Here is a 72089-nt window from a genome sequence, read left to right on the forward strand (position 1 = left end):
TCCATCTATTTCCTCCTTTTCTTTGGGTGCTAGAGCCCAGAGTAACTCCTTGAACTGTTGTAGTTTCTCAACTTCCAGGTCTTCAGCCTGGTCTCTGTTGACCTTAAAACCTTCTCTGACCACTGCTTGCATCTAATTGTGGCAATTAGGGGTTTATGCTGTGGGCCGACTGTTTCACTTGGGATGACTTTGCAGTCGTTTATTCTAGGCCAGTGTCCTTTCCTTACTAGGAAGAAGTCCATGTGAGTTGCATGTTGGGCACTCTTGCATGTGATCTTGTGTTGGTCTCTCTGTCTAAACCATGTGTTGGCTACTATCAAGCCAATTGCCAGACAGAAGTCTAGAATGGCTTCTCCTTCTTTATTTCTGTAGCACCACCCATGTGGACCCAAGCAGTCTTCATATCTTGTTCTGTCTGGTCCAATATGTACATTCAATTCATCCATTATCAACACCAATTCCTGTTGTCCTGCTTTATCTAGTAGGTCCTGCAACTGCTGTACAAATGCACTCTTTTCCTCACTATCACAACCCTGCTTTGGGGTATTGGCTGAGATTATGAATACTGCCTTATCATTACACTGGAGTCTGACTGCCGCGAGTCTGTCACAAATTCTGATGATATCCCTCACTGCCTCCTAAAGCATCTCTCTCACCACAATTCCCACACCATTTCTAGCCTGTCTTCCTCCTGAGTAGTAGACTCTGGATTGTAGGCCAAGCTGCATTGCCCTTCCATCTTGTCTCTTGAATACATAGGATGTCCAGTCTCCTCTGTATCATCATGTCAACCACTTACAAGCTCCATGCTGTCAGTGAACCTAGTTCATGTTTGGCAGGTTGTTTGGTTTTACATCCAGCTTTTGCTTAACAAAGCTATCCCAGGTAACCAAAGATGGGCAATTGGACACCGACCGACCAGTAGCTCATTGACCCAGGACTGCTAGGCTTTATAGTGGGCACACACTGGAGCTACATACACCCCATCCACCATTAGGATAGGTCCCTGGTATAGGTCAGAGTAAGCTGGGTCTTCAACCCACTTATCAGCAAATACCCTTGCCCAATTGGTGACATTAGTCAACATAACCGAATCACCTAGAGCCATATTTTACACTATGAAGTGGCTGTGGCATGCAGTCTGTGATCCACGGTAGACGCCAAGCAGTTGGTCTATACAACTCTTCCACCTAAAGGGCACTATGTAGAGTAGAGTCTGTGCTGCTGCCTACAGCTCCATTAATTCGTGAGTTTGAAATGGAAACACTTGTCATGCTTTTCAGAGGTGGTCATCTTTACTTCCTAGGAGTTTCTGCCCTGAAGCTGGACCCAGTGGTCCCTTGAGCATCACCTAGCATTCCACCAATACTGCTCTGCCATGTCATCTCAGACTTCTCATGCTGTGCATCATCTGACCTAACATGAGTTCTTAAATGCTATGTCCACAGAAATTTACCATCATATCTTCCCACAATCATGCATTGATGATCCTTCCCAGTTATCATCTCCTTCAACATTTCACCTATTCCCAACCAACAACAGATCATATACTCTCCTCGAAGTATCTTAAAAGAACCACCTTGTTCCCCTTCAGCAGGGAGTGCAGTGACCACTTCATCACCTTCTGCATTAAATATAATCTACAGACCACCTGAGAAATTCATACCCTAAATATTAGTACCAGCCTATAGTCTTTGACTTTTCACCATACTGTGCAGCTTAACTTTGTGTATCTACTTTCCTACAAATGTCAAAACTGTTACTACTAACAGTATTTTGATCCACCCCCTTTGTCAACTCCCACTGCTACCATCCCTCTCTAATGTAATTCACCAGCATCACAACCTACCCAGCTTTTGAGAGAAAATAACAACATGAAATTATCTTTTATGAGGGTACTCACAGTCATGGAACTTATCTTGCTTTTCTTACTTGCCAGCACATAGGATTTCTTTCTTCAAACTCCAGATATATATTAAGAGGTAATGTCTACCTCAATTAAGCTAGCTCTGTGGTGGAAAAGGATAACGTTTTAACTGTGAGCTGGGCAACCAAGGATAGGCTAGTAACCCAAGCTCTAAATGGGATGATGGGTGGGTAACAGTGAATGACTAATGCACTAATTCATCCATGCTAGATAGGCAGGCATGTTCTGGCCAACTGCAATGCTGGCACCTACTGGAGATGGTTGTATGGTATGCAAGTATGGGCTGGGGAACTCTGCTTCATTTCCTAAGCTGTGACTGCATAGTGCCCTTCATGGATATGTGTGAAATGTGCACATTAACCAGCGAAGGCATATCAAATCCTCATATCTTCCAGCACACATGTAAGTTACAGGGGAGGGGTTAGGATCAGAAAAAAAAATGTATGCTTGGATGAAGACTGCCCTATGATAGCTTTCACTGAAAAGATGAAAAACAAACTAGGAAGATCGCTATAGTGATTAGAGGGTAGCAATCATAAGGGAACAGAAAAAGGATAAAAAAAAAAAAACAAAACAAAAAAAACAAACAGTCATACACTGATAAACAGTCTCCTTATAGGATCCTCACAGCCTACTACTTACACAACTCTTGATGAGTTCTGATGGCTCACAGTTCTGAAAATATGGCACAGGATGGTAATCAGACTAATGAGACTACCAGTTTCCAGTCTGTGTATAAAACCAAAGATAATAAGAGAAAATGATGAACCAGTACAGACATTCAAACCATACCTTGGCTAACTATACAGAATACCAGCATCTAATATAACTATGTAAATGACAACACATAAAGTAGTAAAGTAACTTTCCCCACTGTCTAAAAACATAAAGTGTATATAGACAACTGCCATTTTTATCTAAATAATCATTACGTTCTGTCCATATCCCAATGCAGGCAGGATGTGCCTTTTGCGGGAAGGGTATGGGCAAGTTGACAATGGTCCATAGACTGACTGTGTCTTGTGACGTGTATGAATATATATATATATAAATATATATATATATATATATATATATATATATATATATATATATATATATATATATATATATATATATATATATATGGGTTCCATTCAGAATTTCAAAGCTCAAAACTTTGAATTTCATATGATCAAAGATCATATCTTCGAAGTTTCAAAACTTTGAAATCCTGAACGGAGATTGGCATACAGCGTGGACCAGGAGATTTCATTTGTCCTCACTGTAGTGCAATCTCGGAGTTGGTATATTTAAGTTGCAGGGGGTGTGGGGCAGAGGGGTTTGCCCCCCTGCATACACATGTTTTAGTGTGTTGGGTGGTGTTTTTTTTTTGGGGGGGGTTACAATTTTGAGATTCCAAGATCTCGAGATTCTGAATTCGATATTTTGAAACTCGAGATTTTGGGATTTCAAAATTATATATATATATATATATATATATATATATATTTTTTTTGAGCATTGGAAAACAGAAAAAAATAATGCCAGAAGCACAGAAGGGTGAAAAAGTTAAGTTTAAATGGTGCTAAATCTCCCAAAAGAATGGAATCATTGCCTGGGCTCACTTATGAATCACATCGGCAATGATTTCCTGTAGAAAACAGCAATCAACTTAATGTTCTTGTGCTTTTTGTTTTTTTGTCTGTGGACAACTGCCACTCGAGGAATTTGACCTTGACCATCTGTAGAAGAGCCCAGTGAACATATTTTACAATTTTATAGTGTTATTCTTTTAACATCAAATGTTTTGTGTTATGACTACAATGCGTAGCATTACTTTTATGTGATTTCTGATTTTGTATTTATGCTGGAGTTTTCTTCCTCAAGCTTCTATCCAAAAATTGGTTATGCACAAAGTATCCTAGTTAAAAAAAAAAGAAAATAAGTAAGTATTAGGCCCCCCCATGTTGACTTACTAAATCCACTAAAGGGCAGTATCATAATATGCAATAGTTAAATAACTGTAACAGTAGAATTAAGAAAACTATGAAAACAATTACAGGACAGCTTCCAAACAAAGTAGTAGGCAAAACATTTTTCTTATCTCCCCAGGCTACAGAACAGCTAAATTGCACCACTATAAACATAATCATCACTTACATCCCATAGAATGAAATCCCAAATAACAATTAGTTTACATAGCATATAAAGCTGCATGTAAATAAAAAGAAAAAACACTGGACCAGATTAATGAATGCCTGCATTTAGTGCTACTATTGTGTGCATGTTGTACACATGATAGTGCTTTACCTGGTATTCTTAAAGCAGCTCTGCACTTCATGCCCACAATCAAAACAAGGGTAAGTCGCATGATATGCAAATGAAGGTATTATTAGCTGAATTACAGGCTAAATAAGCAATCCAACATGGCAGAGCTATTTAGGAACATGTAAAGTGATCGTGTACAGTCACTGCTCCCTTTCGCCCTGAAATCCAAAACTCTTAAGAGTACAGCCATGAAGACACATAGAAAAAAGTTAGGGGTTGCTGCTGCCTTCAATAACCTGTATGTGCAACAGGCTTTAATTCAAGGTGCTGCTACTACTGCTCCGGCGTTAGACCTTGGCCAAAAAGGTGAAGGGTGTTCAGACACTGTTTGACTTATCATGGACTGCATGACACAGAAATTGTAGAGTGATACTGGGTGGACAGTGACACACTAGAGGAAATATGCAACCTCCACCACCCTCACCTGAGGCCCCAGGGAAATCTTGGAGAACCTATCCTAATGGAAACAAAGGTAGGTGTAACATTACATATACTGCCTACAGATACTTTCCAGAGACCCATAGGGGATGTGTTAGGGATGTCACAGGCCTCAACGTCTACAGTCTTATATCATTTTCTAAATGCAATACTACAACATGCAAGGAATCATATCTGTTTCACGTGTACCCCAGGGGAGAGAGCAACAACTATGCAACAATTCTATACCATAGCATACTTGCCTGAGTTTCTAGGAACCATAGACTGCACATGCATAGAAATAAAAGCTCCACCCAGTTAACAGGGAAGGAGGTACATCAACAGAAAACGATACCACTCTATAAACTGTCGGGTTGTCTGCAATGCCCAAGGGATCATCTACGGTGCATTTGGAGGAAACTCTGGCAGTTTCCATGACTCATACATATGGCACACTTGTGGCCTGTACATGAGATTTGTCAGGGGTGACTTTCCACAACAGCACCTAGTAGGGGATGCAGGTTATACACTGGAACCTTAGCTCAAAATATCTACAAGAAACCCACACAGCCCCACTGACCAAGGATACAATGATGCCCATGCTCAAATTAGGAATATAATAGAATGTGTATTTAGCTTCCTTAAATCAAGGTTACAATGTCTAGATACATCAGGAGGTGCCCTGCAGTATGACCCAGCCACCTCTGCCAAAATGCTCACAGTATGTGCCATGTTGCACAATATAATTCTTAGGAAACAGCTTCAACAAGGATAACAAACTTCAGGATCACAGATAGGGCCAGCAGCTCTAGCAGATACAGATGATGAGCCTGCAGAAGAACAACTATCTGAAGATGATGTTGACAGACCTAGGTGTGCACAATATGCTATGACTCTGGCTAAAAGGCAAAAGATTGCACACACAATTATTACCTAAATAAAAAAACTAAGATCCTAAACACACATCTGAAGATGATGTTGACAGACCTAGGTGTGCACAATATGCTATGACTCTGGCTAAAAGGCAAAAGATTGCACACACAATTATTACCTAAATAAAAAAACTAAGATCCTAAACACACAGAAATATTAAAACTGATGCCTGCCAAAGTCCTCAATATTTACATACATTGAGTAGCAGCACTTTCTCTCAGCTCTGCCTTATCATATCTTTTATGACAGGAAATTTTGAAAATAGCTATCTAAATTGCAACTATTTTGCTTATTTGGACTCTCCTTATAGTCTATTTAGATAGTATTTTAATAATTTTTAAGTTTTATTATTTTTTCCTGTCAAAATTCATAAGACAAATTTCTGGCACCAGACTTTAGTATGAGCTTCACAAACTCTTCTCACCAGGACACATCATTAAAGAAGGAACAACAATCTCTACTATCCACCATCCAAGAGTTATCCACAAAAATAGACAAAATGGGCCTGAAACTTGATAATTTTAAAGAAAAATGTTCCCAACAAATGGAGACTAAATCAAATTTTAAAACAACAGAAAGAACAAATTACTGGCATAGAAACTTCACTAAATGATATGGACAGTAGAATTCAAGAAAATGAGCACAGCTTCGAATTCCTTTAAAAAAAACTCTCTACTACAAACAAAGGTTGATGATCTAGAAAACAGGTCCCGAAGAAGCAACATCAGGATTTTTGGGCTGCCGGAAAATATTGAAGAAAATATGGAGAAATTCCTAACTTCATGGATACCTGAGATTCTACAACTTCCCGAAGCCCTGTCATTTGGTATCGAAAGGGCTCACAGATTCCTGGTCCAGTCTAAAAACAATAAAAGTAATTCTACAAGATCTATGATAGTGAAATTTCTATCTTCACACAATAAGGAAATTGTATTAAAGACAGCATGGTCCAACTCACCTATAAAATTTCAAGATAATATCATACACTTTGATAATGATTATTCTTCCTCAGTGATTGCCAAAAGAAAACTATTTTGCCATTACTCAAAGAACTAAAAAAAGCTCAAATAAAAACACACCTGCTTTTTCCAGCAAAGCTAAAACTCTTTCTTCAGGATGGTCCTAAAATATTTGAAGAACTAGAACCAGCTATCACATTCATCAAAACAAAGAAAATATTGGAAAAGATAGATGAGATGGATTGGGCTACCTCCAGCATTAAAAGATTAGCAAAAAATGGATCCTGGAAAACAATTGACCATAAAAAGAAACTAAAAAAAGTGACTTGAGTCTGATCATATTACCCTTGCTGTTTTTGTTCTATTTTTATATATAAAATAATTTCCTTTTATGACTCAGAAGTCTAGAGAGATGAAAATGGTTCAACAGGTGAGTGTTGAAATGTTCCTGGTCTCTGTTTGTTACTAATGAATTTATACTTTTTATTCTTTTCTCATTAATGTTTTTTCTCTATTTAGCATATATATTGATAATAACTAGCTTATTATTTTCTCATTAATATTTGAATGTACAGTATAAATAACCACTTACTTGAATAAGTCTTGCAAATATCTAGTTCAGTTATTAATAGTTTAATATGATTTTTTCATTTTATCTGGCTCTAAGAATTGGCATTAACTTTTAAAACTAACAAGCTTATAGCTCACATAAGCATATCTATTATAGTAGTTGAATATTATGTTCGTTTGTTGCAACCATTGGGATAGATAGAATAATTAGTGAATTAAAACTTGGTGTTGCACTGGTCATCCTGTTCTCTCTTTTTGGGCTGGTTGTGTAGTTATTCTGTCTCGAAGTACTTGTATAATAGTAGGAAAATAATGGTGGTTTGGCAATTGGTATAGGGTTCTGGTGGTTAGAGGATGTATTTTGTTGCTAATGCTTGTTGCGGTCTTTGTATTTTGGAGTTGTGTTTTGTTTCTGCCACTGCGTGTGTGGTTCTGAAGGTTGCGCTTCATTGGAGCTGTTTTGTTTGCTGCTGTGGTAATATAGTAGGCCTGGGAAGTTCTAAGTTTTCACAATGCACTTCTAGCTTCACATATTATAAAGTTGTCTCAAGCAGCTCGCGGGGTAATTAAAATTGCATTTGTTGTCAAACCTTAGTGTTTCCCGCTGGAACATCTAGCAACTTATTTCAAATCATAGACTCGGCGAACTGCTTCCAGCATTACATGAGCATTTCCTGTTGCTGTGCTGTTGCTATCTGACGTCATTGGTGACTTGACAAAGCTACGGAAGGTCTTACCTCTCAAAAATCACCCTAAACAGTTGGAAGAAGAATGAAAGGGTCTAGTCACTTCACCTATAGCATCACAGAAATGTCACCTTGAACAACAGAAACCTTTTTGAACTCTTCCCCATTGTAAAGGTACTATCTTGTATGCACAGATGGGCATTTAGTATAAAACTATTTGATTTCTTTATAAATTGGAAACAGCAATATAATACAGATAATCTTTTCTAATGAGTGTTTTTTTAACTTTTAGCTTGTTGGCATTGAGGGGGGAAGGGAGAGTAAGAAAGGGAAAAAAAGGTAATATAATTAAAAAAAATGGTACAATATGTTCACCACTAACTCCCTTTTTTCATCAGAAATATTTTCAGTTTGACTTGTTGAATATATTTGTAGTGTATGAATAGCATTAGTTTTGCAATGAGGTAATTGCCATTTAAATGGTGTGTTTTACAAGTACTTTCAGAAAACATAAAGCAGTAGCTTGTTAAGTAAATCTAAATTCCATGGAATGTTTCAAAGGCATCAGCACTCGATGGTTTCTACCCTGTACTCATCTTTCCTGCAGCCTAATGATAAACCAAGCTTTGCTGATTGGGTGCTTCAGCAATATTTTGGTGTTCTGAGAAAATAACTTGAGAATAAAACTTTAATATACTGTATACCTTGAAATAGTTTGGACCATATAGTTTAAAAATCACAAATGTACTATTATGTCGCCTCACAGTAAGACGCTGTCTGGTTTGATTCTCACCTAGAGCGTCTTCTGCATGGAGACATGCGTGAATGGGCGCACCTTCGTTGAAGGTTGTGCGTCAGGCCTGGCAAGCCGGTACATAAAAATCAACTGCCAATCATTAGCGGACCGGAGTTCCACTGTGGCGACCCCTAACCAGGAAAAGCCGAAAGACACAAACAAACTATTATGATTTTAAGTGATCAGTGAACTACTTATTACACGTGTATCCCTTCCAATTTAATCTAAAAGTTTTAGCAAACATTCTACCACAACAGAGTTATAGAGAAAACTATTAGTATAATCACTCATGGATTCATTACTATTTCATTGCATTACAATACTGTTGAACTTAGTTATGGCATTACTTCTGACTTGTGTCTACTTGATTTTGAAAGTATTATTATAAGCTCATATTTACTGCATGTTTGTTCTTATTGACAGCATATAAACATAATTAATAGTCATTAGTACACTTCTGTTGACTTTATCCATCCTGGTTATGCAAAATAGTCTTATTTTAATATATGTTTAAAAATCAGCTCAGTGATCTATTGTAATATACATAGCAATATGTCATGTGATTATTCATACTTACTTAATACTACTTAATATTTTAATGATTTTATCATTATTCCTTTTCAGATGTGTTTATTTCTGTATATAAGAAAGATAAGATTACTTAAAACCATACTTTTAAGTATATACAGTTTGCAAACAGGCAATTCCTGATTGAAATTTGCTTCTAGTTAGATAATTTTAGTGATTGATTAGGAGTTTATAACTCCAGAAGGGTTTTGAGTGTTTTTTTTTTGTTAAAAATGTTTGTTACAATTTTTTGACAACATTGTTTATCATGTTCACTACAACTTGCATAGATGAAAGTTATTTGAATATACCTTTGATTTTACCTCTTTTTCATATTGTAAGTTTAACAAACAGTTGTATTCCTTACATTTATCTTTTATACATTAACAGACAAAACAATAATAAAAAGTATAGACACCATGCATTATTAGACATCGTAACTACCTTATGACTTCTTTACATTGCCTTTCACGTAACGTCAATGGTCTAAATAATCCTAATAATAGAAAATCTTTAAATAAATACCTCAAATTACAAAACTCCCAAATAATAATTTTATAAGAAACCCATTTGATATCAGAAGATATCTCTAAATTAGACTCCAAATCCTTTTTCTATTCTAGTTAGCTCAGAACACTCTCAAAAAAAGGGGGAGTTGCAATATCATGGAACAATAAACTACCTAGACCAAAAATATTAGATATATACCAAGATAATAAAGGTATGATAGCTTCAGTTATTATAGAATTTAATAATAAAATATTCACCTTATTTAATATTTACTGGATTCCTGGCTTTGGATTCAAATCAGCACAGCAACACACAGATTACATTTTACACTTTTCTAAGGGTAATATCATATTAGCTTGTGATTTTAATTGTATTTTTGATAGCAAAGACTCTACATTTATGGTAAAAGAAAAAATTTGTCAACGGCTAGACTATTGAAAGAATTTTCTGATTTTCTTCTGCTGAAAGATGTAAATAATTATGCAAACCCCAAATCACTTTTCTATACATTCTATTCACATACAAATAATTCATATTCAAGGATAGACAGAGTTTTTATTTCCAATAATTTAGTTGACTGTTTAACTAGTGCAAAGGTGATTACATGTCCCCTATCCGACCATAACTCCATAACCTTTGATATACATATTTACACAACCTCTAATGTACAGATGAAAAGAATCCCAGCATATATTACTAAACTGAATGATTTTAAAGCCTTCATTTCCAAAGAAGTACAGAACTTAACACAACTAATGATACATCCGAAGTTTTCATCTGGGATGCAATGAAGTCCTACTTATATGGTAGGATAACTGATTGGTATAAAAAGAAAAGATTTATGTGGGATAGAGAATTAAAAAAATCTAATCTTGACAAACTGAATCCTGACCTTTTAAAAAACAAAGACAAAGATAAAAAAGAAATAGATTCTTTAAACAAAAAGTATCTTGAAATATTAAATCAAAACTATGATTAGCTTAGAAAAATTCAGACTTATTACTTTTTCATCTAATCTTAGATCCATGAATATTCTAGCCAAAAAAACTAAAAGATTAAATAAATGTAACCATATTAGTGAACTTTTCTCACCACAGAAGAAGAAAATGGTCTCAGGTTTACATAACATATTAAACGAATTTAAAGAATTTTTTTCTTAATCTAAACAAGTCTACTAAACTAACAAATCCTAAAAAGGACATACAGACATTCATTAATAAAAATTCAAAGAAAAAATTAACAGAAGAGCAAGCTAAATTACTCGCTAGGCAAATTACTCTAAAAGACATTCAACTGCAAATTAACCAACTTAAACAAAACAAGGCTCCGGGCAATGATGGTATTATCCCAGAAATTTATAAAATGTTACCTAATAAAGCCCCCACAATTTTACATGCCATCTTCAACATAGTGCAAACTAAAAACTTCATCCCACCATCATGGAACTATACTTTTATATCCCCTATCCTAAAACAGGATAAAGACCCCACTAAATGTAGTTCATATAGACCTATTTCCCTATTAAATACAGAGTATAAAATGTTTATGTCTATATATGCTAATAGACTCAAAAAGTTTCTACATAATCTAGTAGAGGCAGATCAAACAGGCTTCATAATAAATAGAACTTCTTATGACAACATTAAGAGAATATTAACCTTAATTGAATCAGTAAAGATCTTTAAAAAACAATTTAACTATAATTAGCCTAGACATAAATTGTGCCTTTGATATAATTAATTGGGACTATTTATTCATCCTTTTGGGGGAACTTAATTTTTTAAAACATTTTATAAACCTTACCACTCAATTATATAATGGTTGTCAAGCATACATCAAAATAGGTCCTAACATCTCTTAATTTATACCAATAGTAAAAGGCACTAAACAAGGTTGCCTATTGTCTATCCTTTTATTCACCTTAATCACAGAACCTTGGGCAAACATGATAAGTGATAACACTAATATTATAGGATATGAATTGGGTTTTAAGTAAAAAACCAAAACCACACGTAGCCACAAATAAAACAACTGGCAGAGAAACCAAAAGATGAAATGAGCTAGGCTTCAAAAAATAGCGTAACCAGTAGATTTTAATATCCGCTTTCGTCCTGAGACTTCATCAGAATAATAAAAAACTTAAAAACTCACATTTAAATACAAGTTAGCATATTGATCACAGTAACTGATTGGTCAAACAATTAAACAATTAAAAACCTTGTTAATAGAAAACTGTTAAAGAACTAGTATAAGAATTGAGAACATTAGTAAATATTTTATATAAAAAAACTAGAAATAGATATTTTATCCTTGTCAATATTATACAAGTCATTTTTTAAAAAACATTTGATGTTAACTACATCATTCAACCCCGGATTTTTATCAGCATGAAGTTTAATCTGCCAACTGGCTTCTCTCTGTTCAACTAACTTTTTAAAATCACCCCCTCTCAAATCAGAATGAACTACCTCTAACACTGTGAACAAGAATTTTTTGAAATTCGAACATTGAATAGAATGTCTGAAGAGAGCACTATTATCATTTTTAGTTTTAATGTTGTATACATGTTCCACAATACGTGTGTGTAGGCTCCTTGTAGTCATCCCTACATAAAATGCAGGGCATGAACTACAGAGACTTAAATAAACTACCCCTTGGGTCTTACATGTTACGTATTCAGGAACAGAAAAAGAAAGGTCTATACTTTCTAACATAATCATAGGTCCTTTGGCTATAAATCTACATGTGCTACAATTATTGCAGGGAAACATACCCTTAACCATAGAACATTGGGGTCCTACTCTGGAGGAATGTTGTTCTAATGCTTTTTTGATGTTAAAGGAATTTCTATACACAAAAAAAGGTTTGTTACCTACCACCTCATGTAAATCATGATTGCCATGAATAATCCTCCAATTTCTATTTAAAATATCACAAATCTGTTTGTTATTAATACTCATATCTAAGGAACACACCAAGTTGTGATTATTTTTAGTCCTTGAGTGCACAATGTTTGGAATCACATTGTTCTCTTCTACTAAAATAGCTTTGTAGTGTGATTGTCTTTTCTCCATAACTTCACTTATAATGGAATTTAATAAGTCAGGATCATAGCCCCTAGAAAGAAACAAACCTTTTATAAATTCAAATTCTGTAACTAGATCTTGGGCCCCTGTGGTCATCCTACAAGCCCGAATGAACTGCCCTTTCGGAATGTTATGTTTAACATGTGTAGGATGAGCACTGGAAAAATGAACATAGCTGTTAGTAAAGGTTTCCTTTCTATGTATCTTGCTCTGAAACCTCCTCATATGAACATCCCACCATAAGTGGACATCTAAGAAGTTAATAGATGTACCAAAACTGTTGAGGGTAAATTGTAAAAACCCTCCAGTGTTGTTTAGCTTCTGTAAAAATTGATGTACTGTGTTAACATCTCCTTTAATGATGAATAGGAGATCATCTACAAAGCGACAGTAAAACAAAACACCAAAATCCTTTGTAACTGTGCTTAAAATACTGTCCTCCCACCATGACATCACCAGATTTAAGTAGGGGCGCAGATGACCCCATAGCCACGCCCTTTTCTGTCTGTAGAACTTGTTTCCAAATAGAAAAAATTGTTCTCTAATAATATTTCAATAAATCTACAAACAGTAGAAATCTGTCCGATCTTTATATACTCATTTTTTCCAAGAATGTAGCGAATAGCTTCTACTCCTTCGTCGTGGGGAATACACGTGAAAAGTGAAATTACATCAAGTGTAAAAATAATATGTTGATTTGAATCAAAATTCTCATAAATTGAACTCCCCTTAATTTTCCTTAGAAAATGCCAGGAGTCTTTTAGAAATGAGTCAGTAACAACTACTAAGGGACTTAAAATGGCATCAATAACCTTCGCTATCCCTTCAGTCACTGAGTGGGGGGCAGAAACAATAGGTCGAAAAGGTGGGTCTACTTGATTCTTATGAGTTTTAGGAATTCCAAATAGAACACCTATTCTAGGTTTGTCAATCAAACAGAAATCATAAACCTCTAAAGAAATTTCACCTGACATTAATGCATCATATAGAAAGGAATGAATAAGTCTTTCCCTTTTCTTGATGTCAAATAATTTAATGATTTCATACTCATCTTCATTTTCTAAAAGTTTCAACATCTTAACATTGTATACCTCCTGAGACATAATCACAATGTTCCCACCTTTGTCACTCCGCATAAAGCGGGTGTCATGACTCATTTGTTTTAAATTGTTAAAAGCCCTTCTTTCTTCTTTAGTTAAATTGTGTTTTTGTCTCATGTTATTACCAAGGAGAGAATGTATTTCTTGTAAACAAATATCTTGAAAATTTTTAGAGTGTGTACTAATGGGGGGTTAAAGTTAGAAGATTTGGTTAACTTTTTTTCTTTACATGGGACACCCTGTAAAATATAAGCTAAATTTAATCTTCGTGTGTACTTTTTAATATCAATTGTAGTTTTACAAAAATCAGCTTTCTTGGTAGGTATAAAATTAAGCCCTAATTTGAGGATTTTTAACTCATTAGGTTCCAGCACACAGTCGGTCAAATTAATGATGTCAAAATTACTTGATTCAACACTGTCATGATTCATATCTCCTCTCCCGAGGAGTTTGAATTCATAAATGTCCTGCTTCTTGTAAACACAGTTTTCTTGATGGCTGCTGGTTTTTTGGCTAAAAAAACTTTGTTACCTAAATTAGTTGCATTTACATCATTTAATACATTATCAGCAATAGCATCGTTATCAGTCTCAGAGTCCAAGTCCACATTATCAATTAAAACACATGGAACTTTTTCCAGTAGTTGCTTGTTGCCACCAAAAGAAGTCACATCTTCAGACGGAATAAGGGCCCTTGGTTTGTTAACTGTAGCCTCATTTGTCAAAAGGACAGTATTAGTCCGTTTACCTACTGGAGCCTGTTTAGAGAAAACGGGTCTTCCAGCCACATAAAAGGAGCCAACATTTTTTCCTTTGTTATTATTGGTATTAGTACCAGTTGGTTCTTTACTGTTAGGCATAAAAAAAGAATAAGCTGAGTTATTCATATATGCTAAAATGTCCCGCTCGAGTTTAACAATTTTCCTGTTGGTAACTTCACTTGAATGCCTCTCAACCACATCAAAGAGAGGCATGAGAAAGTCTACATTCTCAACAGCCGATAACTCATTTTCTAAGCGTGCTATTTCAGTTTTTAATTCAGTTATTTTTGAAATGTTATTGTTTACCAACAACTTTAAGAAGGACATACCACATTCATTAAAAAAGGAAACCAGAGTGTCGAAAAAAGCATCTCCGACAAACACCCCATTTGGGCATTTAAAAAACCGGAGACCTTTCGGCATTATTTTTAATTCAAGACATCTCTCAAAATACTGGTTTTCAATGATCAATGAACGATATCGTTTAACCAACCTGGTCAAGCTGTCCCGTTTTTTCAAAGTATCCCCTTCACAATTAAAGTCATGATATACAAACTTCGCGAATGGGTTACTGGATATATCCAAAAGCTTCTTCACGTCTCGACGGCTTTGTTTGGAACCATGTTGATGCTTGAAACAAAAGTCAGGCTGCACATTGCCGTCACCGGCTGGATTCCGTCTTGCTGCTTCCTTTGAAGGCTCCACCTCCACGACTGTATCTAGTTCCTTAAAGGAACCTAACGGGCTAGAGGTTGCATTAACCTCCCCTTTCGAATCTTCAGCTTTCGACATCAAAAACTTAAGCGATTTTTGAATATCCACTAAAGTGGAAAGAAACAATGAATTAATGTCCTTTTTGGTGTCCCCTTCAGGAAAAGAATAGGTGCTGAGGTTTAACAAGGCCTCATCGGTTTCAGCCGCCATGGTTAACACAAGGTCACTAAGTAAAAAACCAAAACCACACGTAGCCACAAATAAAACAACTGGCAGAGAAACCAAAAGATGAAATGAGCAAGGCTTCAAAAAATAGCGTAACCAGTAGATTTTAATATCCGCTTTCGTCCTGAGACTTCATCAGAATAATAAAAAACTTAAAAACTCACATTTAAATACAAGTTAGCATATTGATCACAGTAACTGATTGGTCAAACAATTAAACAATTAAAAACCTTGTTAATAGAAAACTGTTAAAGAACTAGTATAAGAATTGAGAACATTAGTAAATATTTTATATAAAAAAACTAGAAATAGATATTTTATCCTTGTCAATATTATACAAGTCATTTTTTAAAAAACATTTGATGTTAACTACATCATTCAACCCAGGATATATATCAGCATGAAGTTTAATCTGCCAACTGGCTTCCTCTGTTCAACTAACTTTTAAAATCACCCCTCTCAAATCAGAATGAACTACCTCTAACACTGTGAACAAGAATTTTTGAAATTGAACATTGAATAGAATGTCTGAAGAGAGCACTATTATCATTTTAGTTTTAATGTTGTATACATGTTCCACAATACGTGTGTGTAGGCTCCTTGTAGTCATCCCTACATAAAATGCAGGGCATGAACTACAGAGACTTAAATAAACTACCCTTGGGTCTTACATGTTACGTATTCAGGAACAGAAAAGAAAGGTCTATACTTTCTAACATAATCATAGGTCCTTTGGCTATAAATCTACATGTGCTACAATTATTGCAGGAAACATACCCTTAACCATAGAACATTGGGGTCCTACTCTGGAGGAATGTTGTTCTAATGCTTTTTTGATGTTAAAGGAATTTCTATACACAAAAAAAGGTTTGTTACCTACCACCTCATGTAAATCATGATTGCCATGAATAATCCTCCAATTTCTATTTAAAATATCACAAATCTGTTTGTTATTAATACTCATATCTAAGGAACACACCAAGTTGTGATTATTTTTAGTCCTTGAGTGCACAATGTTTGGAATCACATTGTTCTCTTCTACTAAAATAGCTTTGTAGTGTGATTGTCTTTTCTCCATAACTTCACTTATAATGGAATTTAATAAGTCAGGATCATAGCCCCTAGAAAGAAACAAACCTTTTATAAATTCAAATTCTGTAACTAGATCTTGGGCCCCTGTGGTCATCCTACAAGCCCGAATGAACTGCCCTTCGGAATGTTACGTTTAACATGTGTAGGATGAGCACTGGAAAAATGAACATAGCTGTTAGTAAAGGTTTCCTTTCTATGTATCTTGCTCTGAAACCTCCTCATATGAACATCCCACCATAAGTGGACATCTAAGAAGTTAATAGATGTACCAAAACTGTTGAGGGTAAATTGTAAAAACCCTCCAGTGTTGTTTAGCTTCTGTAAAAATTGATGTACTGTGTTAACATCTCCTTTAATGATGAATAGGAGATCATCTACAAAGCGACAGTAAAACAAAACACCAAAATCCTTTGTAACTGTGCTTAAAATACTGTCCTCCCACCATGACATCACCAGATTTATGTAAGTAGGGAGATGACCCCATAGCCACGCCCTTTTCTGTCTGTAGAACTTGTTTCCAAATAGAAAAATTGTTCTCTAATAATATTTCAATAAATCTACAAACAGTAGAAATCTGTCCGATCTTTATATACTCATTTTTTCCAAGAATGTAGCGAATAGCTTCTACTCCTTCGTCGTGGGGAATACACGTGAAAAGTGAAATTACATCAAGTGTAAAAATAATATGTTGATTTGAATCAAAATTCTCATAAATTGAACTCCCCTTAATTTTCCTTAGAAAATGCCAGGAGTCTTTTAGAAATGAGTCAGTAACAACTACTAAGGGACTTTTTTTCGACACTCTGGTTTCCTTTTTTAATGAATGTGGTATGTCCTTCTTAAAGTTGTTGGTAAACAATAACATTTCAAAAATAACTGAATTAAAAACTGAAATAGCACGCTTAGAAAATGAGTTATCGGCTGTTGAGAATGTAGATTTTCTCATGCCTCTCTTTGATGTGGTTGAGAGGCATTCAAGTGAAGTTACCAACAGGAAAATTGTTAAACTCGAGCGGGACATTTTAGCATATAAGAATAACTCAGCTTATTCTTTTTTTATGCCTAACAGTAAAGAACCAACTGGTACTAATACCAATAATAACAAAGGAAAAAATGTTGGCTCCTTTTATGTGGCTGGAAAATCCGTTTTCTCTAAACAGGCTCCAGTAGGTAAACGGGCTAATACTGTCCCTTTGACAAATGAGGCTACAGTTAACAAACCAAGGGCCCTTATTCCATCCGAAGACGTGACTTCTTTCGGTGGCAACAAGCAACTACTGGAAAAAGTTCCATGTGTTTTAATTGATAATGTGGACTTGGACTCTGAGACTGATAACGATGTTATTGCTGACAATGTATTAAATGATGTAAATGTAACTAATTTAGGTAACAAAGTTTTTTTAGCCAAAAAACCAGCAGCCATCAAGAAAACTGTGTTTACAAGAAGCAGGACATTTATGAATTCAAACTCCTCGGGAGAGGAGATATGAATCATGACAGTGTTGAATCAAGTAATTTTGACATCATTAATTTGACCGACTGTGTGCTGGAACCTAATGAGTTAAAAATCCTCAAATTAGGGCTTAATTTTATACCTACCAAGAAAGCTGATTTTTGTAAAACTACAATTGATATTAAAAAGTACACACGAAGATTAAATTTAGCTTATATTTTACAGGGTGTCCCATGTAAAGAAAAAAAGTTAACCAAATCTTCTAACTTTAACCCCCCATTAGTACACACTCTAAAAATTTTCGAAGATATTTGTTTACAAGAAATACATTCTCTCCTTGGTAATAACATGAGACAAAAACACAATTTAACTAAAGAAGAAAGAAGGGCTTTTAACAATTTAAAACAGATGAGTCATGACACCCGCTTTATGCGGAGTGACAAAGGTGGGAACATTGTGATTATGTCTCAGGAGGTATACAATGTTAAGATGTTGAAACTTTTAGAAAATGAAGATGAGTATGAAATCATTAAATTATTTGACATCAAGAAAAGGGAAAGACTTATTCATTCCTTTCTATATGATGCATTAATGTCAGGTGAAATTTCTTTAGAGGTTTATGATTTCTGTTTGATTGACAAACCTAGAATAGGTGTTCTATTTGGAATTCCTAAAACTCATAAGAATCAAGTAGACCCACCTTTTCGACCTATTGTTTCTGCCCCCCACTCAGTGACTGAAGGGATAGCGAAGGTTATTGATGCCATTTTAAGTCCCTTAGTAGTTGTTACTGACTCATTTCTAAAAGACTCCTGGCATTTTCTAAGGAAAATTAAGGGGAGTTCAATTTATGAGAATTTTGATTCAAATCAACATATTATTTTTACACTTGATGTAATTTCACTTTTCACGTGTATTCCCCACGACGAAGGAGTAGAAGCTATTCGCTACATTCTTGGAAAAAATGAGTATATAAAGATCGGACAGATTTCTACTGTTTGTAGATTTATTGAAATATTATTAGAGAACAATTTTTTTCTATTTGGAAACAAGTTCTACAGACAGAAAAGGGGCGTGGCTATGGGGTCATCTGCGGCCCCTACTTACGCAAATCTGGTGATGTCATGGTGGGAGGACAGTATTTTAAGCACAGTTACAAAGGATTTTGGTGTTTTGTTTTACTGTCGCTTTGTAGATGATCTCCTATTCATCATTAAAGGAGATGTTAACACAGTACATCAATTTTTACAGAAGCTAAACAACACTGGAGGGTTTTTACAATTTACCCTCAACAGTTTTGGTACATCTATTAACTTCTTAGATGTCCACTTATGGTGGGATGTTCATATGAGGAGGTTTCAGAGCAAGATACATAGAAAGGAAACCTTTACTAACAGCTATGTTCATTTTTCCAGTGCTCATCCTACACATGTTAAACGTAACATTCCGAAAGGGCAGTTCATTCGGGCTTGTAGGATGACCACAGGGGCCCAAGATCTAGTTACAGAATTTGAATTTATAAAAGGTTTGTTTCTTTCTAGGGGCTATGATCCTGACTTATTAAATTCCATTATAAGTGAAGTTATGGAGAAAAGACAATCACACTACAAAGCTATTTTAGTAGAAGAGAACAATGTGATTCCAAACATTGTGCACTCAAGGACTAAAAATAATCACAACTTGGTGTGTTCCTTAGATATGAGTATTAATAACAAACAGATTTGTGATATTTTAAATAGAAATTGGAGGATTATTCATGGCAATCATGATTTACATGAGGTGGTAGGTAACAAACCTTTTTTTGTGTATAGAAATTCCTTTAACATCAAAAAAGCATTAGAACAACATTCCTCCAGAGTAGGACCCCAATGTTCTATGGTTAAGGGTATGTTTCCCTGCAATAATTGTAGCACATGTAGATTTATAGCCAAAGGACCTATGATTATGTTAGAAAGTATAGACCTTACTTTCTGTTCCTGAATACGTAACATGTAAGACCCAAGGGGTAGTTTATTTAAGTCTCTGTAGTTCATGCCCTGCATTTTATGTAGGGATGACTACAAGGAGCCTACACACGTATTGTGGAACATGTATACAACATTAAAACTAAAATGATAATAGTGCTCTCTTCAGACATTCTATTCAATGTTAATTTCAAAAATTCTTGTTCACAGTGTTAGAGGTAGTTCATTCTGATTTGAGAGGGTGATTTTAAAAGTTAGTTGAACAGAGAGAAGCCAGTTGGCAGATTAAACTTCATGCTGATAAAAGGGGTTGAATGATGTAGTTAACATCAAATGTTTTTAAAAAATGACTTGTATAATATTGACAAGGATAAAATATCTATTTCTAGTTTTTTTATATAAAATATTTACTAATGTTCTCAATTCTTATACTAGTTCTTTAACAGTTTTCTATTAACAAGGTTTTTAATTGTTTAATTGTTTGACCAATCAGTTACTGTGATCAATATGCTAACTTGTATTTAAATGTGAGTTTTTAAGTTTTTTATTATTCTGATGAAGTCTCAGGACGAAAGCGGATATTAAAATCTACTGGTTACGCTATTTTTTGAAGCCTAGCTCATTTCATCTTTTGGTTTCTCTGCCAGTTGTTTTATTTATGAATTGGGTTTTATTGAAACATCAAAAATACAAATGTTTGCGGATGACATATTGATTACATTGGGTGGTAAAAACCCATCTTTGTTAGAATTACTTAACAACAAGGAGATTTTCCAAAAAAACTCAGATCTTAAATTTAACCATAATAAAACACAAATCCTTTTAGTTAGTCAAAAAAATTAATATACATGACAATTTCAAGAAATATATACCACAATCTCAACAAATAACATATTTAGGCATAATTATTACTAACAACATAAAAGACATTATAAATCTGAACTTTAATAAAAGTATTGTAACCATAGATTATTTAATAAATAGATGGTTAAAAATAAAATTCTCAATGGATGAGAAATTATCAATTATAAAGATGGTATTACTCCCTAAAATTTTGTATATTATTCAGTCCATTTCTATATCCCCACCATATTTAGTAATCAAAAAGTTTAATACAATGATTAAAAAAATTCCTTTGGCATCCAATTAAATATAGAATTGCCCTTTCAACCCATATGTATAGCTGGGATAACGGAGGTATAGCTCTTCCCAACTTAGAACTTTATTCAATTTCTTCAGTAATCAAATCAATTACTTATTTGATGGATAGTAAATATTCAGCAAAATGGAAAGATTATATATTTCTCTATCCCAATCTCCAAGAAATACCAATGATACTCATATGTTACACTTAATGAACAATACATTTATTTGGAGATTGAAAGAATATTTTTCTTACCACCACACCCAAACATTTAAATCCAACTACATAACTCTAATTTTAAGGTCTTTTAATAAATTCATCCTTAGGCATAAAGAATATGAACGCTGGATATTTCTTATTTTCCCCATTGCCTATACTCATGGGATCATGTTTACTACAGATTATCAAAAATGTCACTATTCAAACAAAAGCATCTGTTAGCATGGCATCAACTGATGAACAAACATGAATTAAAAGCACTTAATACTCTTATAGAAGAGAATAATCTTGACTCATTACTATGGCTAGATCTACAAGAAGCTAGGAACTACATCAAGGATAAACGCGACCTAATCCCCCTACAACTAAAACCTTAATCCCCAGACTGATACAGTTTTTATCTCTTTTTACTCAACAGAACAATTCACCAAAAATAGTATTTCACATATATATAAAACAATAAAATCAGACTTACTTATACAATTATTGGAATTTTTTTTTCACCATCACTAATAACACCTATCCTTCAGACAAAGTCAAATTAAATATTCTTCAATCTGCTGGTAAAATTACATCTTCATATAAATAGAGAATATTCACTTGGAGGTTTTTAAACAGATCATTTCTCACACCACATAATATCAATAAGATAACTAAAGAAAATGTTTAATGCTGGAGATGTATGAAAGAAATCAATGCAGACTGGACACATATATTTTATGAAAGCTCACTTTTACAGAAATTTTGGGAAGACTAACAATTTCTTACAAGCAATTTTACAGATAACTTTATAATTACTAGATCACTAGCTTTATTTAACACTCAATTCCAAACTGTGTAAAACTAAGCAAATGTTCAATCTTATGGTCTGTTTTATCCATTGCCAGGAAAGAAATCACAAAAAAATGGAAATCTTCACATATTCCATGAATGTAAAATCAAATCTTTTTTTTTCTCTTTCAGTTTTACAGTAATATTTGATCCTTATACAGTGAACATCTTTGTAAATAGTTTGTTATTCTTGTTCATTATACCATTCTTTTTTATTGCTTTTTTATCTAATGTATCATAAAATTCTTCACAACTATTTATTGATTTCAATAAAAATTTCATTAAAAAAATATTTACATAACCATGTAATGGCTGTGTTCTGTCATCATCACATAGAGTTAAACCCCAAGGATACCTCTTATAGCTGCAAGTATTAACAAAAAAAGTGTGGTACCTTAAAATTTAAAAAAGAAATATAGAAATTATTTGTCTTATATGCATATATTTATGTCACTCCAAAAGAAACAGTAAAACTAAACTGCCAAAAATAAAATAAAATTTGGATTAAAACCAAAACCATTTATTGAAACATAAACCAGTAAGCACTTTCATCTCCAAACTAAGGCTTCATCAGACTGATTTACAAAAATCAACTTCCTCATTTAAATATAAAAATTTTAAGTCACATGTTAAGTTGCCTCAGCTAATGCCTAACATTGTTCCTTTTCAGGCAAACTACAAAATCTTCTTATATAAACAGATGCAGAAGCACAGAAATAGACTTTCTCACATATGTAGAGAGACTCACACATGCATGCACACACAGATGCAGAGGCATACAGACCCACATGCACAGACCTACACATATACATATACATATACAAACAAATCTGCCTACCAGCTACAGAAAGTTTTAATTGTGTACACCTCAGATGTCTGATTGTAATAAAAAACTTGAGCACTCAAATACTAGCCACAGTAATATATTTTAGTACAGTGTTGTCAGACAAGTACAGTACAAACCATTATAATTTCTCCCTGAAGACAGACAGAAAGGCAGAGACACACACACACACACACACACACACACACACACACACACACACACACATACATACATACACACACTAGGGTCCATTACTTTTTCATTCTTTTCTTTCTTTCTTTCACTTTCTAACTACGGATTTTCAAGAAAGTTAACCACAGCTTTTTTTTTGAAAATCAGATATGCAGACTTGTATACTTTTGCAAAAGGAAATGTTACACAAAAGTTTTGAACAGATGGATGGCATCACAAAAATGTCATCAGCTACCTGATCCTACTATTGCTACAATGAACTGAATATAACTGTACTTTGCCTACCCTGAATTTTAAGACTAGTCAGCAATTGTAAAATACTCACAAGCAGCATTTATAGACATGAGCTCAATGACTCTGTGTAGTAGGCTTTCTTCCTCATGTCAGTTGCAGTCCACAAAATGTTTTTTATTGCTCTCCGTCCTTGAGTCTGCTTAAAACTCCAAGTGAAAGCAAAGCTAACTGAATTATACTGCTTCAGTAAATTTTAGAGAAAAGTCGAATCACAACAAAACTTTAGAGGGTTACCCTGAAATAAGGAAAGACTGATAAATATTCAGTCAGCATTTTAATTTTAGAGAAATACCCCTTTCTGATTTTGGTAAAGGAGTCCTATATCTTCAATTACTGTTGTATCAAACATTTGAAGCCTAACATCCTCAAACAAAGTTGATTAGATAAAGTAGAAAGGTCCAACTCAATTAAAGTACTATAGTTTTTCCAGGATATATAAGCTTAAGAAAATCTTACCTCTGCTAGTGTGTGTGTGTGTGTGTGTGTGTGTGTGTGTGTGTGTGTGTGTGTGTGTGTGTGTGTGTGTGTGTGTGTGTGTGTGTGTATTCATAGACTGGTATGGTGTCTGTGTATTTGGGGGTGGGTAGAGTATGGTATATTTGTGTGTAGATGTATTTTAAATATGTATACGTGGGAAGTTATTATATGCATGTGTCTGTGGGTAGGGGTGTGGGTATGTGGTCCTGTGGAAGCAATGAGTGCATGTGAACAGTACTTGCATATGTGAGTGTGCATGATTCTGTGTGTGTGTGTGTGTGTGTGTGTGTGTGTGTGTGTGTGTGTGTGTGTGTGTGTGTGTGTGTGTGTGTGTGTGTGTGTGTGTGTGTGTGTGTGTGTGTGTGTGTGTGTGTGTGTGTGTGTGTGTGTGTGTGGGAGTGCAAAACAGTTTCACTTTTCAGGGCTCTTTTTCATATTTACTAAAAAAAAACAGCTACTAGTTTGTAGCTTTTCTGTTTCACATAATTTCTGTGTTTTACTGAAAAAGAAAAAATGCAGGTTTTGTACAGCCTTTCACATTTCTTTCCTCTTTCTAGTCTTCAAGAGAAATTTTCTGAGATACTCCCAAAAACAGAGCTTCAGCTGGAAGTGTATCATGTTAGTTATAATACTTAGTCCCTAGTCTTGACAAACCATCTGCATTTGCATTACCAGCTCCACTCCTGTACCAGTTTGCTCTGCTACATGACTGTATTCCCAAACTTCATTAAAGAAGCTTCTATAAACTCACAATCTCTGTACAACCACTTAAAGTATTGTGATATGTGATCACTTGAATGCACTACCTTATAGTTAAGTTTGAAGTTATTGAAGAGCCAAAATGTCCCCAAGTATTTATTTTTAATAGCTACATATGCTTTCTCCACTAGCTGAAGTTTATGTCTAAGACATAGTAATGGATGCTTTTTTCCCTTTGAAAGGAGCCAGTTAAATTAGTCCTCCAGACATTGTTTTGAAGCATCTACCAGTGCAATAAACTATTAATTGCTAATTGGACTCATTAATACAGGGATTCCATTCAAGGTCCCCTTCAGCTTTTGAAATTTCTGCCTGCAAGCCCATCACAAAATAGCCTAGTGTGGTCTTGTCTTTTGAGAGTCTATAAGAAGAACGGTCATTATGCTGCAATAAAAGATAAATTTATTATACTCTACTGTCTCAAGGAATACTCTCATCTGTATTTTTAGGAGTGGGGTAGGCCATATCTAAACAGTCTCTACCTAGCCATTTCCTGGCTAGATTTTGCCAAAACCTACTGGCTGACAAAGACAAGACACTTTAGCTTTTCCCAGCAGCTATTTCCTGCCTTGACAGTTATCCTGCTTGTTTTAGTCTGCCCAGCACCTTCCCGATATGTTGAATGGTCCCCAAGCCTTACTAAGATGGGGTATAGCAGACTCTAGAACATTACTGGGGCATTTTTCATCACCAAAGGGCAACTTAGTAATCTATAAAACACAAAATGGGTAAAAAGGCTGACCATTCTTATGCTATGGGTGTCAAGGGTACTTGCCAGTAACCTTTAGTTAGGTTAATAGTAGTCAGATATTTAGCTCCACTCAACTACTCTAATACTTAATTTTGCTTTAGGAACGGGGTGAACATTTGATGCTGTGTGACTACTCCATTTCATACAGTTTCCACACAGCCTGATGCTCCCATCATTTAAATATTTATCTTTAAATTAGCACTACTGGTCAAGGCCACATCCAACATCTTCTGCAGTTCCTCACACATGGTGCTTGATCTTTGCATTTATGTGTTCACATGGTGCTCCATAAGTTGGGTACAAGCAGGTGTAGCAGTGAATTTTCTCCCCAGACTCCTTCAGTATTGCACAGATTTCCAGAACCTGGCTAGTAGACACCTGCTTTGAAAGCATCACTTCATCCACTGAGGTGAGAAACCATACTTCCTTGAGGCCTAGCACAAGATCTACTCTCATTCCTACTGTAAGCCAATGCAGTTACCAAGTAACAGTGTCTCTCTGTCACGATAGTGCTTTATCAGTTTGTATTTTTGATTCCTGCCTTGCAACTCCTCATCACTAGCATTGCTTACCTTTTTTGCAATAGTGAAGGGACATCCTCATGCTGTCTGCAACTTACTCTGTTGAACAGAAATAAGCACCAACAAGTGTTCTCCAACTGTATGTTTTCTATCATACAGAAATCATATCAGACCTTTTACTAATGTGCTTGGCTAGGGGCTCCTGTTCAAACCCATTGAGCTTCCTAATTCTGTTTTTGAAATTTAGGGCGCACTCTACAGCAGATTTTTTGTGGGAGCCATGTGACTTCCCAGTTATCACAAATTAAATTCAAGGTTCTCCACCATAAAAAATCTGTGGACTCCGGGATCACTATTGTGTTCTGTGTATACCAAAAGGAGACTGGCTGGAACTTGCCACCTCTTTCATAAACTCATCTACAAATGTTCTCAGCATGGTCTTAAGGGTAGACTAAGCAGAGTTAAATATTAGCACCAGACCATTTGGGGGGTGCATGGGGTTGTATGCATTACCTCACAAACCTCCACAAACATATAAGCTGTCTGACATAAAAATAACGTCTGCATTTGTCAAGATTTCCAAGGGAAGGTCCATTCAGCTGAAAATGTCTAAAAGATCAGTTGCCAGATTTGTTGCCTCAATAAAGGACAGAGACACTGCCTTAGGGCACTTAGTAGCATATTCTATTGCTACCAAGAGATGCCTCTTATCCGTGGTGTTTGAGGTACTAACAGGTGCCGCAAATATACACAATTACTCTTTGAAATGGTTCCTCAGTAAAAGGCAAATGAACAAAGCAGCTTTTTCTTGTTTTGCCAAAATTTTGTGACTGCTTATGTGTTTACTTTTCCAATACCTGCCCAATGCATATTGTTGCACAAGTTTCCTTTATGGCATTGTATGCCCATGTGGTCTGAAAAGGGCATATTATGAACTTTTGACAGAAGTGTGCTAGGCTGTTAGGACTGCCACATGGAGTAGATCACCTTCCTCCAGCTCCCTTGAAGTGTCTACTCTCTGTAAAAATAACTCATTCCAGGATAGAACCCTTGCCCTTGAGAATTATTACCCTCTTAGGCTACCCCCTTCAGGTACTGTGAGGTGAATTCTGTGAGCTATACCTCTCTCACCTTTTCTAATCATCCATACTTCACCACTCAAAGAAGACTAGCATTTTTTGACAGCTGTAGCTATGATTTATGCTTGCTGCTATGATCCAGCACTTCCCCTGAGGTAGGGCCTTCCAAAGGAAGTCCAGTATCTTTTGAAAACTGTAGCTTAGATTTGGGCTTGCTGCGGCTACCTATTTTCTTGAATTTGAGTATCCCCATGTTGCCTTCCAAATGATTTTCCCTGCATGTCTGCATAAAATGGCAGGTACACAAGGTACTGATTCAGCAAAATCATTTTATATTAAAATAGTGGTTAGGATGTCATCAAATACTGTCACCTGATTCATTTCCTTCCCCCTTTCCAGATCAAGAAAACTCTGGCCAGTGCTACATAAGAATTGTCCCTCACATGACCTTAAATGGAGTAGACTGTCCACGCAAGTAATGGGAATCCCCCTGACACCTGTAGGATTGACAATAGCTCTGTCTATTGCCATATCCATCATAGCAATGGTTTCTCTCCTTTACCAAGATACAGTAAAGGCCCTTGTGGTAGTTTGGAACAGCTGTTGTCTCAACACAGTCTATCACTACAGCGGTTCTACCGGTAACTATTTGAAATGCTTGGACCCGCTACGAGTCCCGTCCCAAAATACGGAGACTGAATGGTCAAAAGATCAGACTTATATACTGAGACGGACACCTGGTGTCAAAGTCATGGTCTCAAGCTAAATGTCAAAAAATGCATAGGCATCCCATTTGGGAAAAATAAAACACCCATGAATTACCACATAGGTGGCAGCCCCCTTAATACAGAAGAGGTAATAAGAGATCTGGGGACCCAGGTAGATAGTAATCTCTCCTTTGACAATCATATTGCCAAAGTAGTTAGGAAATCCTTCTATGTAGCCCATCTAATTACTAAAGGGTTCGCATCTAGAAATAAAGAGGTTATACTGCCCACCTACTCATTACTCATCAGACCCATCATAGAGTACAATGCCCCATTTGGGATGTACCTCACAAGACACTTCCAACAGCTGGAAAGACCACAAAAGTACCTTACCAAGAGGATTACTGGCCTCAAACATATGTCCTCTGCAGCCCAACTGGAAAAACTCCAGCTGTACTCAGTCACATATCGCTTACTCAGAGGTGATCTGTGCCTGACTTACAAAGCCATGCCCAACCCAGAATTGAAGGACATGCTCCACCTAAAGAAATCCAAGTCACTACGAGCCACTCGCTCTAGTGAGCTAAACTTCACCACAACAATAAATAGAACATGCTGGAGGGATAGATTCCTGTCACAGAGACTCCCCATGCTTTGGAACAAAATTCCTAACTACATTAGGCAGAGCCCCTCACTAACACTCTACAAAAGAAATCTTGACGAGTGGATGGTTAACAGAAAATACACCCTTGGGATCACTTCATTGGCTCTTCTTGACAAATGCTCAGTTAATTAATCACTGGGGTGGCGAAAGCTGACACACTCTGGCTAGGCTTATAAATGCCCAAAGGCAGATAGCCTAGTACCTACCTATGAACCTATGAACTAAGTCTGAGATGCCATTTCTCAGAAAATTCCTTTTTCTCTGAGGTATGTATTTAGGAGTTGGTATAAAGAAGTTTTAAGAAGAAGAGCAATTTTTGAGATTGGTTCCTTTCTAGGATTTTGGTCTTTTTTCACCAATTTTTGGCACTCGGCATTACAACTGCCAACATTGCAATAGAGAGACATTTTACCTCTGTTAACTCCCTCACTTGGCTTTTCTTTCCCCCACTGCTGTCAATATTTGGACCACACATGACACAGCCGGTTGCACCACAATCATCTACCTTGAGACACTGGGATGTTCTATCTTTTGCCTTTGAAACCTGCTGTGATGCTTTACATTACCATACTGGTTCCCTTATATCCACATGTAGTGCTAGATAAACCTCTCTTTAAAGTTGTACACTGGAGGGTCAATAGATTTCCTCATCTGTGATGCTCTCCTGGTTTGTCAACCAGAATCTTATATCCTCAGGTAAAGTACTTAGTGATTGCTAGCATATTATGTCTCCCAACATTTCAAAAGTAGTAATTTGACATCCATTCGCTTATCCATTTAAATAAGTGCCGAGTTTTAAAAAACAGTCAGTGGCACGACTCTCTGGGTTTCTCCTGTGTTCCGTAAACATGTCATATATTCTGTGATGGTAGTTTAAAACATTTGCAGAAATCTTTATACTTCTTATATTGTACACACATTTGTATGTTAAATAAAACTATAAACGTCATTCCATTACCGTGAGGAAACAATATAGTGCTGATCTTGCATTCTGCTACCTGTATGCATTTGAAGGATGGATATCTACATTCTCTCTCTCTATATATATATATATATATATTCCTTATGGCTGCAAGTATACACACATCTTTTGAGGATAAAACTGTTTTCCATTCAGTCAGCTATATTGGCAGAGAGGGATAAAGCTATAGAACAACAGTTCAGGCTCCTCTTGGAGATGGCATGGGGAAGACAGGAGTGATGCAGTTTTGCCAGCTCACCACTTTTCTGAGGGAGTGCATGTCTGTCTGCTCATTCCCATGGCAGAATCCCTGATGGGGATCCAAAATCATACAACAGTGTTAGCTTTGAGGTGGTAGGGCAGTCTTGAGATATTATGTCACCTGAAGAAACAACACAGTTTCACCAACATGCCCTTTTCATGCTGAACCCTTGGGTGATACAAGACATTCCCAGTAATGTTAGGGACCTAAAGTACAAAAATTTCAAACTACCCTGGCAGCTTCCTGCATGATGGCTAACCATCACTTCAGTGATGGGGGAAAATGGGTCAGTTCACCAACAGAGGGATGGATGATCAGCAGGGGCTAAAAGAGAAAAAAAGTGTTTTGTAGGCAATACAAGTCCAGTTTACAACATCCCACTCTTTCCAGCAATTAATAAGGCAGAGGCAGTCATACCACTGAAAACAATCTATGCATGGTGCTTGGTCTTACTATATGGCAAATAAATATTACTGCCTTGATCTAGGACCAACACCTATCACACCCAAATAAGGTTCACACTGTACTGCTGCAGAGCAAATCTATAACCACTGGCTTCCAAGGATTTTATACTCCACACTCCCAGTCCGTTCAGTGGTACCTTATCAACAGTAACTGCATCTTTTTCCTTCTCTGTGGTTGTTTATCAGCTTCCACCAGTTCCTCCACTTGTTCACTGGGTCTAATGAACCCATCTTAGCCACCCCCATGCTTAGCCTAATCTGGGAAGAATGAGGAGATTGAGAATACTGGTGCAGCATCATACTGCTGCCAAGAAATATTGTCATAACTCCTGCTAGGCAAGCTCTGCAATCACTGCCTTCAGGAGGTACATACATGATTCCATGCATACACAACCTTCTGACTAGGTAGCACACTGTTTATGCAGCACTTGCCAGTCTCACAATGGTATTTTATTGCAGTGAGCCTAAGCTACACCTCTCTCTCCACAGAATGGGTTAGCGGATGATGGTTAGTCATTCCCATCCTCCCCTGCGGCCCCCTCTGGAACCTGTGTAGTTAATAGAATATGGGTTGTGTAGGGGTACAATCAGTAACTGTAGCTTGGCTAAAACTATTGCAGTTATACTCAGTGATTTCCAAGATGAGCGTATAATACATTTTTAGTGCCACTATACCTACCTGCTTTTACAGTAACATGCTGACACTAGCCAGACCAATTTGACACAACCAGGACATAATACTATACACTTTTAAAATAACCTACTGTACTATACTATGAACTTATGGTTACTATAGCTGAGCAGCCTCCCTTCAAAAGGCAGAAACCAAGTTATAATTCACCAGTTTTATATAACTACCCATTCGTTAATAAACAACCAGCCACAATATTTCAATATTGAATAACACAATTCTTTACCTAAAGACATTAGGTAATGTACTTTGAAAGGTAATTATACAGATAAATATACTCTTGCACAATGAAATGTAAAATAAAACATTTTGAATACACAGGTGATATAAGAAAGAGACTAGCATGTAGCTGATCCTGCTATTACCACTGATCATAGATAACTGTGATCTCTCTCTCACCCTCTGACTTTTAACACTATATAGAAAATGTAAAAGACTCACAGCCAAAGTTTGTAGTCATAAGTTTACTAATCCTGTGCATAAGACAGTCTCTCTTCTAATAAGCAGTCCATGCAAAAGTTTATTTAATGCTGTCAGACTATAAAGTTTAACGAACACTTTAAATGAAAAGCACAGATTAACTATACTGCTGCACTGAACTTTCAGGGAAGAATCACATAATTCAAAGGAACTTCAGTAGTGTCCTCAAGTGAGGCAACATCAGGAAATATACAGTCACATAGCACTGCCCTTTTACACAAATTCTCACTTTTTGCTTTTGGTAAAGAGTTCTGGCTCTTCGTATCCTACTGGGTCAAAAGTCTAAATGCAAATAACATAACCAGAGAGTTCCGACTCATTTTAAAGTAAAATAACTTTTGACTGGAATTGCCCATATAAGGAGCTCTAAACTCTACAAGTGTGTGTGTGTGTGTGTGTGTGTGTGTGTGTGTGTGTGTGTGTGTGTGTGTGTGTGTGTGTGTGTGTGTGTATGTGTGTGTATGTGTGTACATGCATGTGTGCGTGAGTGTATGAAACAGTTTAAAAGTTCTAGGTTAGGGCAGATATGTTTTGCTCCATGTTTACTAACAAAACTGTTGGTTTTGTACAATTTTCACATTCCACATATTTGCTGCATCTTTAATAAATAAAATAACTGCAGATTTTGTAAAGATTTCCCACATTTTCCGCAATAACAAGGAAGACATAATTTGATATATAACAATCACAGGCAGAGGCAACAAAATATGTTTACATCCTTGTTTGACTACTTAATAGTCAACTACATCCTAAACACACTTCCTCTTCAAAAAAGTTTATTTTCTTCCCCACAAAACAAACTCTAAACTGTTACATTTTGTGATATTACTATGCTTTTTAACTTTTCAGTTCATAGCCCACTGAGTGGCATTTTGTCATAGGAAGTGTTCATATAGCAAGGTATTAACAAGCCTTCTTCTTTTCCCCTTAAGAGGTCATAAAAATATTTGCAATCTTAAACAGAAGTGTTACTTTATGTAAAGATTTTTGCTGATGGATTTTTCAAAGTTGTAGGTTAGGGCAGAATGCCATTTCTTTCTGTGAGGCTAAAGGGAAATCAGTTGCTTGTGAATCCTTCCAGTTATTATTTCACACCCTCTAGTTACACACAGCTTTATCTTTTTACAGGTTACTTTTAAAATTTCCAATAATAACAAAGGCTTGGAATTAGGGTAGTTGTGAGCTGTACTTCTCTGGATGACAAACCAAATTGCATATATTGTCTTATTACTTGTTCAAGACCATTGAGAACTGTTCATGACTATATAGGTAGGGAGAATACTGTTTAGGTTCTCCTGTGGACTACAAACTAGTTAAGTGCAGTTCTGCCGATTTGAGCAGGGTGATGGAGATTGGTTAAATATCTCATGGCTGCCACTTGACTAACTACTTTATCAAGCCAGAAAGTTGTTGAACACTGTAAAAGTCAAAACTGTTTTCTTTTAAAATCTATGTCAATACTGCCCTTGTACTTACACACAAGATTAGAGGGAAGCAGGTAGTGCACACGTGTACATTCTCTTATTTTATTACAGATGGCTTCCTGACACAGTACTGCAACTACCATTTGCTTAGTGAAAATGCTTTGTTCAGTCACAAACTTAATAATATATATGGGAGCTGTAAGTATACTGTACAGATGAAGGTCTAACTCTTAGAATATTTGGATAAGCACTCATACTCTCCTGAAATATATGCTGAGGCTCTAAAATGTTCCTCACAACCCCTGAAGCAAATTAATCTAGAGCTGTATACATATAGCCATGCTGGTAGCCACCATATAAACAAGTTCAGCTAGCAACTTACAAGGCAAAGCGAACAACAAGATCCATCCCCCTGTAAATGACTGCAGATTAGCTGAGAAAAGAGCCAATATGAAAACCATTAAAATATGCATCTGCTATTTACTTTTTTTGTGTGTATCCCTTCTCTCCTGTATAATGTTTCAGAGAAAGTGATGAAATCAGAGAGAGAGAGAAAACAACAAGAAGCAAACCACTTTATATGTGTACATTATAGATTCCAAATACTTTAAACTGCAATTTACTAGATAAATTTGTGCAGGTCAACACTGTCATACCTGTGTGGCTTGAATACATTTCTGAACAAACAGCAAAGCCCAGCATTTTGATTAAGGAAAAGGCCAAGTGTGAGCTCTCTGCATCTTCTTAATTAAAAAAAGTTATTTTCTTTAGCTGATTGAATGACAAAGTTATATAACACACTAAAATGGTAAAAAACTGAAAAAAATGCCACTCCTGGGAAAGAAAACATTAAGAATATAAAACAAGATTAAGCATGACTAAAGAGGTACACATCTCACTAGCACAACTGAAATCAAGTTGTAGGAAGGTCTGTCCCAGATAAATAACTACTGCCAAAATCATAGACTAAAACTAAATGTCAATAAAATGCATTATTATATCATTTGGGAAGTCATCTACCTTGGGGAACTACCACACTGAAAATATCCCCCGTAAGAGTTGACCCACTTGTTCAGGATTTGGGAACTTATGTGGACAGTGATCTAACTTTTGACTAACGTGTCCGTTGTTATAGGAAAGCCCTTATATACTGCACAGTTTATAAAGCTTATAAACAAAGGGATCATGTCTAAATCTGGGATGTCATTGTTCCCTTTTACTCAGCCTTCATTAGGCCAATTATTGAATATAATGCCTTCTTTGGCATATACCTGTCCAGACAGATGCAGCAACGGGAATGCTCATAGAGAAATCTTACTAAAAGGATACAATGCCTAAATAATATGTCCTACATAGACCAACTCAAAGCCCTGTCATTATACTCAGTATTCTACAGACTGCTAACAGGTGACCTGTGTATAGCATACGAGGCATCCTCTGGCCGAAAATTGATAGATTTGCTGCAAATCAGCAAGTCAAATGGCATCAGAAATACTCATTCCAGGGATCTAAACCTCTTATGCAATATCAACAGAAAGGTTTGAATGGACAGATATATCTCAAAGAGAATACCATTGCTGTTGAACTGATTCCCCAAACACATAAAAGAAAGCTCATCCCTGTCCATATTCAAGCACAATTTGGATGTATGGATGGGAAACAGAAAATTTGCCACAGGACTGCCTTCTGTACTACTAATGGACAGAGGCAACTCCTGAATGCTTTATCCTATGCATGGGTCCCCTCAAATTATCTATGGTATGATCCCAGTTATTCTCATTAGTGGTACTATATAATTATTGACAACAGGATAGGTAAGGCCAGTCTAACACCAAATCATCATGATTAATCCCTTTTTTCCCATTTTCTACATGAGGACAGGGTGTTGTGTCAATTGCTGCCATCTATCTATATTCACTTCCACTCTCCTGCCTTCTTTGACACTCACACCCAACTGCCACAGGTCTTCTCTCACACACTCTATCCACCTCTCTGCTGGATGCTCTTGTTTCTTCTTGTCTTCTTCCTGTCTGTCCCAAATCTTCTTCACCAGATTGTCTTCTGCTTTTCTGCACATGTGCCCAAAGCATCATAATCTCTTCTCTTTGACCTTTTCTACAATTGGAGCTAATCTGACTTCTGCTCTTATGTCCTCATTTCTTCATTTGTCCCACAGTGTGCATTCTACCACCCATCTCAATTACTTCATCTCCATCACCGTTTCATCTGCTCTGTATTTACTGCCCAGGTTTCTGTGCCATACAATTGCACTGGTCACATCACTGCTTTGTACACCTTACTTTTCAGCTTCTTTGGCATTCTTCTGCCATATACTACACCTAACAGTCGGTGCCAGTTGGCTGCAGCCCCTCTGATTCTAGCTTTGAATTCCTCATTCAGACTTCTCTTCTCCTCAACCAGCCCTCCCAGATACTGAAGCTAATAACCTGATTCACTAATTTCCCTTCCATCTCAGTTCTCAGCTTTTTCTGAACCCCAACATTTGCAGCTATTACAACTGTCTTATCTGTACTCAGTTTCAACCCATGTTCCTTCAGTTTTGCATTCCATTCACCCAACCTTTGCTGAAATTCTTGCTCAGAGTCTGCCTGCAATGCCACATTGTCTGCATACAGCAGCTTTGTTGATCTGTCCCCTCCCACCTGTTTGCTAATGTAATCCATCACCAATATGAACACCCTGGTGCACACCCACTCCCACTGGGAACCCCTCTGTAAGACTGAATACTGCTCATACTTGAGTCTTTGGGATCCTGTACATAGTTTGCACTAATTCTAACAATGTTTCTGGGACATTGACCCATTGCAGGACTGCTCAAATCAGCTCTCTTGGGACCTTATCATATGCTTTCTTCAAATCTAGGAATGCCAGCTTCTTCGCAACTATCTGTCTCACTACAAACATTGGGCCAGTTGTGCTGCACCCTGATCTGAATCCGAACTGCTCATCTGCCATCTTACTTTCTATTACTCTGCATATTCATTTATCAATCATCCTCTCCAGAACTTTCATAAAATGTGAGAGGAGTTTGACACCTCTTTACTGCCCACAGTTATGGATGTCCCTTTTTTCTTGAACAATGGCACTAGTATGCTTATTCTCCAGTCATCTGGGATACACCTGTCTCTTCAGACTACTATGAGTACTCTCAGGAGCCATTTCTCCCCTATCGTACCAGCATTTTTATCATATCTGCTGTGAGCTCATCTGAGCCTGATGCCTTACCTCTATCTTCATTTTCCTTAGTGCTGTTCTGACTTCTTCTAACACCAAATGGGACATGTTAATTCAAGCACCAAAAGGCATATTAGCTAGGTTTAAAATGGCCTGCAAAGGCAGATAGCATAGTAGTTACATATGAACCTATAAGTGGCCATTAAATGGCACTCATTTTCAAGATGTTAAATGACATAAAGTCTATTAGCCAGAAACGTATGATGTTTGATGAGTTTGTCATGCTACAAAGCTTAGACAACGCACAGTTGAGCATTGCCAACCAGATCTTTAATAAACCAATGATGACCGAAACACTGCATCCTGCTATATCAAACCAAAAATATATGATTAAACATAATAAATGCATATAATCACTTTTGTGGTAAAAATGTTTTTTGGGGGGGCAGCTTCCTTGTACCCTTCACCTCTCACTCCATTAATTAAATATTCAAATTGACAGTCGTATATCAGCAGAAAATGGGCAAACATCACGATACTGAAAAACTGTTACCACTCTCCATCTGCAGCATTCCACTGCAGAAAACACAGTGGTCAAACTAAACAAAACAGATAAAAAAAAAAGAAAATGGAACTCCTATTTCCTGACTCCCATTCTCCTTAAAGCAACCCAAGCCACAAGGGTCTACAAGCAATGTGACCACCCCCCACTAATTAGAGTTAAAATGGCAGCACATGATGTTGTTGCTGTATAATGTGTGTGGACCATCAATGAAAGATTTAACTGACATGAATGTGGCTAAACAACATAACACACACACACACACACACACACACACACCATTGTGCTTTTTAAGATTCCTTCTTTCCTCTTTGCTACTCCTTTAATTTGCTCATGAAAAAGTATTATAAACCAAAGTGACTACAGAAACCACTTTATCAGGACATTTGCCCACAGGTGTCATCTCTGTATCAGATGGACGTGTACACACACACACACACACACACACAGACACACACACACACACACACACACACACACACACACACACACACACACACACACACACACACACACACACACACACACACACACACACAAACACACACGGTGTACTGATAGCAAAAGATTTTTCCCTAAGTGGCAGATGCGGTGTTGAAGATGGGGAGTGTTTGTTATTGTGCAAAGCATTAATCCTGTAATTATTTCTTCCACCATGATGAAAGAAAGAAAGCTGTATATTCTAGGCTCAGAAGTTAATTTAGGAAATTCTATACTGAAAAAAAGTTTTTAGCTCTAGCAGCATTCAGTATCAGGAAACATATGCACACTACGCAGAAATACATCATCTTCCTGTGAGCCAAATGAAGTACTGGAAAACATGAGGACAGGACTAAATTAATACTGTTCTCTGTGTTAATTTTAATGTTTTTTTTCTTAACACTAAGACAAACAAAGCAACTCTATATTCAGCATATATATTACTCGTCAGGAAAAATTATGCTTCAAGTAGCTGGTTTTAGTCCTTAATCTGCTAAGTGCTAGGTTGCCATGGCTATTCTTGCTGAGTTACAAGCTAAAGGAACAGAAATTAGCTTTATTAGGAATGGCTACTTCAAAAGACTAAAGTAGAAAACGGGAATATCTGCTGTTTTTAAATACATAATTTTTTGCCCAGAGCTGGTCAGAAAGATGGGATACAGAGATTAATTCTTCTGTGTCACGTAGAGTCAGTGGTGCAACAGGTATCACACTCACCTTTGGTGCAGAAGGCTGTGGGTTCATCAATTGCTGACACTGGAGTGCAGAATTGGGGGGGGGGGGTACTGCATTCTCCAGTGCATTGTCCTTTGGTTTAAGACATTAAACCAAGTCCCCATCTGCATCAGTTGGTGGCAGCTCAGGTGGATGTAAAAGATCCCATGGCACCTATTGAAAAGAGTAGATGAAGTTCCCAGATGCCCTGGCTAAATTTCTCCTGGTAATATAAATACCCCTGAAAAGAGGCTACTAGCCTAGTGGGACGAATCCAGTTAACTAATGATAAATAAATGTACAATAAAAATTCTGGATACTGAGATATTTAGATACCACATCAAAGGTGCTGTAAAAGATAAGGCATAAATTGTAACAGAAAAGATAATAGACTTAATTTGTGTAGGAAATAAGCATATATTTCAGATGAGACGGTAGAAGAAGCTCAGTTATGCAGGGTTCATCATGTTAATAGTATGGGACACAGGTAATTATTTTATTGCGAAATACAACAGAACTGTAAGGAGATAAACACACATTTTAAATAATCTAATCATCAGAAAACATTTTCCTAGAATTAAAAATAATAGTCTTAAAGCACATGAGAATGTTTACAACAGAATAGGTATAATAAAAGAGAAAAAAGAAAGTGAATACAGTGGAAGGGTGCCTAGTTCTCCCTTGTAATGCTACCACCCCTGTCTTTCACATCTTTTCTTGACCCATTTCTAAACAGTTCTCTCTTACCTGCCCTTGGCAGCTCTTGTTTTTTGCCCTGCCACAATTTCACACTTTTTTTGTTTATCCATAACTTTCCTACAAACATACACTCACCTCATATCTCTCTGTACAGGCTACAACACATACTCTTTCTTTTCTCCATGGTAGCAGTAGGACTTGGGATAATAACTTTGTTTTCCTCCCACATTCTCTGATCACTTCATTTAATTATAGTGTCACCAATACTTACCTTTGCAGTGCAGACTCTCTAGGCCATAATCCCTGATTGCTGCTTGGTGGGACTTTCTTTCCATGGGCCTTCCTTGCTCCTTACAGCATCTCCTCATAACATTATATCTGTACCTCATGAACTACTTAACCTGTCCAACTCATTTTCTACAGAATCACCCACCCAAATCCTCAAGTTACATAACTTCCTTCTTATATATCACTTCCATTATTTCCATAACATATGTAATCTATCTAAATCCATTACAGCACTGCTTCATCTCCCTCTCCCTTTAATTCTTTTACATTAAAGTTTATCTCCTCTGGCATTTACAAGCCTATGTACATCTACCATCCCTTCTGATCCTTGCTAACACTTACAAAAGGGGCAGTAAGAACACCATGGGCAGGATTCACGAAGCCTCCGTGTAAGAGTTACAAGGCTTACATGGAGGCTGCAGTTAAACGGTGTGACGTCAGCATGTCATGCATATGCATGAGGGCATGCTGAATCACACCTAAGGCTTACACGGTCCGTGGAAGACAGTAGGGGGCGTGTCCGTAGGCCGAGCCCTGCAAACGGACAAGCCCCCAGAAGAGTAAAAGTCCCGAAAGTAAACCCCCACGACAGAGTCCGTGTAAATGTGAATAAACACAACACAACACATGCCCCCACAGACTATGAACATGAAATATATAAATGAACATGTTATATATTTTTTTAAATTGTAAAGATGTTTGCCCGTGAGTGCGCTCGTTTGCGCAGGCATGCCCATAGCTTAGCCACAGTTAGCAGTCAGTGGAAAAGTGTATAAGAACTACATATGCAAAGTAAGCCAAGAAGCAATAGCGTAGTGGTAGAGACGTCGGCTGAAGAGCAGGCAGTCATGGTTCGAGCCCCCCTAAAATCAATTTTTATTTTTAGTGAAATAAGCACGAAACAAGTTCCTGACATATATATACACATATAAAATTATATTTTATGTAAAATGTAATGAAATGGGCCATTTATTTTAAAGAAATGTGAGGTAACAAAATAATAAAAAATGCCAGATGTGTCTATAGCTGAGCTACAGTTGAACAAGTTGAGTGCATCTGCCCGTAGGTGAGCAGTGGTTTAACAGGTGCAAAATGAGTGCCCGTAGGTGAGCAGTGGTTTAACAGGTGTAAAATGAGTGCCCGTAGGTGAGCAGTGGTTTAACATGCTGAAACTGTGTGCCCCTGGCTGAGCTGGGCGTAATATGCGTGCTGATAGCCAAATGAAGCGTAAACCAGCGTAACCCATTTGGGCGGAGCTGCGCGCCACGCCAACAAGCTAACCGACGGGCAACGTTGAGCAAGCTGTAACAAAACTGCCTTTACAAAGACACACCTCCTAGCCTGTGTAGACAGTCATAAAATATAAAAAGCAGTGGCCAGGTTCGAACCCAGGATACCATGCACCATAGTCAAGGTACTGAACCACTAAGCCATAACAGCTGCACTTAGAAATGCAGTAATAGCAAATATATAGGAATGAATAGAAAGAGGAGCATGACAAAGCAGGTTTTGTGAAGCTGATACAATTCCAAAATGGCCAATCACAGATAAGTGCGGGAAAAATGGCATATATAAGCCCCATAGGCGGGAATACACAGCATAAGCGATTGTAGAACCAACTTGCAGCCAGAATGTCAGGTGTAGGTGAGGGTAGTTGCTTTCGAGCACAGAGGTGGGGCATTGAGAAGTCCAAATATATGGTTTGGCTCCTTGTCCATAATCATGAGGCCCAACTCATGCAGGGCCAGGTCCTGTGGGGAGCATATAGGGCTGAGGCGTGGGACCGGTTGGCTCATGATCTTACCAGTGCCACAGGGATACCAAGGACTGGTGAGCAGGTCCGTCACCACCATGCGGACCTGAAGAGATGGAAGCAGGACCAACTGAACTGTTGGATCCAGGAGGCCCGGCAAATGCCCAACGCCCCACTACTGAGCAAGTTACATCTAATTATTTATGTAAGAAAGTAACCTAGCTGATATTATGGAGATGTGTATTCCAATATTACTTTATTTATATTACAGCTGCAGGTGTCCGTTCTGCGAACTGTAGAGCCTATGGCGATAGGCTGGTGCGGTTACGCAACCAGGCAGGTCAGTAATCCTCTCCCTGTAACTGTAAATATAAAAGTATGACAGTTAGCAAAAGAGTGCAATGTAGTCACTAAGTAATAAAATGTGCAAGTAACAGTGTAAGAGGGTTTGCAAGTATTGCTTGATTACAAAAGTGTGATGCAGTCTGTAATCCAAACAGAAAAATGAAAAAGTCTGAAATAAAGTCTGAAATAAAGATGTCCCACCTGTAATATAATAGTACATAACCTGCAGCAGGCTGAAAAGTACAGCTGCAGAAGCTGAGTAAAACACGTGTGAAATATATCTCTGTTGAAATACAGAAACATGACAGAAGTGAGACTGTTGGAAAGGATTGTAATAACTACAGGTAAAACATGTCAATAAAGCCTAGAATTAAGTACCATTCTGAATTGTAAAAATAAAACAAGTGAGAGAGTGTGAGAAAGAGTTATGAATCCACCAATAAAGTAGTAATAACTCCTGAATAAAGTATACTGCAGTCAGTACACAATGAAATGAATGTGACAAGCAGAACCAAACTGCAAAATGTGTTGAAAATGTTACTGCAGCTCGAATGTGTATCCCAAAATCTGGATATGTTGCTCTCAGTCTGCAATAAGCAGATAGTATGGTTGTCTGAAATACCAAACATCCACAGTTGTCTATAGCTATATAAAGCAGGATGATGTAGCTTAACAGAGCCAGATATGAATGTGTATGAATAAAAATGAAAATGTATATTAATGTAGCAGTAACATTCCTATCACCAACTTGAAGTAGTTATCACATAGGAAACTGTAGGTAGAACTGTAGTGTGTATATATCTGCAGCTATTAGAAATGTACAGCATATGTATTGGTATTTGAAGTTGTTAATTAAATTTTCTTCACCCTACCCTATAACCACATATAATCCATTCCACGTGAAATTGGTATGTGCAATCACAATTAACACCCCTGGACATTTGTCCTGTTGGATCATACATATTTGCATGTATGTTGATGCATCTTCCCTGTTCATACATCCAAACCTGATGGCCTGTTGCCATCAATCAACCCTGCATGTTGTTGGACTGTGTATTGCTGTTCAAAATATGCATGTGTTATGCTTGCTGTTCAATGGTTTGAATATCTGGGTGTTTGGTTAATGGGAATACTAATGCATGCTGTTACAACTAATTGTGAATGGTATTGTACGTTACTAACCCAAACTGTCATGACATAATGCAAAACATAGGACGACAGGGAAGGCGGGTTCCAGCGGACCCACCTCTCCCACCTCAGCTGGCGGGTGCACCTGGCAGTAGTGCACAGTCCAGACCCTCCTCCGGTGGCCCTGTGCCACCTGCGGGTGGAAGCACTGCAGGGGATGGGGCTTGTCCCCCCTCTGCAAGTGTGGCCAGAGGAGAACAACCACTCACCCTCCGTAGTGTCTGGACTGTGGTGCGTAGGGAGATCCAGGAAGCTGTTCTTGGGCCCCTACGCCAGCTTGAGGCACAGTTGGCACAACTAATGGGCATGCCTGCTGCCAGGCCTACACAGCCCCCAGCACAGCCCCGTCCTGGTCTGTGAAGGCACAGTGGCAACTGCCCATGGGTGGGGATATCAGTTCCACTGTTGCCATCTGTGGGCTCATGGGCTTTAGATATCCAAACATCCGTCCCCGTCAATTGTGTAACACCCCCACATGTGTCATACACCGCCCCTGTATGCGTCTTGTTTGTCTTGTCTGTTGACCTACCCAACCTACCTCCCCAGCTATACCGACTTCCTGTACCTGACATACCACTCTCACCTGAAAGAAAAAAAAAAAAAAAAGGGCACTCTGTACCCACAAAAAAATTATGCCCCATACATAGCTGCCCATTTCGCACACATGTCTGCTGGACATGGAAACTGTCAATTACAATTGGCTGTACAACAAGTATTATTGTTGTCCTCATACCTCTCTCAAGGGTGGAAGGTTTCAAATGTCACACCAAATTACAAACATATGCACAGCTGTTGCTGATGAAGAAATGGGCAGCTATGGGCCTTACCTACATCCCTCCTGCAAAACCTGAGCTTGTTTCCCTACTGTCTTACCCTCTTTGTGACCCCTTTTCACCACTTTCCTTTTTTCCCATTTTCATTTCTTTCAAAGAAAATAGCGCGGGTGTGCGCAAGAGTAAGCACTTTTAAGCGGTTGTAAGCGGGTGTGTGCGGAGCTGAACGCCAGTGCGCATGCATGAGCTCTGCGCAAACCAGCGCTAACCCGGTTACAACTGCTTAAAAGTGCCTTAGTCACTCTGAATGACAAGTCCTGTAGTCTGCTCAAAAGCAAAATAAAATCCCAGTGTCAGTCCCGAACCCAGGACCTTGCAAACAGTAGTCTGCATGACTTACCACTAAGCCATGACTGTTATATAAGAACATTGTGCTACAATAAATATATCATGTAATAGTAGGAATGAATGTAAAGGGAATATAGGATGTGTAGTACACAAAGCATGTCATGTATATTTACTGTCAAATGTAGTGGATTTCTAGAATAGTAGTGTGTGAACAGAAACAGCCATGCTAGTTGATAGCTAGTAGGTAATAATGTCACTGTAGCACCTTGCAAGCCACACACATACTCACAGCAGGATAATCACTGCCCATACCCCACAACCTCTTACAGGAACACATCTGGACTAAGTAATAAAAAATGTGGAGCAAAGGGCCAAAAACAGGGACACATTCCAAATAATGCTACAACAAACTTAAGACAGTTCAGAGAGTAACAGGTTCTGCATTTTGTTGGATGTTTGGAAGGGTATGAAGTCTGAAACTTAAATGTTTGTCACTATAGTCTGACTTGAGCCCACAGTGATTTGCCAGAAAAAGCTGTTTATGAGATATTGACCAAAATATGAGGCAAAAATGTGGACAACCTGCAAATATCTGTACACTTGAGAGGTCTGACACTGCCATATTTGAATAGTTAACAGCCTAGACATAGCAACAGTGACTGAGTTACAGGGATGCCCCACAGACTTCCTGTGAAATGTACAAACAGTAGGCAGAAAGGTGTTACAACACATGCAATGGTAACTATGAAGTACTGAAAGTATGCACCACTTGCACGGCAGAAATAGTGTAGTAATACATATGCTCATGCTATCCCATAGTCACAACTGCAGAATACCAGACAATTTAATGGGTGTACCCCACTGATATGTACTATTCCATGAGGCAGATAAAAGATGCACCTGAGAGTCTCTGGGGCCTGCTCAGCAGCATACTCAAATACCCTAATAGATGTCAAGGCCCACACCATGGCCAGACCACACTGCATGCAGTAACACCCTAGCAGATATAGCAAGCATTCCAAGGTGTGAATGTACATAGGTTCATAGGTTCATAGGTTTATACTAGGCTATCTGCCCTAAGGCATTTATAAGCCTAGCCCAAATTATTGTGGCTTACGCCACCCCTTATATGAAAAAATACTGTGCCCATTAGTTTGTTGTGCCTCTGTCCAGCAGTGACACAGAGATGATTCCTGGGGTAAACCTACGATGTCCCATCCACAGGTCTAGATTTCTCTTGAACAGAGTCAGCGAGGTGCTCTGCCTCACATGGACCGGGATTTTATTCCACAGCATAGGGAGTCTCTGAGTGATAAATCTATCCCTCCAGCACGTCCTATTTATATCCGTGCTAAGGTTTAAGTCGCTTGCTCTAGTGGTTTTGGTGGATTTGGATTTTTGAGGTGGAGCATGTCCATTAATTCGGGTTGGACATGGCCTTGTATGTCAGGCACATGTCACCTCTGAGCAGACGGTATGCGACTGAATAGAGCTGGAGTTTCTTCAATCTGGCAGCATATGACAGATTTTGGAGTCCCTTTATCCTTTGAGTGAGGAACTTTTGGGGTCTCTCCAATTGCTGCAGATGTCGGTGAGATACATCCCGAATGGGGCATTGTACTCGATCATTGGTCTGATAAGTGAAGAGTACAGGGAACAATGACCTCACTAGATCTGGATGTGAATCCCTTCATGATCAGGTGGGCAATGTAGAAGGTCTTTCTAACCACTTTAGCAATGTGAGTGTCAAAGAAAGGCCACTGTCAACCTGGGTCCCAGGTCCCTGATAACCTCTTCTGTGCTTAGTGGATTGCCACCTATATGGTAGCTTGGGGTTACCTTGTTTTTCCCGAAGGGTATGACTATACATTTTTGGCGTTTAACTTCAGGCCATGGCTCTGGCACCAGCTATCTGTTTCGTGAGTCCCTTCTGAAGGATATCCGTGTCCGGTGCACTTTCCACTATGGCGCCCAGTTTGCAGTCGTCTGCCAACTTTGTCAGCAAAGTCCTCCCATGTTGGCCTGTACTTGAGAAGTAGATGCCAAACAATAGGGGCCAAGGACCGAGCCCTGTGGGACACCACTTGTGACCGCTTGGAGTCTGACACAGCGCCAGCAACTCTAACCCTGTGGGTTCTGTCCTTAAGCCAGTTTGCAACCCATCTTGTGACATATGGGTTTACATTTAAGCTGGTAAGTTTTCTACAATACCCGAGTGGGGTATTGTGTCGAAAGCCTTGCAAGGTCAAGGTAGGCTGTATGGACTGCCTTTCCCTCATCAATGGCCTTGGTGACTGTTTCGAAGAAGTCAACCAAGTTCAAAAGGCATGATCTTCCCTTGACAAAGCCAAACTGGGTCGGGTCCAATGTCTGCAAGTCCCCTATATCTTTGTTTATGAGCTCCATTATGATCCTCCATAGCTTTGCAGACTAGACTTGTTAAGCTTATGGGGCGGTAATTACCAGGGTCCGTAGAGGCACCGCCTTTGTGGAGTGGGACCACAGTTGCCGTACGCCACTCCTTGGGCACGTATCCTGTGGTAAGGCTAAGATTAAACAGCTGCCTTATGTGCGGGTTTAATTCCTCATTTAGCTCGTGTAGCACACAGCCGGGGACACCATCCGGTCCCATTGATGCTGTGTTTTTAGCTTTAGAGAGAGCAGCTTTCACCTGCGCATTTGAGATGTCCGGGAGGCTACACTCGGCTGGGATAGTTATCTCTCCTTTAGGGGGGGAGAGGGGGTGAAGTTTGCACTGAACCTGTCTGCCAGTATGTTGGCAATGTCTGTGGGTTGAGTGATTTTTGTATCATTTTGGACTAATTCTGGAATGGAAAATAGGAAAGCCACAGCAACACACTACAGTCAAGACACCTAGCAGGCATACAAGTAGTGAATGTAAAGGGCAAATATTGAAGCCATAGCAACAAAGTGCAAGAGCCACTGCTATACACCACATGTCCCACAGGAAAGCACACACACCCACATCAACAGTAGTAGTAATCTTAGGTGTCAGTGTACATACACACTTAGTGCAGGAAACTGGAGAAATGAATGGAGAAATGTTAATCTACAACACAGCCGTAAAGATGAAAGAGATACTAACCTTTACACTCACAGAACAGTGTCCACAGCATACCAGCATGGTCCCTGCCCTTAAAATCTGAAAGGGCTACGCCTATCTCACATACCTTTTTATAGCACTGTCCTGAAATCACAGTGAGAACTGCAATCAGTACACAAGTGGCTGCATGCAATTAGCAAATGCTGGCTAACAAGTGGTGCAGAGGCTATCACATGGAGATATGCAGATACCTACAAAAGCATCCTGTACTCCCAGTCCACACATGCAATACTTTCATTGCACCCTGTGGAGGTATGGAGAGACAGAGAGAGAGAGAAAAAAATAAATAAACATACACAAACAAAACCAGTCAGCAACAACCACTTGAAAGCTGACAACTGGCAAGTGGAGCAGCAGGACACGAAACCAGACGGCAACACAAGCAGCTGTGACAAACACAGGTAATGTAAAGTAATACTATAAAAGTCTACATACTTTGAACCCTCCATATGTGTCATTGGTCTGTATCCATATGTATATGAAGATGTGCATAGGGCAGGGGAAATACAGCAACTATCAGTGAAGGCTGTACATACATATGTATGTGAGGGCATCTATGTGCACATATCAATGTAGGTTGTAGTGCAATGTACAAAGTCAAAGTAGGTTTCACAGTTATGTATGTTTAGCAGTATGTTAGTGTGTGTATACAGTTTTTCAAACAAACATATTGATATACCTAGCTATCATATGGATATGTATGTATGTCAATATATATATGTATATATATATATATATATATATATATATATATATATATATATATATATATATATATATATAACATGCATATATGTATACATACATAGAGAGGGATGTAGGAACACATAGACAGATGTAGATAGAATATGTACAAACATATATATGTAATGCACACATACAGATATAGATATATGTAGATACATATAGACAGACAGATCTGACTATCTACAGGTATGACTGTATATGACAATCTCACACTCCCCCTGTCCCACCCCCTCTGTCACTCTCACCCCCTCTCTGTCACACACACACACCCTTTCTCCATATCTATAGCAATATATGTACATCAATATATATATGTGTATATGTATACAGACATATATATATATATATATATATATATATATATATATATATATATATATATATATATATATACATATATATATCTATATATATATATATATATATATATATATATATATATATATATATATATATATATCTATATATATATAGAGAGAGAGAGATGTATATATATTCTGAGTGAGGCACATGTGTACAGATGTATTGCAACAGGTGCTTGGTGACAAAGGCATGGAGTGAACACCAGTGTCAAAACTGGAGTACCATACCCCATTTCAAATCACCTACACCAGTAACCACCAGATATGTGATTGGCTGCCCACCACTGCATGTGTCAGGGGTGAACAGGGTCATAAATGTGTACAACAGTCCCCCCAATGATATTCACAGTGGCACACTACTCCTGGAATACCTGCACATGGTATGTGTCAGCAGACATGGTTTGTCAGCTATGGACATGTAGGTCAGTGTACCCCTCCACACCACACAATGGCTGCCACGGTATGTACCTCACATGACAGCTACAGATATGGAGAAGGACACAGTGATATGTACAACACTGTGACAATGCACTCAAATACATTACCAATGCACAGTGACTGACAACACCACAGAGTACACACATACTACCCACATAGAGGTTACCACTCCTGGATTTACATACTTAAGTCACACCCATGACAGATGTCCAACAACCATAGTAACACCTCACACCATCCACAACCTAAATGACTGCTATGTGTCGTCCGTGACACTGTAGTAGAGAGCACATGGCGGAGGTACAGGTTCCTACCCACAGATAAGACATACCCTGCAATAAACCACACAGCGTTAAGAAGCAAGACTCCCCATGAGTACTTGTCACACATACCCCTGCTGAATGTTAGTCAGATAGGTAATATGCCATATGAGTCACCCTGTGTAACTGTTTGACAGGAGCAGGTACCATCACATCACATGTGTCACAATGGTCAGGGTAGCAGAACAGTATGCTGCTGTAGTCCCAGGGGCAATAGCATATTGTATTGTATTGTATTGTAATGTATTGTGTTGTATTGTATTGGTATGTAGAGGTGCCTCCTTCGTGGAGTGGAACCACTGCTGCTGTACGCCAGTGTACAGGTACATATCCTGTAGTCAAGCTAGTGTTACATAGCACTTCTATATGTGTGTTTAGCTCCTCTTGGAGTTCATGTAGCATGCAACTGGCGATACCATCAGGTCCCATTCATGTTGTGTTTTCTGCTTTTCTGAGGGCGGCTCTCACCTGGACATCTGTGGTGACAGGGAGGTTTACAGTCAGCTGGGATAAGTATGTCTTATTTTGGAAAGAGGGAGGGGGAAAACCTGCACTGAACCTGTCTGCCACAATGTTGCCAATATCTGTGGGTTCAGTGAATTATTTGTTGTTGTGTACTACCTATGAGCATATTGGAGGTTTTCTGACCAGGTTGCTAACATAACTGAAGAAGGCCTTGTGGTTATCTGTAGTGTCCCTGTTGATTTCCCTCTCAAAGTTGCCCATGGATGTTTGTATGAGAGAAAATAGCTCCTTACTAGTGCTGATCAGACATGCCTTCCCTTTATGGAATTATGCTCTGTCTTGCAGTAGCTTCCACCTTTTGTTATGCAATCTGTCTATGGCTGGGGTCCACCAGACAGGATGCTGTCCCTTTGTGGAGAGTGTCTTGGTCTTATATGGGATTGCATGATCCATGCATTCTCGGAGATGTCCGTAGAAATCATTTGTGAAGGGGTCAGCATTGTGGGTTGTGTCTTCCACTGGCCCAGTGGGCTTAAAGGATACCATGTCAGTGTTACGAAGTGTAAAGTTTGCATTTGAAATGTTATTCACTGTAGTCGTTTGTGCTGGTGGTGGAGGTGGGATATGTATATCCAGGGCAATTAGTTTGTGGTCAGCTCACAATAGTTGATGATGTACCCCATACAGTACCTCGATACAAACCCCCAGAGTGAGGAGGTGCTTTGGACCTGAATCAGTGTTCTGACTGCTGGGGTTTGGTAGTATGTCATATGGAGTGTGCCAGGTACTGTTGCACAGTTGTTGGCTGAGCACTGATACCTGGCCATTTACATGTGTATCCACCAATAGACAGACAGATGCTATATATGTGAGATATGTTGTATCACAACAGTCGAGTAGCATGTGTAGTATGTGTGCCAAATTCTGCTGACATATTTTGCTGATATCATGTTATTTCCTTTTTCAGGACCATGGCTCACCAGCGCAATCCAGCGTACTCTGCAGCTGAGGATGAGGAGATACACCAGAGCCTGGTGCGGGATTATGCAATACTCTTTTCCCGCACCAGCCAGAATCAGCAGGAGAGGGCTGCACTGTGGCAAGACCTGGTTTGTCGGGTAAATGACATAGGCACGCATAATAGGACATATGAGCAGGTACGACATCACTGCAGTGATTTAATCAGAAATGTCCATCAGCGTGCGTCGGATATCTACAGGTAACAGGTTGCCACAGGTGGTGGGTGGCTACACATCCCCCACTCACCAGACTGGAGGGACTACTCACAAGTGTTGTGGCTCCAGCCCGCCAACAACAACAACAGCAGCAGACCTGCATTATGATGGAGGCTGGAGCCACGCAGCAGCAAGACTACGAGCGTGCAGGTAATATGCCATATGTATAGTTGACTGTTGTGTACACCGGTAGTTAATGCATGTGTGAGGTGTGTCCTTGGTTTGTAGCTGTCATCATAGTATTTAATGTGCAAGTGTGATATTCTCAATATCAGCAGCTGAACTGTGAAAGGCGACTGTTGTACTACTGACCTGTATCATACTCAGTAACAATGGCACAGTTGTGCCCACTGACATTAATTTCCTCACTTCTGCAGGTCCCTCCAGTGTAACAGCAATGCAGCCTATCCATGCTGGTGAGTGTGTATTAACAATACCTTTAATAGTCTTGATAGTAATAGTAATATTAGGCTCACTGAGTAGTGCTCTGTGTATGCATGCAGGTGTGTCTGTGTCTGTGTGTTGATATCTCGCATACTGAGTAGTGTGCAAGTGTGCAACTGTGTGCATGTGTACACCTGTGCACGTGTGCATGTGTGCACCTGTGCATGTGTACACCTGTGCATGTGTGCATGTGTGTGCATGTGCATGCATGCGTGCACGTGTGCATGTGTGCACGTGTGCATGTGTGCATGTGTGCACCTGTGCATGTGTGCATGTGTGGATGTGTGCACCTGTGCATGTGTGCATCACTGGTAACATTTTGTAGACATTGTAAACTGTGTTTCCTGTTTCCCTCCCACAGGTTCTGGTGCTGCTCTGGTGTCATGCAGCAGGGAACCTGAATCAGGTGCCACAGGTACAGATAATGATGACATCTGTGTAATGGCACAGGAAGGTATGCCAGGGTCCATCATTGGTCAGCCAATTGACAGTACACAGCTGTCAACCCCATCAATGCGCACAGTTATCCTGCCAATACACCCTTTGTCACCAATGTCCCTAGGTGATGGACAGGATACAGTGGGCATTGACCAGGGTAATGTGGTATCTGTGGCACATGCTTCCCCACACAGCAGCCATGGGCATGGCCCTGAGATGGTACTACACAGACAGATGTCCAGGGGTTCTCGTGGGAGCATCCATGGGCGTACTGCCCCTGTCAGACGTGCCCACAGAGGTCTTACAACCTCAGCTATGTTTCGGGCTGTCATGCAGGCACAGTTACATATGGAACGGTACACTAGACAGGGTCTGAGGGAGCTGACAGCATCTCGCACAGCCATCACTGACAGTATGCATGACATTGCGGCTGCCATCCGTAATTTCACCGATGTCATAGACAGACATTGTGGGGACATATTAGACCATATTTCCACAACTACATGTCCATGAGCCAGGGCGATGGTGGACAGTTGAGGCTTCGACGTGGGCGTATGCCAGCAACAGCAGCAGCTGGCAGTCATCGCAGATGACAACAGGGCCGCGGCCGCCCCCATAGTGCCAGCAGCAGCCCCAGCAATGCTGGGTCTGTGCTGTCATCAGACCGCCCCAGGAGACCATGTGCACGTGGCTCTGGACAGGCCCGACAGGGATCTGTGTCCAGTCAATGAACACCTGCTTCTGATGACAGTACCCAGTCTGGATTGGTACCGGATACGGTCCGTAGCACCCCTACAAGGCACAGGTACCGTGTCCATGGCCACAGACACTGATCTGTATGACCTGGCAGGTACAGTCTGTGGCTGTCCACAAACACCAGTATATGGCAGCCATGAGGTGGAAGTGTGTGCATCCATACACACATGCAAATTGACAACACCTAGGGCTACCGCATACACGCACACACTGCATCAACATTGCCCCACCTTGTACTGCTGTCCCTCACCAACACACATACACATACATGTCAATTGGTGGTATCAGTGGCAGACTCAGGCATACCAAGTTCATACCCTGTGTATATGATGAAACTGTGCCACCTCCTGCAATCTGTAACATCAGTGCAGGTACAGGTTAACATGTTGCTGATGCACAGGGTGACTACATAGACGTGTAGTAATAGTAGCATGTTGTTAACAGTACTGTGTGCTGATATAATTGTGGGTATATCCCAGCATGCCTGATGCAGTAAGGGTATGATTGTCTTGTACTGTTGTCTACACCCATGGTAAGTACCATAGTGTATCATCTGCACATGTTGGCATACTGGTGGTAAAGATGTCAACAGAAGGCTACATACATAGGTAGCACAGGGGATAAGGTAATGAAAGTATTGATACGCAATGATGGACATGTAAACTGCAAGTGGCATGTTGCCCACACTGGACTCTGCAATGCGGATGTTTGAGGATGTTGATATGTGTGCAGTACTACACGACTGGTACAGGACACACAGGAGCACCCTAGTGCTGCAAGCTCACATCTCATACCATGCTAGACAGCCCCAACACACAAAACTAACTGTCACAGGAGGGAGAGTCCCCATACATGTCAGGGATACTGTGGTGGCAGGCCAGGTAGCATGCATCCTACTAAGTATGGAACCACTGAGTGAAGGCTCAGTGTCTGTTATTTGACGTGTATTACTGCAGGTATGAGCACCTGGGTTTCCATCCAGTTATTATACATCCTGATGGTACATGGTCTGTACACTTGTGTGCGCTGAGACTGGACCCTAGCCATCTGACCTGTGTATTTCCATGTACATGTGTATAGTGCCTGCATATTTGCACTGTTACCTACTGGAAGTGGTACAGCTTGTTTGTTGTACAATGGACTACATGCAGCCCTGCTTACTGTAGCTTTGTTTGCATGCATGTTTACTTGCAGTTACTCTGGAACACTGAACCCACCTGCAATGCAGAGTTACAGAGCTTCTGTGGACTCCTAGTGACATCTGCATAGCTTACTATATGTATGTCCATGTCTCACTTGACAGAACATCACTGTTTGTCCTGTTCACATGTATGTTGCCTGTGACACATTGCATATGACTTACCTGGCATTTGTCCACGTGAGCAGTCATATATGCCAGTGCTAACTAATCACAGGCACTACACCCTCACATACTCACCTTCTGTTGAACCACCTGCTTCGCTAGGGATGGCTTGCACCTGTCACCCCTGGGCTTTCGGATATTGGCAAAGGCTCTTGCTACCCCCATAGTGCCTTTTTTAGGCAAGGCTCAAAAGACAAACCCACCTCCATAGGTATCACAAGGGATAAGAAACTAAGAGTAATGCTACTCAATGCCAGAAGTCTAAACCTCAAGATGCATGCACTCGAAACTCTCCTTAGCATGGAGAACATTGATATCTGTGCAGTAACAGAAACCTGGTTCAGGGCTCCCGAGAGCACTCCAGCACTACCAGGTTATACATCATACCATGCTTTCCGTCCCCAAAACTTGGACCAAACCACAAAAGGAGGGGGAGTATCGATATTCATCAAAGATACCCACACCACCAGGTTGGTGGCAAAGCACGAAGCATCAGAGACTATCCACGTTCAATTAACAGTGGTTAAAACTGCCTTCCAGTTTATAGCCTGCTACAGACCACCCTCCCAAACCCAGGAACCCCACTCGGCCTTCCTGAGAACACTGGGAAATATGAAGGTCTCTCCAAACACCATTATATTGGGCAACTTCAACTACCCAAACATAGACTGGGAGCATTACTCTAGCTCCAACACCCTAGCCCAAAGGTTCCTAGAATTTATAAACTCAAATGCTATGGAACAACTTGTTACTACTCCCACAAGAGGGGAAAACATACTGGACCTGATCATCACCAACATGGGGACTCTATGCTCCAGACCAGAAGTGTATCCCCCACTGGTAAGATCAGACCATAAACTAATCTCACTGGATATTCACATCCCGACCTCACCCCCTGCCCAGAAAACCACAGTGAAAAACTTCTCTAAAGCAAATTTCACACTCCTCAAAACCGAGGTGGAATCCTTCAAAGCTGCCGGGCCTGTGGAAAATACGGCCCAGACCGCAGAATCCTTTATAAATGCATTCTATGAACACCTTCAGGAATGCATGGATCATGCGATCCCAAATAAAACCAAGACCCAATCCTCCAAAGGCAGACGTCCTGTCTGGTGGACCCCAGCCATAAACAAACTATACAATAGAAGGAGGAAGCTACTAAGTGATAGAGCAAAATCCCAAAAATGGAAGGCATCACTGATCAGTATTAGCAAAAAACTACGGGCACTCATAAAATTGTCTAAGGCCAGCTTCGAGAGAAAAATTGCACAGGACACTAAGGATAATCACAAGGCTTTCTTTAGTTATGTTAGGAACCTGGGTGGAAATTCCCAGATATGCTCAGAATTAGTCCAAAATGACAAAAAATACACCAAACCCACACACATTGCCAACATCCTAGCTGACAGGTTCAGCGCAAACTTCTCCCCCCCTCCACACCAAAAGGGCAAATATCTATCCCAGCAGAGTGCTGCCCCCCTGACATCTCAGATGGTCATGTAAGAGCCGCCCTCTCCAAAGGAAAAAACACAGCATCAATGGGACCAGACGGTGTCCCGGGCTGTGTCCTACATGAACTCCAAGAAGAGCTAAACCCAAACATAACACTACTGTTCAATCTCAGCCTTACTACAGGATATGTGCCCAAAGAGTGGCGTACAGCAACAGTGGTCCCTCTCCATAAAGGTGGTGCCTCAACGGATCCTTGAAACTATTGCCCCATAAGCCTGACTAGCTTGGTCTGCAAATCTATGGAAAGGATCATCATGGAACTCATAAATAAAGATATTGGGGACCTACAGACACTGGATCCTACCGAGTTTGGCTTTGTTAAGGGCAGATCCTGCCTCTTAAACCTGGTTGATTTCTTTGAAACAGTCACCAAGGCCATTGACGAGGGGAAGGTGGTCCACACAGCCTACCTGGACCTCGCAAAAGCCTTCAATACAATACCCCACTCGGGCATTATAGATAAGCTCACCAGCTTAAATATAAACCCCTATGTCACTAGATGGATTGCAAACTGGCTCAAGGACAGAACCCACATGGTTAGAATTGCTGGAGCCAAGTCAGACTCCAAACCAGTTACAAGTGGTGTCCCACAAGGCTCAGTCCTGGGACCTCTCTTGTTCGGTACTTATTTCTCGGAGGTACAGGCCAACACGGAAGGACTGTGGCTGACCAAGTTCGCAGATGACTGCAAACTGGGCGCCATAATCGACTCTCCAGCCAACACAAGCGTCCTCCAAAAGGGCCTCATAGAAACAGACAACTGGTGCCAGAGCCATGCCCTCAAGCTAAATGCCAAAAAGTGTATAGTCATCCCCTTTGGCAAAAACAAAGTGCCCACAAATTACCACATGGTAATCCATTAAGTACAGAAGAAGTAATGAGGGACCTGGGGACCCAAGTTGATAGCAATCTCTCATTTGACAACCACGTGGCCAAAGTGGTTAGAAAAACATTTTATATAGCCCACCTAATCATGAAGGGATTCACATCTAGATCAGGGGAGGTCATCGTGCCTCTTTACTCATCCCTCATCAGGCCCATAATTGAGTACAATGCCCCTTTTGGGATGTACCTTACCAGACACCTGCAGCAACTGGAAAGACCCCAAAAGTACCTCATAAGAGGATCAAAGGGCTCAAACAGATGCCATATGCTGCCCGGTTAAAGGAACTCCAGCTCTACTCAGTGGCATACCACCTGTTCAGAGGCGATCTGTGCCTGAAGTATAAAGCCATGTCCAACCCGGAATTAATGGACATGCTGCACCTCAGAAAATCCAAATCCCTTCCAGCTATGCGCTCGAGAGACCTGAACCTCAGCACTGAAATAAATAGGACATGCTGGAGGGACAGATTCATAACCCAGAGGCTCCCTTCACTCTGGAATAAAATCCCAGTCCAGGTTAGGCAGAGTCCCTCATTGACTCTCTTCAAGAGGAATCTTGATGAGTGGATGGGAGATCGTAGGTTTGCCCCAGGTATCACTTCTGTGTCACTGTTAGACAGAGGCACAGTATACTAACCTCAAAAAAGGGCATAGCAAAATAAATTTAAAATGGGTGGCAAAAGCCAAACACATTCTGGCTAGGCTTATAAATGCTCTAGGGCAGATAGCCTAGTATGAACCTATGAATCTGTGAACCTATGAACCTATGTACCTTGTTCCCCATTGGCCCTATGTGCTGTTAATCACCATGGCAATCACAATACTTAGGTAGCATGTGCAAAGGTCACTTGCCAGTCACCTCTATGGTACAGTTGTGGAATATGTGGGTCATGTGGCAATGTCACAGCTGCCACATGTACACAGTCAACCCTCTCCCCTACACATGGACATACAACACATGTATGAGATGCAACCACATAGCCAAACTGGGAACTAAGCACTCTGAACCCAGTACTGGCATAACCCGTCAAGTGGCATGAAATACTACAGTGACTACAATACCAGTCTGATGTAGACCTACACTGACAGCAATCCAAACACGTGAACACACTGAACCATTCGTGGAGCCTCAGAATAGCATCCTGCCTGAGCAGCAGACACCTCTGCAGCTGGCACACAGGCATACGTTAAGCTGGAACACAGCACGTGCAAAACATAGCACACAAATCCTGTGTGCCAAACAGTCACAGCCTGTATGGCTAGTCAACACACCTGCAACAGTTGTGTTAGGTACCTTTATTGTCTGGTACAGTGAGGTCCCGCTCACCAGGCTGGACAAGATGAAGGTCACAGTGATATGCCCGTGGGGCACTATGGTCCACCACATAACACAAGCATACAGGGCAGTCAGAGGCATGAACACATATGACTCAGTCATTGTCCATGCCACTATGGCTGACCTGTGATGTACCTCCCTGGACTACATGATAGGGAACATGGAAGGGCTTTCTGAGCATGTGGCACAGGCTGGTATGACCCTGACCTTGGTTGGCATCATACCCTCATCAGGAATGCTGACGTATTACTGACTGCTGATGAATTAATGTAGCTACAACACCCTAGCTGAAAGGTTCCTAGCATGTAGTCACTGTATTGCTATGGAACAATGTGTTACCACTCCCACAACAGGTGAATACATGCAGCATCTGTTCACCAACATGTAGACTATATGCCCCAGACCAGATGTGTATCCCTCTCTGCTAGGATGATACCATATACATCTCACACTGTATATACACATACCACATGCAGCACCCGCACAGAAGACCACAGTCATAATGTTATCCAGTGCAAATACCATGTATTCACATGTGGCAGGCGTCAGACATGGGAACTATTGAAGGTCACAGGTACATATGTGTATTTGGCACACACATACATCATCTGTGTCCATTGCCATTACTGGTTTAATCGATGTCATGCATTATTGTGAACAACAACCCACACACATGGGCATTCTGTGTGACAAAAACACATGTGGCATGTGTGGAATTCAAAGCCATAACTAACTGTGCTATAACAGTAGTGAGAGACGCAGTAGCAGAGCATGCTATTTGCATTACTGGGTGATTTGCAAACTTCTGCTGTACTTGTAGGGTGCTGACATCATCTCTGTGTAGAGATTGGAATATGCAGCAGCTGGTGTGTTGTACTGGTTGGCAAAAGGGTCAGTTGTCACACACATGTAATTGCACACACCCTACTTCCACCCCCCCCACACACACACTTGCCATTTGCAGGATTCAAACCCCTACCTAACTATGTTATGGAACACAAGACAGACGCATTAGCAGAGCGCGCTATTCGCATTACTGGGAGGTTTCCCTTCTCCTGCTGTACTTATAGGGTGCTGACATCATCAGTGTTTAGAAAGGGGAATGTGCATCCTGTCGTGTGTTCTCCTAGTTGCCAAAAGGGACATTTCCCTCACACAGAATTGCACACACACTAACTCCCCTCACCCAAACACACACACTTGCTACTTGCAGTATTCAAACCCCTACCTAACTATATTATGACACTTGAGGGAGACGCATTAGCAGAGACCACTATCTGAATTACTGGGCGTCTGTTCTGCACCTGCAGTATTTATAGGGTGCTGACATCATTATTTCTACAGAGGTATGCACATCTAGTACTACCTGTCAGGTGGGGGATAGCATATATATGCATTTGCAGCCACCTACTTCAGGGTCAGATATGCACATCGCACTGGCAGGTTATGTTCTATACCATGCTTCATGACCACAGGACCTGTAACACACAACACAACCAGTTCGGACCACCCCTCCCACATCCAGGACACACACTTTGCTTCCCTGGGAACAGTGCCAAGATATGCAGGTGTTCACATACACCATTCCAATTGTTAACATCAGATACAGGTATATTGTGTGTGGGAACTACTCAGGCCTCTACAACATTACCCCACAGCCACTACAATTTGTGAGTCCATGTGCTATGGCAGAACCACTCACCACAGCCACAAGGGGGAATACATATTGCACCTGACCATCTGCAACATGGGTACTCACTGTTCCACACCAGAGGTAGACCACCATTGTTGATATCTGACCATACCCACCTTTCCCTGGACATCCATATTCCATCCCCACCCCCAGGTGAGGTTGTCACTGCAAACAAAGTGTATTTATCAAATGTAGACTTTACACTTGTGAAGACTGGGGTGGAAGACTTCAAAGGACCCATGCTGGAGGAGTATACAGGCCACTCTGCATAATCCTTGACAATTGCATTCTATGAGCATGTGGAAGGTTTGCATTGATCATGCTATCCCAAATATGCCCATGACTGCTCCACAACAGGACACCTGTCAGGTGTACAGCAGCCATATATGAGCTGTCCAACAGATGGAGTGAGCTAATACATTGCAGAGCAGTAGCCCACAGAGGGAGGACATCTCTGAACAGTACTGGCACAACACTTCAATCCCTCATAATCATCACAACAAAGTGTTGACAGTGAAATTGTCCAGACAATGCAGATAAGGCTCCCCTCAGTCTGTTATTGACACCCACTTACTGTTAGAGGTCCTCACCAACCCTCTTCCAGCACACACCAACAACATGGATGTGGCTTAGTAAATTCAAACCCTGGGATCTCCACTGTGTCCCTGCTTGACAGAGGCACAGCACACTAGCCTCACACGGTGCCTTATGTGACCTACTTTACAGTGGCACAGTAGCCTACTGTACTGGGGAGGCAGACGCCAAGCACACTCTGGCTAAGCTGTCATTCCCTAGGGCAAACAGCCTAGTGTTGACCTCTACACCCATATGTTTAATTGTCAGATGCACAATATTTGTTGCTGATAGACTGTTTGCAGGTCTTTATTGCCATAGCATTCCCTGTTTCTATGAACAACTTGTGTATCTGTGGAAGATGTTTGAATATGAGAGGGATCCACTATATCATGTATGTCTCTGTAGTCATTTAACTGTGTGCACTGGGCAGAATGCTGTAATGTGGTTGGTTCCTGGAATTACAAGTACAAATACCGGATATGTGTGGCCAACTGCTAAACTGAGATTTGGCCTAAGTGTGTGAGCATGCCCAGTTCAGGCTTTCCATGGCATGTTGTCTGACATATGTCTCATTTATCAAAGTGTGCGAGCATGCCAAGTGTGAGCTTTCCATATGTTGAACTCTGCAGCCCACCACATTTGTGGATGAGTGTGAACGTCAACAATATCTCATGTTTATGGTTGTGTGTTGTGTGTCATGTTGTGTAGTTACTGTCCAACTGCTTTGTGTCCGAACACAACAGGGATTATACTGTGCCTGCAGGGTTTGCATAGGATACTTTGCATACAGTTGTCAACATCCTTTCATACTGACCTAACACTGTAGTACCGTATAGTGTACTGGTTCAGTACTTTCACTGTGGTGGACAGTATCCTGGGCTTTAGTCCTATCACTGCTTTACATTTTCATAGTGAGCACAACAGCCTGGTTAGGGGCCAGTTGTGCACATCTGACCATGTTGCATTATGTTCAGATATGAACTACTTAAACCAGGCTTGTCCAACATTGGTAGTGTATTCCACAACATAGGTGTACATTGGCAAACACTAGCAATATGCCCTAGGCCATTTCTAATACTAGTCAGAGAGTGTGTTTGTCCTTTGACACACATTGTAAGTGGAGTTTGCCATGACATATGTCATGGTTAGTATACTGTGCCTCCGTCTACCCGTGACATAACAGTGATACCCAGGGTAAACCTACCATCTCCCATCCACTCATCAAGATTCCTCTGGAGGAGAGTCGATGAGTGACTCTCTGGCTAACCTGCACTGGGAGTTTACTCAAGAGTGGGGGTGGCTTCTGTGTTATGGATCATTCAGTACAGCTTGTCCTATGTATGTCAGTGCTGGGGTTCAGGTCTCTCATGTGCATAGCTCACTGCCATTCAGATTGTACAAGGTGCAGCATGTTCATTGATTCCAGCTTGGACATGGCTTTATACATCAGGCACAGCTTGCCTCTGGGTGGGCAGTATGGCAGTGTGTGGAGCTGGGTACCTATCAAACCATCGACAACTTAAAATAACGAAACTGACTCCACCGACAACTGAATTAACCGACAGCGCAAAAACGGACGTTTACAAGGTAAGGGATGTAACTCCGCTACTCATGCCTACCATGGTTGCATGACACTGCCACCCTTCTTAAACCATGGTAGGCTTGAGTAGCGAATTTACACCCCTTACCTTGTAAATGTCCGTTTTTGCGCTGTCGGTTAATTCAGTTTTCAGTGGAGTCAGTTTCATTATTTTAAGTTGTCGATGGTTTGATAGGTACCCATGGAGCTGCAGTTTGTTTAATCAGGCAACACATGGCATCTGTTCAAGCTCTTTGATACTCCTGATGAGGTACTTTTGGGGACTTTACAGTTGATGGAGGTATCTGCTGAGGTACATCCCACAGGGGCTAGTGTAGTCAATTGTAACACTGATGAAGGATGACTGCAGAGCCACAATGACCTCCCCTTATCTAGATCTGACAACCTTCATGATTAGGTGGGTATATGGTATGTTTCTGTAACCACTACAGCCACATGCTTGTCCAATGCAGTATATCTGTCAACTTGTGTCCCCAGGTCTCTCATTACATGTTAAGTACTTAATGGGTTAACACCTATGTGGTAATTGGTGGGCACTTACTGTATATCCACAGGGGTTGACTATACACTTTTCTGCAATTAGCTTGCTGACATGGCTATGGCACCAGTTGTCTGTTTCTATGTGGCCCTTTTGTGGGATGCTTGTGTCAGCTGGAGGGTCAGATTTGGTGGCCAGTTTGTAGTCCTCTGCAAACATGTTTAGACACAGTCCTTCCATGTTGGCCTGTACCTATGGGACATATATACCAAATGAGGGAGGTCCCAGGACCAAGCCTTGTGGGATGCCAGTTATATCTGGTTTGTAGTCTGACATGGCTGCAGCATGTCTGACCATGTCAGTTCTGTCCTTGGTCTGGTTTGCAACCCCTCTACTGACATAGGGGTTTATATTTAAGCTTGTGAGCTTATCTATAATGAACACGGGTATTGTATGGAAGACTTTGCAAGGTCCAGCTACACTGTGTGGACCACATTACCCTCATCAATGACCTTAATGACTGTTTAAAATGAGTCAAACATGTTTAAGGGGCAGGATCTGCATTTAAGAATGCCACACTGGGTAGGGTCTGGTGTCAGTAGGTCCCCAATATATTTATGTCTGTGGTACATGCTGATCCTTTCCATAGCTGTGCAGACCAAGCTTGTCAGGATTCTGGGGTGGTAGTTTGCAGTATCCATTCAGGCAACACCTTTGTTGAGAAGGACCACTGTTGTTGTACACCACTCTTTGGGTACATATCCTGTGGTAAGGCTGACATTGAGCAGTAGTGTGATTTGGCATTCCATTCTTCTTGGAGTCCATGTTGGACTCAGCCCAGGACACCATCTCATACCATTGCTGCTGTGTGTTTTGCTTTGTAGATGCTGGCTGTTACCTCAGCATCTGCAATGTCAGGGGGCCAGCAGTCTGCTGGGATAGATATTTTGCATTCTGGGGGGGGGGGGTTGCACTGCAACTGTCAGGTTGGATGTTGGCAATATGTGTGTGTGTTTGGTATGTTGTTTGTAATATTTGAGTGATTCAGAGCATATCTGTGAATTCCCAACAAGGTTCCTACCTTCAGTTAAGAAAGCCTTGTGATTATCCTTAGTGTCCTGTACAATTTGTTTATTCATAGGTTCATAGGTTCATACTAGGCTATCCACCTTAGAGCATTTATAAGCCTAGCCAGAGTGTGTGTGGCTTTTGCCACCCCTTACTATGTGAATATTATGGCCATTTATGATTTACTTTACTGTGCCTCTGTCTGGACGTGACACAGTGAAGACCCCCAGTGTACATCTACGATCATCCATCCACTTGGCAAGATTCCTGTTGAAGAGTGTCAGTGAGGGGCTCTGCCTAACATGGAGTGGGATTCTGTTCCAGGGTGTAGGGAGCCTCTGGGTTATGTATCTGTCCCTACAGCACATCCTATGTCATTATGTGTTGAGGTTGACATCTCTCACTCTCACAGCTCCGATGGCTTTGGGTTTTCTGGGGTGGAGCATGTCCATTACTCCTGTGTTGGACATGGCCTTGTACAACAGGCATACAATGCCTCTGTGTAGGCAGTATGTGACTGCATTCAGCTGGGGTGTCTACAGCCAGGTAGCATATGACATATATTTGAGACCCTTTATCCTCTTGGTGAGGTATCTTTGAGGTCTTTCTAACTGCTGCAGGTGTCGGGTAAGGTACATCCCAAATGAGGCATTGTACTAGATTATGGGTCTGATAAGAGAACAGTATAGGGGCACAATGACCTCTGTTGACGTAGATGTGAATCCTTTCATGATATGGTGTCCAATATAGACAGTCTTCCTAGCCACATTTGCAATGTGAGTGTCACATAACAGGTTACTGTCCACTTGTGTCCCTAGGTCTTGCAGTGTGTCTTGAGAGAAACATCCTGCACTGCTGTTTGCAGAGTTTTAAGTGCTTGGCTGAGCTACTATTCTGCCTGTGTAATTGCCTGTTTCTAATTGTTTTCACCTGCTTGCTCCAGCAGTATTCCCTGCTAGCTTCCTACTAATTCTGTTGCTTCCTTTTTCCTTTCTATTTCCTCAGGGGGGAGCAATGCGCATACCAGCAGAAACACACTCACAGTAGTTTACACGCACGCACACAGGCTTACATGGTTCAGAATCTGCTTATTCGGGTTAAAACATGCACACACCGGCGCAAACAGTCTTACAAGTCTGCCAACAGGCTCCCACATGCTCAGTCTGCCTTACATGCGTGCACACTGCCCTACTCATGCTTCATGGCACGCACACGTGCGCATGCACGCACAGCAAGAAACTTTGGTGTAAGCAACAGTGTACACCTTCCATTTCTTGACTTTCCCATGCTTATCTTGTGGCACTCCTCTTTCCATGATATGTGTCTGACATCTGTCATGTAACACTGACCTCCAATGAACTGCATTTCTTTCTACCATTCCCTGCTGTGATGTCACCTATCTCCTACTCTATTCCTCCCCCTTATGTATCTCTTACACTACTCAGAATGTGCTCATTTGCTATGTGACAGTGGAATTCAGTATCCTAACACTCATTTACATCAGATTGCCTACTAATGCTTAGTTACATGTCTTAGACTCAGCTTCCCCCCTTAGCAACCACTAAACGGTGGCCATGTTGTTTTTGGTCTGCTGGTCCCTGCATTGTAAATCCATGTATTGCATAAAACCCACATTTGTGGGTTTATAACCTTTATTTTTATGTTTTATACAGCGCAGCCCATTTGCGTGGGGCTGCGCTGTGTTTAAACATTGGCGATCGCCGAAAAAAAATATTTATTTCTTATATTTGCATCGGGGTACCTTGCCAATGGCCACATATTTGGCCATTGGCATGCTGCCTGACACATAAGCACTCTTTATTTGGAGCTGACATGGCTCCATTGTGTGTTTTTGCAGAAACGTACTCAGTTGAAAACTGATTACATTTCTGCAGCTAAAACGGCTCTTACATGGGCTGCTTTGGGCTTTCTGGATCGCTAATCTACCTCATTTGCATGCCTTTCGGCTGCAAGTGAGGTGATTAGCATATCCACGCCCATTCCATGTAAGTGACGTTTTAGCTGGTCTCTTACACAGGATTTAGGGCTGTTCCTGGATCGCGAAGGCTGCATGGAGTCTTACACTACTCTTAGACTCTGTGCAAGCCTTCGTGAATCCTGCCCTTTATCTTGACTTATCTTTCCTCTCCCTAATTCTCCCATCCTTGCTTTACATTTCGCTCCTTCTACAACAGAAGCAGTTATCCTCATCACTACTGACTCACATTTATTCTAGAACTTCTCTACTTATGACTTGTAGCAGTAGGAATGATTTTCTTCCTATACCATCTCATCTAGAGGCAGTCGGAGTCTTTTCTTCTCATACACCCTCTTCCCACTCCTACTGGTAGTATTTTACAGCTGTTACAGCCAGTGTTTTCTCTACCACCTCTTGATGGCATCAGAGCACTTCACTTAAATTGACCCCTACACTAACTGTCCCCTGCTCCTAGTGGCAGTAGAAGCATAAAACCTATAAATCCTCACCTGACTTCTAGTGACAGTAGAGCTGAACTTTCTTGTCTACAAATTTTACCCAAAAACTTACTAAACTAACTTTTCTCCTGGTGGCAGCAGGAGTTGTATATCTATACTTACTTTGTGCACTTGGTCTACAACTTTCCATTCCTACCAAGTCATTTTCCTGTTCTGCATAAGTAACTTCTGTGCACTTGGTCTACAACTCTCCATTCCTCCCAAGTCATTTTCCTGTTCTGCATAAGTAACTCTCCTGTTGTGATCTAAAACACTTCACGTACAATTCCCCTGTTCTGACCTCCATCTGCACGTATTGATATTACCAAACAACATCCTAATGCCTTCTCTAGGTGGCTGCAGAATGACCCCAACTTCAATCATTCCCCATACGTCCTCCCTCTACTTCTGTAGGCAGGGTGTGTGATTTTCTTCTTCTTTTTTCTAGTCTGTTCTATTCTATTCACTACATTCTTCATGGCATTGAGTGTGCTTTTTATTTATTTTTTTTAATTTTTACCTTCACTTCTTCTTTTTGCAATTGACATCAATTCCCATCTATCTGCCCACCTTAAAAAACATACATTCATATTGTGGCTGGTACCCCATCTTTAACAACTGTCCCGATCTTTGTGTTTCATATTAACAAGTAAACATTACCTTTTTACCACAGAGTGATACGTAAGACAAACAAGATAAAAACAATATCCCATAACACTAAGTGCTGTGATAAATTGATAGTCACTGACATTTAATGAAAGCTCTCCATTAACTGCTACATTCTGTTTAGTAGCAGCTTAATAGTTCCCTAGCTACTTCATCGCTTAGTATGACATCTCTCTGGCTTTTATTTTCCCTGTCATTTTTCTATAACAAGGAAAGGCATCAAATGTTTTAATGAAGTCCAGAGGTACTGCATCCCATGCTTGCTAATCTTAATGGTTACCACAGAAGACTTTCAGCAAAACCAACAAACCACCTGCTACATGAATCCATATTACTGTTCATCTACTTGACAGCCTGATGTTTCAGAACCTTCTTGAAACTTTTCTGGGATGAAGGCATAGTTTACTGCTCTGCAAGTACTCCCTCCCTTCTAGACTTTCTGCCAGTCCCTGTACTCTAATACCACTGCAGTCCCTAGGGGAAAGTCTATAGAGTTGTATCAGTAGTTCAAGCAGCACATCTTGACAAATTCATCAGCTCAGAGGCAGTCGCTAGCACCTCTGTTGCAGGACCCTTATCCTGCTGCACTACCATAAGCTACTACCGTCCTTATTCATCTTTGCCTATCCATTTCTCCACACCCAGTCCAACCCTCTCCATATTGGTACACTATCCTCTTGTTTTAATCTGTGGTGGTGGTGCTGCGGTAGCATTGTCACCTCACAGTTAGACGTTGCCCGTTCGATTCTCAGTTAGACCGTCTTCTGTGTGGTGACATGCGTGAATGGGTGTTCCTTCATTGAAGGTTGTGCGTTAGGCCCAGCAAGCCAGCACATAAAAATCTACTGCCAATCATTAGCGGACCGGAGTTCCGCTGTGGCGATCCCTAACTGGGAAAAGCCGAAAGACACAAACATCCTCTTGTTTTTCTGTAATATTGAGATAAAAAACTCAAGTCAGTGTATTAGCAAGGCCTCCTGCTTGGGTATATTTCTACTCTCCATTCTACAATTGCCCAGGCTTAAGCCAGCTTTCCTGCATTCCCCTGTATGTTTGAAAATTTTCTTATGCCCAGCCTTTATTCTTCCAGTCAGTTTCTCCTACAGGCATATTCCGGCCTGATGGTGGCTGACCTTATATGCCTGTTTTTTGACCATCTTTTTTTTTCCTTACCTGCTTGCTCAACTGTCATCTTCCAGTGTGTTAACCTTATTACTACTAGGCCCTGTTTATGTCATTTATTAGGTATAATGGAGGTTATCACCTTATCACATTTTCTTCTTCGAAAGACACTCATTTTCTGACTCAAGCATTCCTTAATGCACCTTTGCAGCTCCTCTATTGTTAGTTTATCTCACCCTTTAGCATTTCTTCCCACTAACATTCCAAGCAGAATGAAGTTTGCCTTCTTGCACTTCATCATCTGCACTCTAATTCTCCATCACACTCCTATCCAGGGATCATGAGCTGCACTATGGTAAGGTCAGTGTTATTCTATTGTCTTTATTCTGTCTATACAACAGTGAGGCTTAAGTCATCAAGAATGTTAACTTTCCTTTTCAGGATCACCTTTTTTCTTTAATCATGTTTCTCCACAGTGGTTGCTGGCCATTAGCTCTCAGTGTATTATTTGATTGTCATCCAGGAAATGGTGCAATTATGTGTTTAAATCTCTATCCACTAATGCCCCATTGCTACTTGTCATACACGCCACTAAAATGAAGCTGGATATGTTAGGCCAGTTTGGCAGAACTATACTTCCATGCATGTCAACCTCACTGCAGTGTAATGTATTTATTGGCAATTATTGCACCTGGCTGACCCAGTGTTACTTAACCTCCACTAACTGCCATCAGTGTGATTGAGCCAGTGTAAACCATCTTACCATCCTCCCCAGATTGCTCTTCTAATGTCCAGATCACTAACTGGTAATGAGTTATCTGGTTGTACCCATGGCTTTATCAGAGAAAAGTCTGCTCCAATCCATGTTTCACCAGGATGTATACCATCTACTTCCCATTCTCTGCACTTGAGATATTAATTTTCAATTTTTGTCATGGATCAATAAGATGCCCCCAACCCTGTGTCTTAGAACACAACTGTGCATATAAGACATAATAATACAAAACCATATTTAAGATACTGTTCATTCATTGAATGTGTAGAATGTCTCTGTATGCTTTCATAATGAAGTGTGCAATACAGTGCTGAAGCAGTACTATCAACTTTAACATACACTGCATAAGGGCACACTGAAGTACAATAAGTCATGGCACAATGAAGACCTGGGTTTACAGCATTCAGTGATGATAACTCAAAACCATTTGATGTCTGTATAAAAATGAATAGCTTTAAACTAATTCAGTCCTCCTGAAAGCACAAACATGGGAGGCTCTCTTTTAGCACTTATCACGTGGATGCAAATTTCACATAGTGTACATAACTCAGGTGAATCTAGACTTGTGAACATGATGCAGACTTCATTCTAAACTACGTCTGTAGTGCATGTAGGGGTTGAGCAGGACATTATACATGCACTTACAATCAGTGCTGACAGTCAGTAAACATATTATTAAATGAGATGTTGGTATATTATATAATCACGCCCAAATTGTTTGTTAGTGGTATGTCTGAGGAAGGAAACGTATTGGTGTTTCCGAAAGCGCTTACATTTATTAAATTTTTCTTGGTTTTAGCTCCGGCTTGCTTTGCTGTTTTTTTGCTTTACAAAGTTTGTTTAGATTTTATTGTTTAGTTCATTAAATGAGATCAATCAAAACAAGAAACATTCACCTTAGTAGCAGGAGTCCAAGTGCCTAAACTCCTCTAATAATAAACATTGACATTGTTCCTGCATGAGGGATAGTACTGCCACTAAATGAAACAGGTCCTAGGATAGGCTTGCATTCTTCATAATGTTATTGCAGACTCAGTTAGGAGTCCATGGAAAGCCAAGAGTCTAATAGACAAGAAACATCCATCCAGCGACTAAGAAACATATTTGCCTTATCTATCAAATAATATGTTCTTCCTATCTAAGTCAGTTACTCTACATGCAAAGGTTTGTTTGAAATTATAATGTTAAAATGTTAGATTAATTACAGCAATAGCTCTTATACGTGGAGATGTTGTTAAAATATGTAACATGTCTTTACAGATATATTTTATAGGTGTTTCCATAGCTGTTGTAACCAAAGTAACAGATGGGAGGGGGCTTAAGAGTATAAAAAACATCAGGGGATTCATTTCTATAATGTGCCTGCAGAAGTGGCATATTTTGTTTTCGTGTTTGGGGATGTTCTCTGGGAGAACCCAACATTCCCTGTGGAGTTAGTTCTTTGCTCAGCCAAGGTGTAGACAACCACTGTGGATTTATGAATTTGTTACACATCTCAGTCAGATCCATCCAATTTATTTAACTACTGCAATGGCCTAGCAAAAGCAGTTGAAAATACAAGTGTTCATTACATGGAAAACAGAGGGGTTAGGGGCTCTGCACATGCACTCCAAATCCAGCTCCAAACAAGTGACAAGTAGAGTACCTCAGGGTTCAGTCCTGGGACCGCTCTTGTTTGGCATCTACTTCTCTGAAGTACAGGCCAATACTAAGGGACTCTGGATAACAAAGTTTGCAGATGACTGCAAACTGGGAGCCATTATTGAATCCCCAAATGATGTGGATACTCTACAAAAGGGCCTTACAGAAACAGATGCTTGGTGCCAGAGCCATGGGCTCAAGCTCAATGCCAAGAAATGTATAGTTATCCCCTTTGGGAAAAAACATATATCCATGAATTACCATATAGATGGCAGTACACTAAACACCGAAAGTTTGATAAGAGACTTAGGGACACAGGTGGACAGTGGTCTCACCTTTGATAACCACATCACCACAACAGTCAGGAAATCCTTCTATGTGGCACACCTCATCACTAAGGCTTTTCATCCAGAAAAAAGGAGGTCATTGTCCCACTGTACTCATCCCACATTAGACCCATTATAGAATACAATGCCCCGTTTGGTATGTACCTCTCAAGACATCTGCAACAACTGGAAAGGCCACAGAAATACCTCACTAAAAGAATCACAGGCCTAAAGCAGATGCCCTACGCTGACCACCTTAAAAAACTCCAGCTATACTCTGCCGCATATCGTCTACTCAGAGGCGATCTTTGCTTAACATACAAGGCCATGTCAAACCCAGAGCTGTTGGACATGCTACACTTAAAGAAATCCCAATCCCTCAGAGCCACACGCTCCAGGGATCTAAACCTTGTCATCACAATAAACAAAACATGCTGGAGGGATAGGTTCCTGACCCAGAGACTCCCTAGACTCTGGAATAGATTGCCCATACATGTCAAGCAGAGTGCCTCTTTGGTCCTCTTCAAAAGGAACCTTGACAATTGGATGGGAGAAAGGAAATTCACCCCGGGGATCACGTCAGTCGCCCTGCTAGACAGGGGTCCAGAGAAGTAAATAGTGTGGGAAGAAATAGCCAGGGAATTGTTATGGCTAGGCTTGTATAGGCCCTAGGGCTGATAGCCTAGTACCAACCTATGAACCTATGAGAAGAGGGAGTTGCTCCAAGACTATCTGGAGAGTTAAATCTCAGGTGACAAAATTAACTAGGGAAATTGCACAATATCTTTTGAAAGGCAGGAAATGATGGGGTCTGGCTAACTGATCAAATTTAGTTAAGAGAAGTGTGCTCACATTGATAAGTTACAAACTGGGATGGGAGGTGAATTCCCCTAGACAAGTAGTTAATGGCTGCAGAGAAATTAGATATCCTTGTGTAATCTTATTTTGGCAAAATTTTGTGGGCTAGATGAAAATGATTTATCCCTTTTAAAACTTTATCATGGGCTGAAGAAAAACAGCAGCACACACATTGCAGTACACTGGAGAGATGTTAATGCTATCACTGATACCCGGTTAGACAGGGTATCTAACTGGAAAATAAAGACTGCCAAAAGTGAGAATTTTTCTTTCCAGACTTTCTAGGGATTTATATTACATATCTGAAGCTGATTCTACACTCATATAAAAGGTTTCACTTTTCTTCCCTCATCAACACAGAGGTGGTGAGTGGGCTTGTTTACAGATTGTTAATCCCTAGTTTGGGAGGAGCTGTGGCTACCACAGAAACATGCTTTGATCCTATCGCAGATTACAGTAAACCTTGCTCATTCCTCTACTATCATCTCTGCTCATTTTAGTCTCTCTCCTGATGATAAATTTAGGGATGAACTGGAGTAATTACTGAAGAGATGGTGCTTGGACACACACTTCCTTGCAAAAAGTAGAGAAAAAAGCAATTAGGGAGTGAATGTCATGCTGGTGGAAAATACTTAATATGGAAGAAGTATCCTATGAGACTCACTGGCAGGCATTTAACTTACAAATTAAGGAAGGAACATGCCACATACATAGGCTGATTAAGAAGTAAACAGAAGGATATGCAAACTAGCTGGGGGCTCAACTTCATTAGGCATAGAAAAGCTATAAGATTGGGGGGAGTGTGGGGGAAGATTATTGTTTGAAAAAACACAGGCAGCAAATTAGTGGTACGCACAAGATAAATGGTACAAATATTAGCTGTATTAATGGGTGAAAGTTATCTTTTTTTCAAAGCTACTTACCTCGATACTGTGAGACAGGAAGATGTGGCATATGGTTGCTAGACTGACATATGCTTGCAGGAAGTTGCAAATAGAACAAAAGACATGTTAGGTGTCCTCAGAGACCAGTTCCTGGAGATATAGTCCTCTAAATGCTCAGAGGGTTAGCAGCAACAGGTATCTGGTCAGCATCATGTTTGTACAATTAAATAAGGAGGCCAAGTATGAATCCTTATCCATGAGGGAAATACCAAAGCTGTAGTTGTTCCCATGGGGAGAAAGAGCTCAAAGCATACCTTCCAGGACAGTTGCAGTAATACTCTGCCCAGCACAATGAATGATGGTCCAGCCTGTAGTACCTTTTAAAGGTATGCAGTATGGTCCAGGTGACTGCATCAGAAATAGTCTGAGCTGGTACATTGTTAAAGAAGACTTTTGTGGTAGTTGCTGCCCTGGAAGAATGGGTTCTAAAAGGCCTATACAGGCCCTTTCCATTGATTTCATAACAAAAGGTGATGTAGTCTGTTAGCCATTTAGATACTGTCTGCTTACAGAAACACCTGTTTTTTTTTACATAGCATGATGATTACAAATAGCTGTTCAGACTGCCTGACTTCCATGGTTCTTAATAAATAGATTCTCATCTGCCTGTTAACATCCAGGCAACATAAGATCCATTCACCCATGTTTTTCAGGTTAGGCCAAAATAACTTGCAGCTGAAAGGCCAGGATAAACTCTACTTCAGATATCACCTTTGGTGTGATGGAAGGATTAGTCCTAAGGCTCATGGAGCCTCTGTGGAAAATGATGTATGGCTCTTTGCATATCAAGGTTTGTAGCTCAAAGAGCCTCTGGCTGGGGGTAACAACAAAATAATAAGGTCTTCCAAGATAAGAATGTAAGTACCACAGAGGTGGGCTCAGAGGGGAATAAGTTAAGTTTTTCAGCACAAACCTATGGTGGAGGAGCAGCTTTCCTAGGAGATCTGAGGTGTGCTGCCCCTCCTTGAAGAGCAGCTTTATGATATATCGGGACCAACAGAGGAAGGTCCATGGGGCAGGAAGGTACAGAACATCCCAATCAGAATGTTACACCAGGCAATGTATGCCCTATGGCTCTGTAGGTCTTGTAAGAAGGATGCACCTCGCTTTACAACATGAGTAAAACCACTTTCATTTGGCCAGATTAGCTTGTCTATTAATATGTTTTGAAATATTGGTTTTGGAGGATATCAGTCTGGAAGTATCCATGCTGCCAGACTCAAGCTCTAGAGCTTTTTTTTACATTAATGACTCTTCCTCCTGGGTCATCAGAGTGGAGATA

The sequence above is a fragment of the Protopterus annectens genome, chromosome 5.part0 (assembly GCF_019279795.1).
Source record: "Protopterus annectens isolate FY-2018-M chromosome 5.part0, PAN1.0, whole genome shotgun sequence".
NCBI lineage: Eukaryota > Metazoa > Chordata > Ceratodontiformes > Protopteridae > Protopterus > Protopterus annectens.